This window comes from Ischnura elegans, chromosome 13 (assembly GCF_921293095.1).
Source record: "Ischnura elegans chromosome 13, ioIscEleg1.1, whole genome shotgun sequence".
Lineage (NCBI taxonomy): Eukaryota > Metazoa > Arthropoda > Insecta > Odonata > Coenagrionidae > Ischnura > Ischnura elegans.
Genome location: NC_060258.1, coordinates 1,638,934 through 1,711,022, shown reverse-complemented (window position 1 = coordinate 1,711,022; position 72,089 = coordinate 1,638,934). Strand labels below are relative to the sequence as shown.

The 72,089-nt window shown below is 38.8% G+C and overlaps 1 protein-coding gene and 2 long non-coding RNA genes across 5 annotated transcripts; all 3 read left to right on the top strand.

Annotated features, from left to right (window-relative positions):
- Positions 1-3,885: 3,885 nt before the first annotated feature.
- LOC124170331 lies at positions 3,886-22,045 on the top strand. Of its 2 annotated transcripts, none has more exons than XM_046549054.1 (6): positions 3,886-3,933; positions 8,218-8,297; positions 9,733-9,806; positions 15,101-15,181; positions 18,731-20,196; positions 21,014-22,045. In XM_046549054.1, exons 5-6 carry the CDS (start codon positions 18,871-18,873, stop codon positions 21,017-21,019), a joined length of 1,332 nt encoding a protein of 443 aa, XP_046405010.1. In that variant the 5' UTR covers positions 3,886-3,933; positions 8,218-8,297; positions 9,733-9,806; positions 15,101-15,181; positions 18,731-18,870; the 3' UTR covers positions 21,020-22,045. The 2 variants fall into 2 exon arrangements, with proteins under 2 accessions (XP_046405010.1, XP_046405011.1); XM_046549055.1 differs by lacking the exon at positions 3,886-3,933 and adding an exon at positions 8,031-8,121.
- Positions 22,046-32,573: 10,528 nt separating this feature from the next.
- On the top strand, positions 32,574-55,964 carry LOC124170343. Of its 2 annotated transcripts, none has more exons than XR_006867440.1 (3): positions 32,574-33,249; positions 53,442-53,539; positions 55,931-55,964. It is a non-coding gene; the product is annotated as an uncharacterized LOC124170343 (long non-coding RNA). The 2 variants fall into 2 exon arrangements; XR_006867439.1 differs by lacking the exon at positions 32,574-33,249 and adding an exon at positions 52,110-52,597.
- Positions 34,026-43,736, top strand: LOC124170344. The gene is made up of 3 exons (XR_006867441.1): positions 34,026-34,511; positions 36,902-37,110; positions 43,033-43,736. It is a non-coding gene; the product is annotated as an uncharacterized LOC124170344 (long non-coding RNA).
- Positions 55,965-72,089: the final 16,125 nt, after the last annotated feature.

The window sequence follows — 72,089 nt, the reverse complement described above, 5'->3', positions numbered from 1 at the left end:
ATATTCTTGCGTGTAAGTGCAAGAAGGAGCATTATGTTCCCCCCAATGAAGAAGTATGTTGATTGGCTATAAAGGTGTGCTAACGTCGGATATGCGCTCCAATTTCGGCTTTGTCCGACAGATGTGATTAAATGGATTTTGGGCGAAAGCCGCTCGCGTCCCCTCCCCTCAAGCTTCTCCCACGCACCCAATGCACCAAAATTCACACCAAGTGCGTCTTACTTCGTTAGTCTAAATATTTAATGTTTCAGTATCGTCTGTGGAGGAACAATCACGAAATAATTTTTCAATTACCTGCTTTCCAATCTGTATTTCTTATGTCAGTGTCATTCCTCGTCTTTCGCTGTTGTCAACAAAGTTTTGGTGAATTTCTTCACGAATTTCTCGTCCGTATCTATAATAAAAAGAAATATTTAACTTCAAATTTGAAAGTTCATCAATAGATTTTTGAAAATCCACAGCACGAAGGTCAGATGTAGCCGGAGGTACTGTGGTCTCTCTCCAATAAGTCATCAGCGAGTAGTCCTTAAAGTTGATATTAAAATCCAGCACTTTAAAAAATTTCTGATCGGCCACCAAAAGCATACTTGCAACAACGCAAATTCGGTCCTTAGATTGCCCTCCCAATGTTTCTGCCGCAAATCTAAGTCAACTTAGTGCAATTAGCAAATAGACCTCTGTAAGGGATGAAATATGATTTGATGCTTTCCCGGCGAATGATGTGGGTAAACTCTTCTCGGGATTCAACGAAATTTATCCCTGATGATGAGCCCCGAGTCGGAGCTTGAAATGTTTGCCATTTTGGAAAAATTAACCCGGTGGGAATCCCGAGAAGAGTTTACTCACATAGCAAGGGATGTTGGATGATGCCTCCTTTTTGGGCGGCATTCACCATCGCATTCAAATCCTTTTTATTTTTGTGTATCTAATTTTCACTCGGAAAGGAATCGAGAATCGCAGATTTTATAACTTTTGCTAATCCTCCGACGGGGGAGGCAAACCCAAAAGTGGGACCCTGTTTCTTCAACTAACATCAAGCATTCCCCTCTAAACTTGGATTGATAAGTGCTCATGCCTTTTTTCATCAGACAAAAGTATCGTCTTTCACTCCATAAAAATGTAACCCTTTTTTGACACCCTTTGATACCTCTCCTTTCCTTTTTCACAATAATTAGCATCTTTTTCTGTCTACGTAAGTAATCTTGCAAACTTCCTTGGATGTTTCTTACTAAGTTATGATTTTTGCGTCAACTAAAGTTGCGGGAACGATCATTGCTGTTTCTTGGTTCTTGCATATACCTCTATCACATTTGGCAGACGCATTTTTCACGCAGAAGTTCCAGTTTGAGTTTAGTCCTGAATTTTTATTTGATGAGAAACGTAGAGATAAAAATCGGATGATTTCTCTTCAGTTTAATTTTCTTCGCATAAATTGATGAAGAAAATTTTTGATACTATTTTCCCATATAAGAATTGACGATGTCGACTCAACGCTTACCGACGATTCCCTTTTTTTCCTCAGTTGTCGAGTTTCTTTAGGACTCAATCCAGTAGCCATCATCTTTAGTTTCGTCCGCTGGTCTCTCAACATACTTCTTCAATGGGGGGAACATAATGCTCCTTCTTGCACTTACACGCAAGAATATCGCATACTTTCAAATGTTCTTTCAAAAGTGCTTCAGGTTTGTACTTAAGCAAAAACCCTACTTTTGCCCTATTCGCATTTTCCGTAAGTTTTAGTACTTCTGTTGTACCGCTAAATCCATATAATCACACACATAATGGAATGGAAGCGTCACCATAGTTCGCACACCTTTAAGCCACTCGAGAGGCCTTTTCATGGACCGTAGCTCCTTTCCTGCGTTCTCGGATCTAAAAATATTTCATCCATCTATAAAAGTTGGTAACATCGATTTGTTTAACCCCGACGAGGCGCCTAATAAGGGACAAGCCGTCTCACTAAGCTTCCTTTATTAGCTTCTACCATCTTCCGATTTATATTATAGAAGATAAATGACCTCCTAGCAGCATACGCGGGATGAATTTTGCTGTATTGGAGGCGTGGGAGGGGTAGAAGCGAGCGGGGAGGGGAGGGGATCGGCCTGCGGCTCTTGTATCCGCGACGCTGCGTGGGCGTTGGAATATTTTCTTCGCGGGCGCGGACTCAAATTAGGCATGTTGTGGCTAAACGGTGGCAGATACGTCAAAATGCACGAAATTTTTGCCCTAAAGGGCTGTAACTCGGCAAAATCTATAGGAAATGACCATAAAATACTATATTTTTCGAATTTCGACCTTCCCCCCCTAAATTGCATTTGAGCGAGGGTCAGGGGTTCACCTAGAGGTCTCAAATTTTTCAGGCCTTATTTTTGATCGGTCCCACAACTTTTTTTCATTGGGCCAGATGGATTTGAAAAAAATCGATTTTTCCGATCCGCCCTAATGAGCATATCTAGTTCGTGTTGCATCTGGGAACTGTTCAACCATCTTGTTGCTCAAATCCTGTTATCTTAGAAGCATTTGTCTATCGTTTTGGATTAAGATTTCTGTAAGTTTAAAAATGGCATTGAAAGAAGAGGTTTGCTTCATGAGAGTGAAGTAGTTTTCTCAAGTTAGTAACCCAAGTAGTTTATTTTACGTTTCAGGATTGCCTTCTCTGCATTGGGGGTAGGAGAGCCGAGGAAGAAGCGAATACCGATAACAAACGGGTTGCCTTTTCTATTGGGTAAGTAAATGCAAACGCATTTAATCTAAACATTTTTTCAAATTATGCATTAAAGCGTGATAGCCTTTTTTATACATTATAATGCCTTTAAAGTACAAGATTAAATCTAATACAATCGATCAACAGAGATTGAAGGTAATTTTTGATAAGAATGTTGACCAAATGTTTCACGTGTTTTATGCATAGAAAGTTTTTCGCCACCGTCTATTACGTACTTTTTCGAAGGCTCTTAGAATTAATGCGATATTTTGAAACTCTATTTAAACGAAATCTTCATTTTTTATTCATGGGGCAAAAAGTTAATGCAACGTTAATTTGTAAAAATAGCTTGTGGGCGGTCTGGACTATCTTACTCAGGGACCTTCATTAGTCAATTATTTTTTACTTTTGTGTCACATGGAGTTTCGATTTATACAGGCAATATCGACAAATAAGTACCTATTTTTAATTTTTTTACCACCGTTTATGTTTTTCACTACTAAATGCAGTTATTTAATAAAAATTTCTTTGGTTTTTATTTAAATCGTTGACCTAAAGAAGTTGCGTTTGCAGTTCTTGGGCATTTGTTCGCTTCACTGTTTGATTGTGAGCACAACGCCTACCAGCTTTCGTATCTGGATTGACCGTGGGGGTAGAATCTAGCCAGTGTGTGTTCAGCTTAGAATCCATTACATTCATCTTTATCTCATGATCCCATTTCTCAATGATCTCGCAAAAAATGCCATCTATCCGAATATAAATAGTAAGAAGTGATATATGTCCTTCTTATCCATTAAGTTCAGTCGAGGGGATTATAATTACTTTCGTCCAAGCGATGACTGGCAGTGTCGTGAATTGGCAATCCCTTCACTTCAATTTCTTAAAAGGCACTATAGATTAGATAAGCTCATTCTCTGTGGGTGTAAAGGTCTCTTCCTAAGCCGCAGGATGAGTAGATCTCGAGAGAGTAGCATGTGACACATTGATACGTCATTTATCTTCAACACCTGTTATCTTTAAGTATTTGTCCATCATTTGGGATTGAGATTTCTTTTAGCTTAGAAAAGGTATTGAAGGAAGAGGTTTGCTTCATAGGAGTATCAAAATTTTCCCATGTCAGCAACATAAGTAATTTATTTTACGTTTCAGGATTGCCTTGTCTGCATTGGAAGTAAGAGAGCCGAGGAAGGAGTGAATATCGATTTCAACCAGATTGCCTAACCTATTGGGTAAGTACATTCAAACGCATTTAATCTACGCTTTTTTTATAAATTACCAATTAAAGCGTGATTGTCTTACTTAAAATAAGCATGCCATTCAAGTGCAAGATTTTATCTAATACAATCGACCAACTGAGTTTGAACGTAATGTATGGTAAGAATGGATAGTAAATACGTCTCTTGTTTTATCCTAAAAACGTTTTTTGCACACACTACTACGAAAATCTTTTTTAAAATGAAATCCACCAATTCCTTTTCCGCGAGACGTAGTGCTATCGAAAAATAATTTGTTCAAAATAGATTTTTAACTACCTCAATCAGAGGCCGGCATAAGGCAGTTCTTCTGAACCGAATATTTACTGCTTTTGTTTAAAATAAATGGTACTCCTGGCAGAATGGAGGGAGACCTCCCGGCTGGAAGCACGAATAGCCTTTTTCGAATAAATATTCTTCGTTGACATTCGAAGCATTTGTTCCCTTCCGTTCGACAAATTTACCGCATATTTTAAGTACATTGACAGAACATATCTTAAATTACGCGACTAGGTGGAGTCACATATTATGAAAATAGGCAGAATTGAATTTAGTTTATAATATTATAATTTAAAAAACACAAAAGACAAATTTGTGCCTAAAAATACCTAAATTAATATCGTTGGGACAACTCTTCCTGTGTACTTTCATTCTCAGCACAATGCTATAAAATATGAGTAAATTGATAACTGGCATTTAGATATTTGTACAGTCAAAGTGAGCTTCCACCAATCGTATATCGCTACATCCAATGAAATAATGAAAGGCAAATTTTATGAAAATCATTGAATATTAATGCTGAAAATTCCCTCTGAAATCTGAAATGGGTTTGATTTCTTCAGTTATCAGTACAACAATTATCTCTTAAGATAAAGGAATAATCAAGGGAAATAATGTTCAATTAAATGTACGAGATTTTTAAATCTATTTCCCATATTGTCTAAAAGTGAACACACATAGCTCAGTGCTTCAACTTGCGAAGGATATTTTTTCCATTGTTTCTCTAAAGCCGCGTTTGCGATAGATAGATGTTGGGAGTCCTTTCCTCCGAAGTGACAAAAACAGGTGAAGGCACAGTCAATGTGAGGCGGAGATAAGATATCGCAAATGGAGAGATTCATGACCTCAATGCTTCTCCATTTTTCTTTGGACGCTGAGTTTAGCCACGAGAGTTGAAATGATTGCAGAGCGATGAGAATTTTGAAGATGGGCTCGAATATCATCCTCAATGACTTCTTACGCTCCATAAACGTTATCGAAACTTTAAGTAATGTTTCCTGTTTGCTTCAGAGATACGTCCCATTAGCGTCTCAAATGTAATCAAGATTTGATAACGGATATGTCTCTTTTATTCTCTTTTCATTTAGACTCAGAACATGAATTCTTCCATCAGTCACTGCTTGGAGAAAAAATCACGGACTATCGTCTGGAGGAGTACATAATTACGACCCTACGGGCTCGATATTTTTCGGTGCATTTCTAACTTGGCAAAAGCGAGCGGTAATAATTCCTTAATAAATAGCATTTTTCCAATGAACATTGATATGTAGTTAATCCGGCGTTAAGCTTTCTTTAAGATTAATTAATGGCTTTTCTTTATGCCTGAATCTGAAGGATTCAGAACGCTACCTCTAGATATTGAGACGCTAGGTATTGATCAATCGCTGGGAGCCACCCTACATTAAGAAAGTGCAAACAATCCTTTAACTCAAAGAACCAAATGAGTCTTAACTTTTTATAGAAGTTTCATTAGAAAGAAAATCGCTGAAAAATATGTACTTAGACATGTGAATGCTGCTGAATACAAGTCATTTATAGCAGATATGTGGGATTAGCTATTACCACTGTCAATTATGACAATCAAATGACATTTTATCGGCGTTTTGTTGGGAATATCGTTCGGGGGCATCCAAAACCAGGAGAAATTCTTTTTTGTGATAGGGTACTAAACAGAAGGTTTTGAACTAATTTTAATATTTTTCATTTTTAAAAAAAACATCATTTTTTCAAAGAAATCTTTTTTAAAATTATTGACTTTTCAATATTTTGTTTTCTTTGATGGAGGTGAGTATTTGTGTTCCCATATTTTGGGGGGGGGTGTCCGGACCCCCCAGACCTCCCCTCTCGCCAGGCCACTGCCTTGGAGACCCCCTTTCACAAGATTCAATCCTTCGGGAATGCGCCGTCGCTCTGCTTATCCCCATCGTGTTTATCTCTTATCTTATTTGTATTCTCCTGCTGTCCTCCTCTTATCTCCAACCGCTTTCGATCTTAATTTGAAATAAGCGATCATCTTCTTTAGACAAATTCTGTGTGCGTGACCACTTACCTCTGCGTCCCAAAGCACGTGAAAAGAAATTGAAATGGATCAAAGAGATATCAATGAGTCATTTGGTGATAACGGAAAAAAAAACAAGATTTTATTTCTTAACGATCGTGTCTTCGGTCACGTACGCATTCGTGAAATATCGAGTTGCAAATTATTCAGATAAAGTAGTTTTTTTCTTGGAACAAGAGTTGTTCTCCCTTTAGTTTTTTCACTTATCTCAGATTGCATGGCAAAACCATTTTTAGGATTGATTTTAAGTATTTACTCTTCGACTTGTATGATTATTTAGTTTTAATTTAATATTTTGCTTTAAAAGAAACAATTCTAGCCACAGCTGGCAATGAATTTCGAACAAAAAATGTTCTCTCTAACGAAAAAAATAAACTCAAAAATAAATATAAAAAAACATTTGAATATTGAACAAGATAAGAATTTCAAAATTCACCTACGTTCTTTCTCACTCTTACAACAAAAGGCAAAACTGTTCGCTTTACATTTGTTTGCATATTTTTGTCCCCATTTTAGTGCTCTGTTTTGCAATCACTTCCGCTCAAGGGGTGGAAAAGTTTCACTTTGTTCTCCGCGCGGTATATAACAGAGGCTAATTTTAGAGATCGTCGTCAATATTTCTTGATTTTGTTAATTAGAAGCACGATGGCTATAGTATGAGGATGTCACAGCGCATCAAATGTATCTGAAACACAAATCAAAGCACTACAAAAGACGATAGAAGGGAACGGTTGTAGGGAAAGAGCGATGGACTCGCACGGCTTCCCGCAAACAATGGAGGGCTGGGAGGCGAGCGAACAGTCACAGGAGACACCGAGTGTTTATCAAAACCATAGAAGAGTGGAGACGGCATCTACGGATGGCATTAGACTCTTTTTCGACACTTGTCTGTTATTGTAAAAATTTTACTGTATTAAACTTTTAATTTACTAAACAGCTAGGCTCAGCCATGTAAAATACATAATATCTTCAATTAAGGATGCCTACACAGTTTGGCGTTGCATTTACGCCGCGGCTAGCGAGCCAATCAGAGACTGTATTAGAGAAATGATGACGCTATCTCGCCAGCTCGGTGCGTCGTCTCAGAAAAATTTGACCGCGTCCGATTTTCTCTGCGTGAATGCGGCGATTTTGAATTGGTGTTTGTTTATTTGAAGCTTAGGTATACAATTATGCAGGAGTGGCTAATTTTATTAATCACTATTATTTGAAGTTTTAATTTTAGATATTTCGTATCTTTTCTAAACATAAACATATCGAGTTAGAAAATAAAACTCAAAGGTCGTAATATTGCATTGGGAAGTGCCAACACTTTAAACGCAGACCTAATTACAACACAAATACATTTTACTGCGACGGCGCCGCAAGCTAGCGAAATTACGTCATCAATCTTCAAAGACATTTTTCAATTTTTCAGTTGCCAAGCCGAGACTCCTATGGAGTAATTGGGAAGCTCTGATTCCTTCATCTTCATCTCGTGATCCCATGTATCAAAAATATCTCAATAGATCACAATCAATCCGAAGTAAAAACGTTTAAAGTGATATTTATCTTTCTTATCCACTATGTACAGTCAAGAGAATTGCAATTATTTTTGCCCAAGCGTTGACTTGCCACCATCGTTCATTGGCAATCCCTTCACCTCCATTTTTTATAAGGCACTAAAGGTTAGATAAGTCCGCTGTCTGTGGGTATAAAGGACTCTTCCTTAGCCAAAGGACGAGCATATCTCTTTCGAGTTGCGTGTGGGGAACTGATCCGCCATCTTGTGGTTCAAATCCTGTTATCTTAGAAGTATTTTTCCGTCGTTTTGGATTAGGATTTCTGTAAGTTTAAAAAAGCATTGAAAGAAGAGGTTTGCTTCGTGAGAGTGAAATAATTTTTTCATGTCAGTTACAGAAGTAATTTATTTTACGCTTCAGGGTCGCCTTTTCTGCATTGGGAATAGAAGAGCCGAGGAAGGAGTAAATACCGATATCTAACGGGTTGCCTTTTCTATTGGGTAAGTAATTGCAAACGAATTTAAGCTACGCTTTTTTTAGAATTATGCATATTAGCGTGATTGCCTTTTTTATATAAGAATGCCTTTAAAGTACAAGATTAAATATAATACAATCGACCAACAGAGTTTGAACGTAATTTATTGTGAGAATGGTTAGCAAATATTCCTTGTGTTATATCCATAGAAAGTTTTTCGCCACCATGTACTACATACTTGTTCGAAGGTTTATAGACTTCATGCGATATTCCGAAATTCTAATTTAAACGAAACCTTCATTTTTATATTTAAGGAGAAATAATCTTATCGCAACGTTAGTGCGTAAAATATAGCTTGTGGGAGCTAAAAACCATCTTACTCAGAGGCCATCTTTAGTCAGTTCTCATGACCTGATTATTTTTGACTTATTTTTCAGATTTTGTTTCGATTTAAACAGACGTTCTCGATTTGGGCATGCGGTCTGAGGTTTTGCTGCGTTTTTTTAATTGTGAACACTTTCAAAATTACTACTTTTAATGTCAATAATCATCGCTATCTTCATATTTTTGAGTAATAAGGACATGAGAGACTGAAAAATTAACTTTTATCCTTACTTAGTAGAGGATCTGGTAAACTTCACATCACCTTCATTTATCAAAAATCTATTGTTCTTCGTTCGCCTCCCTAAAATCCGAAGATGGGTAAACCGACCTTCTTCTCTCAACCACGTCACGTATTATGTTCTCATTCTGATATAAATAGTTATATCAACAATTAAGTACGTACCATTAATTTTTTTGTAAGTACCGTTTATGGGTTATCACTATTAATTGCAGTTATTTAATGATACTTGCTTACGTTTTGATTTGAGTCGTTGATCTGATGAGATGCGTTTGCAGTTCTTGGGCAATAGTTCGCTTCACTCTTTGATTGTGAGCGCAACGCTTATCAGCATTCGTATCTGGATTGACTGTGGGGATAGATTTTATCCAGTGTGTTTAGCTTAGAATCCATTACCTCCATCTTGTGATCCTATATCTCAATAATCCTGCAAAAAATACCAAACAATGCAAAGATAAATAGTATAAAGTATCTGCCGTTTTTCTCCATTATGTTTAGTTGAGAGGATCGTAATAATTATTACCCAGAAGATCAGTAACAGAGTCAAAAATTGGTTTTCTCTAAACTTCCATGTTTTATACCTCACAAAAGATTAGATAAGCCCATTCTCCTGTGGGTGTAGAGGCCTCACCCCACGCCATCCATCTCGATCGAGTTGTGTAGGTATGGGGAAACGATCCGTCATTTTTTCTTCACCTTTTTTATATGAGAAGTGTATTTCCATCAATTTGTATTGACATTTATGTATGTGTGAAAAGGCATTAAAGGAAGGTTTACTTCATGCCAGAAGAATAAATTTTCCATGTAAGTAAGAGAAGTAATTTATTTTACGTTTCAGGATTGCCTTCTCTGTATTGGAGAGCCGAGGAAGAAGCGAATACAAATTTCAACTAGATTCGCCTAACCTATTGGGTGAGTGTTTGCAAACGCATCCATATAAGTTTTCTTGGAATTATGCATAATAGCGTGATTGCCTTTTTTATATGAGAATGCCATTCAAGTGCAAGATGAAATACAATACAATCGACCAACGTAATTTTTATGGGAACGTAATTATTAAAATTAACGTAATTAAAATTTTAATCGTAACGTAATTTGAACGTAATTTATTATAAGAGTGGTTAGCAAATATTTCTTGTGATATATCTGTAGGAAGTTTTACGCCACCGTGTATTACATTACTTCCAAAGTTTACAGACTTATTGCGATATGCCGCAACTCTATTCAAACGAAGTATTTATTTTTATATTTAAGGAGAAATAATCTTATGGCAACGTTAGTGCGGAAAAGTAGCTTTTTGGCACTCATTTTAATCACAGGCCATCATTAGACAGTTCTTATGAGCTGATTATTTTTGGCTTTTGTTTCAGATGCATATTTGACGCGTACAGGCCTTCGAAATTTAATTCATGTAAATTTGGCAAGCGGTCTGCGAGACCGTTGCCTTTTTTAATCGTGAATACTTAAAAAATTTATATTTTTAATTTCAATAATCATCTCATTCTTCATTTTTTGAGTGACAGGGACATGAGATACTTAAGAATTAAATTTTTTATTATTTACTAGAGGACGCAATAAACCTTACATCACCTTCATTTATCAAGCTTTATATAGATAAAATCAATTGTCCTTCGTTCGTCTCGCTAACATCCCAAAACGGCTAAAGCGACCTTCTTCTCTCAACCACGGCACGGATTATCTCATCATTATGTTAGAAATAACTACACCCACATATAGGTACTATGGGGGAAAAAAGTATCCCGACAAAGTTTGCGCCGCCACTATCGCTCCGCGGGTTTTTGGGTTTCCTTTCCAGTGGGTTGCTATTCTTTGGTCAGTGAGGGAAATTCAAACAAGGCAAACCATTTCCTATATTTGTCGTCCAAATACGCCACCGACTACTGAGTCTCCCGCAACCCAGAGCATGTCTAGCGATGAACTCCTTAGAATAGAGACGCATTCGACGGCATCATGAGCGCACATTGGGAACGCTCCTCTGAATTTTCCTTCGCCTATCTCAACGAAACGACTTAAATCAATGAGGCCATAGCAAGCTTTCTCTTAACGTAAACAAGACAGTCAACGAGAATATTCGACGGGCCACGCATTTGAATGCAGTTGGTTTGAAAAGTTTTAGCTTTTCCGGAAGGACTACCGTGCACATTGCCAGAACGCGTTTTCCTTTCGATCGAGAAGGATATTTTCCTATCTTGATTGAAGATACCTTTGTCGGCAGGCGAAAGATAAAAGTAGTCAGCTTGTTGGGGGCAGGCTTAACAGTAGCGGAGACATAACGAAGGGTGAATAAAAATTGAAGTACCGTACACTACTCGGAGAAACGCAACAGGGAGGGTAATGAGGCACTGTGCAATCGGAGAGGTGACCGAATAGGACCTAGGTGTACAACCGGATATGTTGATGCTGACATATTATAATACATTGAAGTGCTGCTGAGATTTCGAATGTAATAAAAGGAGAGATATTGTCCCAAGTGAAGTGTGAATTCATTGGGCTATATTTATTGGTCTTTCATTTTTGCTACATTAATTTAGATATTTTATTTAACTCTTAAATATTTTCAAAAGTAGGTAATTTGGCAGCAAAATTTCATGCATTGTTTTAATTTTAAAAATTTGTTTTAAAATAAATTGAAAAAAGTGAGGTATCAAACTGCAGAAAATATTTTTTTTACCGCTGGATAGGAAAAAAAATGTTAGTTTTGTTTTACGATTTATGTAATTTGCCTCGAAAAAATATGTGTCGTCAATAAAATTTGTAGCAATCATGTGCATATCATTGAAGAAATTTTCAGTCGCAATTGACGCACTAAAACTTTTTAAAGTGATAATTGTTTAGGCATGACCGGTCAACATAGATTTTGTTCTAGAGACGCTGTTGAGTGATCTTAGACGTATTTTTCACGCTGATTCCGAATCTATGATTGGATTCCTTATATCACATCTAGTTTCTTTAGGACAGCTTAGTGTTTGTTTATTTCATTTACGAAAGTAGTAAATTAATTCATTTATGTATCGTGATAGCATTAGAAAGTGAAAATAAAACTTTCCTGAAAAAACATGTTGTCCTACGATGTTATGCCTTCCTATTCTGTCAAAATGTGTTTAAAATCATACTATCCTACCGTTTTGTTCAAAGCAATACTGCCTTAGGTGCCACTTCACAACATCATTTGACCAGGTGTAGGAGCGTGAAGACGTTTGCTTTCTCTGAAGATAGTAGAAGATGGAGAATTTCGATGATCGCAGGAAATTACAGATTATTACAATTTAATCGCTGATAAGTGGCTAGCTTTAATCAGGCCAGACTATTTAGATAATGCGTGAACCATCCTGATGACTTTCGTTATGGATACGATGAAATTACTTTTATGACTCAAAGGTGGAAAATTATTCCCTTTTCCAGACAGTGTTATAAGCTTTATTTTGACTGCCTGTAGGGTGGCCAAGATAAAGGATGGGCTCCCCATGTGTTGTGTGTCACCAGTGTAGGGCATCTTACTGGTTGGACAAAAAAATGTCACAAGGAGTTTGCCGTCCCCATGATTTGGCAGATCATATTGCAATTTCAAAAATGAAAGGAATTACAACGAAGTCAAAACACTCAGTAAAATATTCAGACAACTTTGAATCAGCGATACTACCGTTCCCTCACTCCAAATATTTAAAAGTGCCGTAACCAATGGAGTATGTTAATCTTAGCAAAGATTCAGAAAGTAATCAAGAACGTGATAATGAAGGATTCGGAGACTCGAAGGACCCAAATTTTGGACCGAGTAAATCTGCTGGACCTCATTTCATAACGTAAGAGGATTTAAATTATCTAGTGCACGATTTATATGTTATCAAAAAAGCAGGGTGAAATCTTAGGATCACGATTAAAGGGTTGAAAATTGTTGCATCCAAACACGAAACTTTAGATGTCCCGCTCTCGCCATGACGAATTTAATTTGGTTTATTCTCCAAAAAACGATTTGCTATTTGCAATGATGTTCTCTGTGTTATGGATACTCTTCATTTTGAATTAAATAAAGATAATTAGCGTTTGTTCATCCATTCCTCCTAGGTTATGTTAAAGGGTAATCTCATAAAGAATGGAAATGAGCTCCCATCAATACTATGTTTACTCGTGAAACTGAAATGAAAGAATCTTACGAGAATATGCAGTTACTTTTAGAAAATATCACTACCAAAAATATAAATGGAAACTTTGTGGCCACTTAAAGTAATTTCTATGTTACTTGGATTACGGCTTGGCTATACAGAAAAAATTGTTCGGAACATAAAGAACTCGTCCTTGGATCCAAAAACGTCCTTTGTCAGCCTTTGGTCGACCCAAAAATATTCTTTTTCCACCTCTGCATATTAAATAAGGACTTTTTGAAATTTTGATGAAGCTATGTGCAATAATGGTGCCGGTTTTACTAATTTGAAACAAAAGTCTTTTGATTAAGTGAGGCTAAGATCAAATAAGGAATATGCAGATTAGGAATTGAAGGACTCGGAATTTCAACAGTGAGTTAGAATAACGGAGAAAAACGCGTGGAACGCATTTAGAAATGTATCTGAACTTATTTTATGAAATATCTTGGCTGAAAATTACCATGATCTGGTGGCTAGATTAATATAATTAAATCGTACCAAAATATGGGCTTCAATATGAATTTAAAAATTTATTATTTTGACTCAAACCCTGTCTTTTTCCACAAAACCTCTGCGCTGTTAGAGATGAACACAGTGAGCGTTTCGACCAACATATTTTACACTTGGAAAAATAGCACCTAGGAAATTTCAGCAACATGTTAGCAAATTACTGATTGACACTGAATAGGGACTTATCAGATGCTAAATATACGAGAAAATCCTATCAAAGTACTTTTTCACATTTTTTAAAATCACGATTTATTTGCTTAAATATCCTTGAACACTTATACAGTCGTCCTAAAGAAAGTAGACTTGATAAAAAAATATCTGAGCCCAGATTTGGAATCAGGACGAAAAGGATTACCCCAACAACATCTCTAGGATAGAAAAAAGTTTTTTGTTGACCATTGTATTTTGAGTTATTCCTGGTTCTCAAAATCGCTCATCAGCATTGCTGCCTTGCAGATTACGTCTAGCGAATATTTATCCCGTAAATTTTCGAGAGAGAACTGGAGATCGGCTTTCAGTGAATAGTATTACGAATGCCGCAGTAGGAGCGAAGAAGGAACGGGAAGGAGGGTTTGAGGGAGATAGCGGGTAAAAGAAAGGCACAATTCCTAAGGATATCGAATGCTCCAACTTTCTAGAGAGGAGTACGAAATGCATTTGAGCCTCGGTTCGAGGCAGGCAAATTCACCGTCACGACCTTGGTGGCTCAAATAAGACCGTATTTGAATTTCCCTCGCCTCATTCCAAGGATTATATACCGTTAGAAAGGGAATCTATTCTCCTGTGAAGCGATGGTGGTGGCACAAACTTTGTCGGGATACTTTTTTCCCCCATAGTACCTAACAACAATTTTTTTTTGGTCGGTACTGGTTAAAGGTTATCACTATTAAATTCGGTTATTTAATAAAACTTGCTTATGTTTGTATTTATATCGTTGCTCTGATGAAGAAGGGTTTGCAGTTCTTGGGCCAATAGTTCGCATCACGTATTGGTCGTGAGCACCACACCAATCAGCTTTCTTATCTGGATTACCCATGGGGTAGAGTCTAGCCTTTGTTAAGCTCAAAATTCATTACCTTCATCTTCATCTCGTGATCCCATATCTCAGTAATCTCGCAAAAAATTGCAACCAACCCTAAATAACGTTGAAAAAAATATCTATCCTTCTTATCCATTATGTTCAGTCGAGATAATGGCAATTATTTTCACCCAAGTGACGACTGGCAAATGTCGTAAATTGGCAATATCTACACCTCCATTTTTGATGGGGCACTAAAGATTAGATAAGCCCGTTCTGTGTGGGCGTAAAGGCCATTTCCTAAGTCATGAGACGAGCAGATCTCCTGCGAGTTGCATTGGAGAGATTGGAATTGATTCGCCATATTTTCTTCAACGCCTGTTATCTGAGAGGTATTTGTCCATCATATTGGATTGTAGTTTCTGTAAGTTTAAAAAGGCATTAAAGAAAGGTTTGCTTCATACGAGTATAATAATTTTCCCATTTCAGTAACAGAAGTAAATAATTTTACTTTTCAGGATTTCCTTCTCTGTATTTGGGAATAGGAGAGCCAAGGAAGGAGCGAATATCAATTTCAACAAGATTGCCTAACCTATTGGGTAAGTACATGCAAACGCATTTAATCTATGCTTTTTTATGAATTATCCATAACTGCGTGATTGCTTTTTTTTTAAAATAAGCTTGCCATTCAAGTGAAATATTTTATGTAACAAAATCGAGCTTGAACTTAATACCTATGTGGTAAGAATCAATAGTAAATATTTCTCTTGTTATATACAAAAACGTTTTTTGGCCACATTTTACCTCGTACTTATTCCATAGCTGAAAAACACTACTACAAAAATCTATTTAAAATGAAATCCACCAATTTCTTTTTCACGAGATGTAGTCCTACCGCAAAATAATATGTACGAAATAGCTTTGTAACTACCTCGATCAGAGGCCGGCATTAGTCAGTTCTTATGAACTAATTATTTACTGCATTTGTATAAAATTATGTCGAAATCCATAAGGCACTCTCATCGTACAATCGAGAACATCTAAAAGTTCATTTTTCAAACAACAAGTGATTAAATACATGCTTTAGATAGGCCATCTGTTTCTGTAAAAATGGCGAAAATGTTCAAGATGCGGTCTCACTCATTCTTGATACATAAAACTTAATAAAATATTCTGCAAATATTGCCAGAGAAAGAAGGCGAGAAAAGTAAAATAAAGAAAAGCACATCCTGAAAAGGCATTAGTCCCCAATTTACTGTTTAATTTTTTTAGAGATGCACACAACACTAAAACTAGAAAAAATTTGTTTTTATATGCATGAACGACTGAAATTATCAAGGCCCACACGATAAAATATTGATGAATTTTAATTTATCGCCTAGCAACGTGTTGAATACAATATGTATATTAGAGATAACTTACGGCATTTTTATACTATTCTACGTCGCTAATCGTGCGAAATTCTCTTTTTCTTTCGTCCGTCTTTTCTTTTGACCATTGTCTTGCCATCAGTTCATAAACACGAATGATTTTCAAATTATGGCCATTGATGCTATTTCTACTCATATTATAGAAGTGCTAAAAATGGAAAAATTAATCTAATACATAAATCCCGTAATGAATATTCTGAATTGATAGAATAATCTACGGAACTGCTGAAAGTTTGGCATCCATTTTGTCATTGCACTGGATGTTTGTCAGCCTGGTCGTAAGAAACCCATAACAAGCTTACTTGATAACCGCCTTCTGTATTTCTTCCTTTCATCTTATCTCACTGGCTTATAATGTGCTAGCTGGGATGCAATTAGCACAATCCCAAATACCCTGAAAACAATACGCTGAGTTTGAAAGTTAAAGATACGATCTTCAGTGAGCTACTCTTCAAGGTGAGGTGATAGGAGTATAATTCTGAAAGTGGATAAGACTAGTTAGAAATCTCCGTTACCATGAGGTGAGGACGAAAGATCCTGCATTCGCTACAGTGCGCTCTCGAGGAAAGTACTCCGGAGCACCGGTCGACAGGTGATACGTTCGCTACGAGAATTTCTTTCCGAAGCGGTCAAGAGTGAAGTCAAAATAACGGAATGAAAAAGGGCAGGCTAGCTGAATTATGAGATCGAGGAGATTGTTTCAATTGCGACAAGAGGCGATCAAGGTCGTTGAATATTAGTGGTTATTTTCGAATATAATTAGAATAAACTTTATTTGGAAGATCGTGGTTCCACAAAGTAAAACAAGAAACTTTTGGGCTACATTTCTCACGCTTACCCCCGCATACCTCTTCCTTTATAAACCCATTACGTTACTAAGGAGAAATGTGGGTGATCTACAGTTTAATAACTTGTAGTATTTCATTTATTATGACTAGCGACTATTATAAAATTTTAATACATTCTATTTAATTCATATATCTTCTTTTCTTCAAATTTTACTTCGTGGCATGGGATGATGTGTCTAAATATGTTCTTACAATCGTTTCTACTGCTGCATGTCCCTTTAAATATTTTTTTGTGGCCTTCTGTGCGTAAGGGATGCTTCCAGGGGCATTTGAGTTTATTTTGTAGGAGATAGGAGAATGTCTATGGATAGATAGTGCTTGCTATGTATTCATTTAAATCGTAGTTAAACTAATATCCTACCTGTGAATGCCAGTGTCTTCCTATAATTATGATTAAGACCAACATACGACAATTATTGTACCAAAATATTCTCTTTAATATTAATGATATTTTATGATTGATAATCAAACCAAAACAAAAGCAATGATAACCATATTATAAATCTCGTCTTTTTTTAAGAATCAGGGGGAAACGTGCACCTGTACTCCTCCCCAAAATCTGGACATGTACTCTCGTTGTCTGAGTATTGTGCAACTGAGTAAATTTTATTCTTTAAAAGGAAACAGAATTGTTTTTTTTCTAATTTTCAAGTAAAAATATTTAACGTTTAATAAGTGAAAGATAGTAAATTTTAGCTCCAGTATAATATATGCAATATGAGGCCGCATCTAAAATCTGTATAGGCTATATTCTTTTTTTACTGAAGAGTCAGTGGGAGATAATAAGTGGACGGGAGGAGTATGTAAGGAAGATAAGCACGGGTGGTTGGGGGATTGGGGCCTTCAGCCGGGGCTAAAGATATTATCTTTTATTTCCTTACCTGAGGAGCCCTGGATTGGAATATTTAGGAAATCCTTAGCTAAGAAATGGATTTTGACAGGGTTCTGCTTCTCAATAACCGGATATAAGTTTATGAAAACCAACAATTTCATAAGATTAAGTTCTGTGAAAGGTGGAAATATCACAGCTAATAAAATTTAATAATGTAGTAGGGCTGTTTTTCTTCAACTTCCGATGTGTTATGAACAGATGACAAAGTGATTAATTAGAAATTATTCCATTGCTAAATATTGAGCACACTTGAGGTGTTCTTTAGACATAATTGCCTCGGTGATTGAGGAATTGGTCGTGCCTGCGGACACGATTTGCTATACCTTCTTCATAGGATGTTTCCGCTAATGACTTCCATTAATTCTGGCTGTGTCCTGAACTTCATCGCCCTTTCGTAAATGCTTCCATCCTAGCCACGTCTTCACTTTAGCGTAAAGTTGGAATGATGGATGGATGGAGATAAGAGGATCACCAATTGTGCATGTCAGATGGAAACTTTTAAAAGGGGCTATTGTCCGTTTTCAATGTACTTCAAGGTTACGCAGTCGATTCGGTAGTCCCATGGTTAAGTAATGTTACATAATATAAGTGATGGTGTATAGGGGAAGGCAATAGAGAACTAAGATAATTTGTATTTCTTAGAGGAGATAAGGAAGTGAGGAAAACCTGGACTTCGCTTGATTTGACAAAAGAGAAATTACACTTTACTTGCCGTTCAGAAAGTAACAATGCAAATATTTATAATTTTTTTATGCATTTCCATCCATGCCGGCATCCGCTATTAAGTTGTTACTAAGGAACATTTTTTTGTTTGAATACAAGAGGGCAGCCCTTTTGCACAACAATTCAATGCGTATGACCCGTTTCGGCTCACAGAGTCATCATCTGATACAAGATTGTGCTTTAGTTTTTATGTTTGCACACTCTTATTGACAAATTTCAAGGTTATAATTTGATATTCGTTCTGTTTCTTTGCAGTCAACGTTTCATCCTTTCGTAGCAGCACTGAGATCGTGTGTTACTCCTCGATGACCAACGCCACCACGCCTGGTTCCCATTGGCCACTCCCTGTATTCTGAATCCAACATACTCTTAAATAATTATTTCATTCTTTCGAAATGATGGCAAGGAACATTTCTGCTAGCGGCGCTGAGCAATTTGTTGAGGAGAGGCTTCTTGCTGGATTGCTGACTGGTTCACTACTCCAGCATAAAGAGCTGCTGGACATGTTGGAAGATGTAGATGTACGGCATGCACGGCAAAGAACACTCTTGCATGTTGGTGTGGGACTTGGGAAGGCTGATTGGGTGCAGGAGTTACTGGCGAGAGGAGCAGACACAGAAATTACAGATGACAGTAAACAGAATGCATTGTCTTCGGCTGAGGAGATGGTGCGGCAGTTCCCTGAGGATGTAGAACGCTCAAAAGTGCTGAATTTGGTAACGTTGGTTCACAGGAGAGACCAGGCTATTATGCGTCGTCTCGAAGCATCTTCGAGTAGGAGCACTGATCATGTGACAACCGTGGCTAGCCCAGAATGTGATATTGCATCTCTCAAGTCCTCCGTGGACTCATTGAGGCGAGAGATGAAATCTCTTGTGCGGCAGCTGAGCTCATCGTTGGAAGAACTGAAAGCACAAGTGTGTGGACGCGATGCACTGTTGCGATGTCTGGAAGAGTCCGTGACGTCAACAGCGGAGGATGTGACGTGTATCAAGTGCGGTCTTATTGGGGAGGCATCTTTAAGTCAACCTACAACCGATCCGACCAGAGCAAGGCAGGAGTGTGTGGATGCCATGATGCGAAAGACACGGATAGTGTATGGAAGTGGAGTTGATAAAATGCGTAGATTGTATGAGAGACTGTATGATGAGGATGAAATCACTGCTTGCATAATTAAATATTTGTGTGGGGATGATCGGGTGAAGGTAATGGTGGATCTGGAATCTAATCACATTGGAAGGATGAAGGAGAGGATTGTGGAATTGGATGGGACTGTGGAGAATGGGAATGAAAGGCGTTCATTTTGTGATTTTCAGAGTGAGACTGTATATTTGGGTGCAAAGGTTTGTTTTTTTTATAGTGAGAAATTCGTATGTGCTGAGTTGGGTTGTGCCCTCTCACTATTTTCCCTTAAATTAGTCTTTGGTAATGAGGGGAGGCCGTACAGCAGGGGAGATGTGGAACGAGAGCGAGAGTGGATGAGGGCTGTAGAGGAGTTGGAGGAGAGGAGGAAGAGGGGAGGGGGATTAGAATCGAGTGTCATTATTGCATTGTATGGGAACACACTGGAGGCAAAGGTATGTTGGCTTGCGGCAACTGTCCCTGAAATTATCGCTTACAATGGATCCACAGAAGGAAGAGCTAAACTGCAACAACAAGCCCCTCTCCTCCTCTCTCTCTATTCTAACAATGTGATGGGAAAACTTCTAGCCAGTGCAAAGGTGGGTTCTATGTCTATTTTTTACGGTTATTCTTTACATTATGGTCTTCAATAAAACATTTAAATCATTATTTGAAGCTGTTTAAGCCAATAAATTGGTAATAAATGTAAATGTGAACAAACTTTTGAATAATTGAATGCTTTATTCGTAATTTAATTTTCCATGATTTCTCAAATGTGGGCCACTCATTGGTTTGGCATGTAGAGATAAAATGAAGATTCTGGTACATTGGTTGGCATGTAGAGGTGAAATGAAACTTCTGGCACATTAGAGTTCATTCACTCATGTGTTCTATGAGTAGTTTGATTTAATGAGTGTCAGGTTTTTTAGTATTAGAATATTTAAATGCAATTCATTGTAGGCAAACATTCTACTTCTCAATATTCCAAGATGAAGATTTATTGATAAAAGGTAACATGTTTTTAAGATCTTATGTGTCATAAGTTTAAGAAAGTGGCTTCAAAACTAACAAACTCTAATCTAATGGATAAATATCGAAATTAAAGATAAAATAATATAAGGAAATTGAAGAGTCCCTAAATTCAAATCTATGATATATCAATCTAGTGATTTTTATGTGAATTCCAAACAATAGTGAAAGTCTTCCAATATTTTTCACTCTTAAAATGAATGATTCTTGTAGAACATGGGTTTGTTCGAGGATGTTTAATAATTGTTGCTTACGGATACTGCCATTGCATTCTTGTAAATGGAAGTAATATTTTATCTCACTATGAATATTGACCAAATTTTGACATTGTAATTTGTTTGTGATTGCACAACTTTTTAATCCATTAATTTATATTTTCTGTTTCAGAGATGAATTTTGCCTTAAGTACATAGGAGATTTTGATGGAGTCAGTCCTGAAGATGAACATCCCGTTCACAATCATTTATTTTCTTTAAGCCTCTCAGTTCTTTATTGGGTTAACTGCATTACTTGTGTATTTAGTGCAATCGTAACACCTATTTTATGATTATACTCAGACATTTATGTTGATTTCATGTTTGCTACATGGCACTTTTTCATATGGTATGTAATCACATTTTGAGATGCTTGATGTTTAAATCTTCTGGACACATAATTTAATCAGTCTTTTCCTAGTCATGCCTTTGGGATATTTGTATTTTTGATAATATATCATATTGCATCGCATTTGCGCTGTTAGTAAATGGAAGGAATGGACCATTTTAAATTACCAATGTAATGCTACAATTTATCTGAAAGCCATTGTGCACATAAATCTATTTGGAACATATACAGCTCTTTCCAGATTTATAATCATATTTTGCCGGATGTACTCATGTTTGTGTAGCCCTTTGATAAACATTAGTTTGTTTTGGTTCATTGCTCTGACCTTGTTCGGCCTCATTCACTTGTTAGACATTTCCCTGTAGTTTGCAATAATAATGATGTAGGCATAACATTGTGTAGTAGGCAAAACACTATATTCGTCAAAGATTATTAATTTCAAAGATATGCTATACAATTTAAATGTGATGTAGAATATCAATTTAAAATCTTGTCATATTTGACATACAATATTTAAGATGGTTTTTTTCATTTTTACTATTTGGAAGGCATTTATGAAATGTCGTAACTAAGTAATTAGGTTCTTAAATTCATTTTCCTACATGTTTGTGACCTTAGTCCAATTATATTCTTGCTGTTCTTTTTCAAACTTTCACTGACGTTAGAGAAGATCATTGCAATCATTCATTCACGTATATATTTCCAACATTCACATATCCTTTATATAGTATTCAGTTGACTGGAAATGTGCATTTGCTTATTTATAAGCAAACAGTAAATATCTCGTAATCCTCAGGATTGCTGCTTGGTTTTCAAGGATTTAAGGGAATATAATGGTTAAACATGTTACCAGTTCTCTTTATAAGAAATATATAGCTATTCCTATTCCATGGCTTTGTGAGGCCTCCTTTCTTTGAGTTTCATCGTATATCTAGGGCATATTTTTTAAAATGGCTCTTTTTTTGGTCCAATCTCCATTTGGTAAATGGGTTTGGGGTTTTTTTATTACTTTTTATGTTTCACAATTTTACTTTTTCTATTTTTTGCATTAGTATTTGTTGCTAATTTGTGTCAGTTATTATATAATTTGGTGTTATTTTATTGTCTCTCTGCCACCTGGTGACAACAGAAATGTGGTTGTTATGATGTGTAGTTTTTTCCAAAAGAAAATCCATTTACAACGATTGATTTTTTCTAAGGTATTTCTGAATTGATAATTTTACCTGTGCTACACCACTCTAGTTGGTAAGGCAAGATTAACCATCCAGATTTTGTAAATATGTTCCATTAGATATAAATATAATATATTTTTTTCGTTAACTAATCTGCAGTAGTTTCATTATATGTGGATTAAAAAAATATTTTATAATCATATCTGATGGTAAATAATTTGCATATAAATTGCTTTATGATTATTACTTGTAATTGATAATCTAGGATAATGAATGCATATCTATGAGAAAAACAATGCGTTTCTGAATAATTCTCTTTTGAATTTTTTCTCAGTTGGCTTATCTCTTAAGAGGAATTGCAAGATATCCTCACTTAAGGTATTACTTGTTCTCATTTATTTTGCTTTTTTTCATCACATTTATTTTTCTTTTTAAAAATGTCATGATACTATGAGGAAGAAATGTATTTATTTTTTTTCAATAATCAAATGGATTATCATGTAGTTGTAAATGTATGCATATTGTTTCTATAATTAAATTACTTATGTAATATCACACTATATTCTGTACAATGCCATTCAAGGCACATTTGTAGAAATAGCATTTCATTGAATGTGATATGATTAAACCAGTTTTTTTATTTTTGCTGCAAACTGTTATGGACCTTTATCCAATATTGCATTTCATGCTCCACACAGATAAAATAAATTTTGTAATGCTCAAAGTTTCAGTGATTTGTTTTGGTTTGAAATGTGTATATCCCGTAAGGTGTATCAGATTCAATGATGACAAATTTTGTAAGAAAGTGCAGAAGGACCTTCTGATGTTCACCTCGTATTTGCCTTGCTTTTTAGTGCTGTGCTCCATAACCCACCTTATCCTTAAAAAATTTAAGTATAATCGCTAATCAAAGGTAGATATTATTATATTTTTTACATTTTGTTATGCTTAAGATATGAATCCATTTTAAGAGTAAAAGTAATAATTACCCAGCTCAAACCGCAGTTATTGTAACTACATTGCATTTACTACCAATCATGAGTTTATAAACTAGGACCTCCTTTCCCGACGAATTTTAATGTGGTATTTTGAATTTGCATTATCATTTATGTACAGACCTTTTATCTATTTACTACCCTCCCCAATAACTCGAGGCAGTGGAATAGTATTTTTGCCTGCTGAAACGTTTCCGTTTCGCCCAATGTAACCACAGAACATGTATTGCTGTCTACAGTGACATTCGAGTTATCATTCTGTCAAACAATACTGACCTACAGCTTCATCAAATGCTTGTTTTCACGTTTCCCTCGGTTTTATACCGATGTTTTCACTAAATTATATCGGGCACTCACCCTATCTATTTTCACGCATGGTGCCAGTGTCAAAAATCCTTTTTCTTTCAAAACAATAAATAGTATGCACGGTATAAAGAAGTGATTGAAAAACATACGATTATTAGAGGGTTCAGGGATAACCCTAAGAAATTCCAGAATAACACTTGCTTCCTAGCCTAACTTTCGATCAAAGTCGTTTACCATCGCCTGGTTGAATCCTTAAGTCGTCTGAAGAACATAATCACCTAAGGTTAAAGCCAAATCCAAACGGCTTGTTTTTAAAGAACATTTTTGCACTGAGGCGAAGTGAGGTATCATTTGCTCATCAATAAGCAAATAATGCGCAAGTATTCCGAATATTAAAAATTTATAATTCAAGTCGTCAAATATGGGCAATAATTAACAAATCTCTCATTGTCGTCCAGAGAGGAATTGTTTGAAAACTTCATTTTTTCAATAATATAAATATGCTTTGGCTCAATGATTTCCTAACACAATCCACGCCTTATCGTCTTCTTTCGACCAATACCTTGTTTTGGAAGTCAGTGATAACCTAAAACATTAAAAAAATGGAACTTTTCTGATATCTATTATTGACAGACGCAAAATATGCCTATTGTCGTCAATAGAATATTTATTTGAGAAATACGTAATTTTTCTCACACAAAATCACTTAAAGACCTGGTGAAAATTTTAAATTTAAGAGTATCAGCTCAATTTTTTTTATTTTTTCCACAAATACCACCGAAAGAATTAGGAGAAAATATTAATGCAACATTTTAGGTCTTCCTCTACTTAGGACACAACTCCGCTTTTTGAACATGAATTAAATAAAAAGTACTAATACCTTTTATTGGGTGTTTCGAAAGAGAACCACCATGAGGCACTACACCAGATGTCTCGTCCTGTATTTCAAAGGCTCCGTCTATATTTACGTCACCAACCTCATTTTCAAAATTTATGAGTGTACGAATTTTGTGTTCCATTGCACCAATATGCATTAATGTATTTCATAAATAGACATTAATTTTTGTTATTCGATCTGCATCGATAAAATTAATGTCAATAAAACATGCGAAATATATGTTCTTCTGAGCAAATAACATTTTTTCTGAGCAAATATTTGTTATGACTTAATTTCTTTCAAACCGTAATGCGTATATTTTATATTTTGGATAGATTAAATAATACAACATCTTACTGGAAAAATAACATCTAAGAATTTTAGTTATCAAATATTACGATTTCTGCCAAATACGTGGTATAAAAAAGGCGAAGATGATCCTGCGTAATATACTTTGACAGTAAAAACTGCATATTTCTACGAGACGGCAATGGAAGGTAATGCGGGTTGCATGACTGACTATATACACCTAATATGGGCAACGCAACATTATTTTCCCGATCCAATTTTCGCGTAATGTTGACTTCCCGAAGAAATATAAGCTGTAACATTTATTAATTAAAATTTTGACGTTTATATGGACGAATAGAAAACTTAATAAAGGAAATAGCTACTCTTAAGAAAACATATTTATCTTGCATAGCAGTTGACTTGATAATAGAGACATTTTGAGTGTTTTTTTAATGTCGAAATACTTATGAAATGTCAATAATATCTCTATAAATAAGTTTTACCTTATATTTATCGAAAAAAGTGAATTCTATATCAATAAAATTCGATTAAAACACATATTTGTATTTCTTAATAATGTTGCGTTTTCCCAACTTCGGACGTGAATTTATACCTAGTTAGCGGTCATAAGCACATCGCAATGCATGAGTGCTTTAATTTTATACTAAAACTTGGGCAAGAAAAAAATATCGGTAAGATCACTGCCACGTTTGCTCACAATCGAAAGTAAAGACAATAGCGTGGTCAACTCAAAGGTTGTTTTTGCGCTTTCACTTCGCAGTCCTGGAGATTATCCGCGTTGAAACATTACCTTCTATGAACTATGTATTCATCACTATGCTACGTAGATAAATTAACAGGTAAAACGAGGGATTTTTGAATATAAAGGCTCCAAAACAGGCGAAGAGTGTGATATGGGCCGGTCAGGTCATGGAAACGATGTTTTTGATGCATATGGAATAATCTACATCGAATACGTGGAAAAAGGAAAAACTGTAACAGGGGAGTTTTATGATCGTTATTCGCATTGGCGCAGCGAGGGGGGTTTTAAGGGATACAACCCCCCCCCCAGAGCTCAGAGAAATTTTATAGTTTAATCCATTTTACATATTTGAATCGGTATTACTTAGGGTTAATCAAAAATCCCTCAGAAAGCCGTAAAACTCGCCATTTTGAACTATTATTAAAAAAAATCTGGAGGAGGGCTCCCGCAACTCCTGCTCACCCTGGCGGGTATGCGATACTCCCACACCTCTAAGTATTAGTTGTGCATAAATACCCTCCCCCCTAGCCTTAATTCATAGCTGCGCCCCTGCAACGCATAACATCGTTGGCAATTTGAGCTATCTTGTCCTAACAGCATAAATCGTAGCTTTGTTTCCTAATATTCGTGGTGTTGGCAACGGCTGGCTATAAGGAAAACATTTTTTTAGAGAGTAAAAAAATTTTCTAAGCGGCAGGAAAGAGTAAACGTATTTTAAATGATAGTGGTCCAAACAGATTGCTGTAAGTTCTGTGATCAATGCTAATCGCCGTTTACGTCACAAGTTCTCTTGCTACACTTTTCGCAGAAAATGATCCGATTTTTCTTCACCTATTTCACTTCTTTAGAATTTCTCGTAGTTAGGCTCTTTTTTTTGTTCGAAAAATCATGCAGGGCCAACGCTAAAGTAGTGTAGTCCTAAATTATCAAGGCTTTTATGCAATGAGTTAGGTTGACGCAAACGAAAACCCTCGTGACGTCACCAACTCATGAAAGATTGGCAGGAACCTTCAGGTTTTCTTACTTTTCGCATGCAAGAAAATGGCTTGATAGAGAATATTTTTATTCGTGTGAGCTCATCTCCACTAATATATGTATAAGATCAAGTCAGTCTTGGATTTATTCCTTAGTCGCAAAACTGTGTATATGTCTGCCTAAAAACTCTCCGAATTGATATGCAGACGACTCAATCCATCGTGCGCGTGGATTTCGATGGCAATGTAATTCATCGGTGAAAGTGGCCCTAAGAAAATGTCACTCGTGGCTTTCCTCATTGTTGTCATTGAAGTAAAAGAAGTCAGTACATTTTGGACTTCTTTCCTTCTCGCAATTCTAATCCACAGCGCTTCCATTCTGCCAATCTCATCCAAGCATAATCTCTCATCCCTGGAACCTCTCTGCAAGGTTTTTGCAGTAATACGTAAAAATATATTGTCTCACTTTCGCAACGTGTCAACAAAAACCATTCTCTGCTCCCTCTCAATTCACAATCTATATCTACATACAACCCCGCAATCCCCCAAAAGACGCGTGGCAGGGGGTGTTAGGACGCCAGCGATCTACGCATAAATAGAAAGTTCTCAAACAAGATTACGACTAGTTTTTATTAAAATCATTTATGGTTCGGGAGAAAAACGAATTCCCACATCCTTCCGCTCGGCAAAATATCTCTCTTAATCTATCACTCCTATTGGACGTGGATATATAATGCTGCTCTTAGATGAGGATCTCTGTGTCACTCCTAATTAATCAAGCAATCATAGCCTTGCGATCCATCTCCCAGGCGAATTCGCTTCGCATTTTATTAACACTATCTGTACGCCCGTTTGACGAATCGCAATCAGTTCGTACGTATTTTATTCAATTCACGGATTGAGTTCTCGCAGTTTTCCTATGCATTTAATTTAGTTCACGGATAAAGTTTTCCTGAACCGGATCCAACATGCTATTTCCCCATATTCAAGGTGCGGTCAGAAAAGTGCGAAATTGCTTCGAGATTTTACTTTTTCATCCGAATATCTTCCCATAATACGTTTGAATAACTTCTATAGGGATCTGTTATAAATATTCCATATATACGTTCTCCACGATAGGTTCGAAGTTATCAATACTCCCATCTACTTCACTTTCACTGTTGCATTTATGCTTATACCATCCACAGCATAAACATGTGAATAGTTGGACGACCTACGCAATAAATGTACCACCGTCACTCCGATTAAGTCCGAATCCCCAATCACAGGTGCACAAATGATCGTTGTTTACATCCGATGATAATATTTCAAAGTCTGAGCAATCATTGATTTCTCGACGGACTACAGCGTCATCACAAATAAGAGTATTTTACTGATAATTCATGACCATAGACATGTGCAGTTGGCACTAATTTAAGTTCAAAATTATAGATATTCTTCGTTGACATTCGAACCATTTGTTTTATTCTGTTCAAATAATTTACCGCACATTTATTACATTGGCAGGTTGCGAATTTCCTTAAATATTTATTCCAACTCGGCAATTTTATGTGACGAAGCTGAAGTTCATAATTTTAGAATGTAACTAAATCAAACCACAAATTCGCATTCGCAACTAACTTAAATAATTAATACATTGGCAGAACGTAATCTTTGGTAAATATCCCAAATATTCCAACAGGACTAGGTTGGGTCAAATATTATGTGCTCAAGCTGTAGTGAAATGAGTTTATAGTTTCAAACTGTAACTAAGTCAAAACACAATCTCACTTGCAAATGCTTTAAATATTTTTGGGGTAAATGTTCCTGACAATATTAAATATCAGTAGAACACTGTAAAATATTAGTAAATTGATAACATAACAATTAAATAATTGCGCAGTTGGAGTCAGCTCCTATCAATCATGTATTCTTGAATCCAATTATTTGTTGAAAGGCAAAAGTGTTTGATATTTTTTGAATTTTAATGCTAAAATATGCCGTCTTAAAATAAATGTCGAGGTGAGCGAGGAATGTAAAAGGCTCGCGTAAATAAATCATAAATTCGCATAAAAATGTGCTTAGACATGATTAGATGAGAAAAAAGGCATTCAAAATACGATACATGCAATAGATTAAGAAGGAGAATAATAAATGCGTACTATAATTCGGGTTAGTTACTTATTATGGGGTTGATTTCTTCAGTTTCCAGTTCCAGAATTTTTTGAAATGATATAGAAACAATGAAGGAAATTTTGTCATCTTATATTTGTGCAATTTGTATATCTATTTCCCGTATCGTCCTAAAACGAGCCCAACTACCATAGTGCCTCACCTCGAAAGGATATTTTTCCATAATTTCTCTAAAGTGATTTTTTCACTACAGAAGTCCTTGTCTCTGAAGTGACAAAAACAGGTGAAGGCAGGGTCGATGTGAGGCGGAGATAAGATATCCCAAATGGAGAGAGTCACAACCTCAATTCTTCTCCATTTATCTTTGGACGCTGAGTTTGGCCACGAGAGTTGAAATACTTAGAGAGCGCAGAGAATTCAATTAATGGAAGAGATTAACTCCCTCGATGACTTCATTCAGAAATTTTGTGGTGTGTGTCTAAATCGACCAAAAGATATGCTAATTTTTCCGTTACTTAAGCCAGCATCAATGCTCAATTTTCCTATGAACGTTTATCTATGTTTAATCCCGTGCTATGTTTTCTTTAAGATTCATTTATGGCTTTTATTTATGCCTGTAACTAAAGGACTCTTAAAGAAACCGCTACAGTCCAGCCCGCAAGCACGGTTTGCAGCCAATTGCTGTCCCCCAAACGTACCTCACACCCTCTCCTAGTCATACAACGTTGTCACGTGCATATGAAGCAGTTAAAGAAGGCTGATCCACCAAAACAAGCCCTTTCTGCGAATCGCCAAAACAAAGGAATTTTCCTTTGGGTCCTTCACGCTCGTCGTCCCTTTCGGCTCCTTTCTTCACTAAAAACCCTTTTGTTTACGTGCGAGGTGGGTGTTTCCCTTTCTTACCCGGCAACATTGCCCCCTACCCCGATCTAGACCCTTCTAAAAGTCATCGCACAACTCTCGGTGGCCGGACTGTAGGTATTGAGACGGTGATGACCAATCACTAGAAGCCAATAATAACAAGAATCGAAATATATTAGGAAACTCCAAAAATTGTCGAAAAAAATGATTTAACGGGCATTTCCATGAAAATGTCAACTTTTTCTCTAAAATTATATATTAAGATGGAAATATTTTATCTTGATAAATCAAAAGGAAAATGATTGAATTTTATTGAATTAGTATTTGAAACATTATTCAGAGCCGTATAAAAAAGTTTATATGAAGATAAAAGGGATTGACCGTGTGAGTAACCAGGAAGTGCTAAGGAGAGTAGGAGAAAAGAGAAGCCTCCTAAAAACATTAAGCAGAAGAAGGGACAATTTAGTTGGCCACATGAAGACAATCGTTGAAGGACAAGTGGAAGGGAAAAAGGGCAAGGGACGGCCCCGAATGAGTTATATAGGACAAGTTATAAAGGATGTAAAAGAGAAGAAATATGTAGCTATGAAGAGATTAGCGGATAGGAGAGAGAAATGGAGAGCTGCGTCAAACCAATCTTAGGATTGTTGACTAATGATGATGATGATAAAAGTTTATAAATTATGCTTCGATTCAAATGGTTTTGAAAATACTTGAAATCATTACACTTAGTTGGTGGACCTGGCTGTATTTCCGACACATGTTAATTTTGGGCACATTCAAAAGGTATTTCGATAATTAATTTTGTTCCTTTATATGAACATCACCTTCATAATTGTTTTTGATCATTCACAGTTTGAAGTTTAACAATTTTTTGTATTTTCCTTTTTCTAATCGAATTATCCTATTGCATAGTTTTCTTTAGAGGTAATTCCGTCACAAATGGAATTGCCCCAATTCTAAGAACCAAATGAAAGTTAAAGTTTTTTTATAAATTCCATTAGAAAGAACGGAACAGAAAATTTGTCTCGTCAAACAAATCGTCAGTAGTCACTGCAGCAGAATTTAAGTTTTTTTTACCAAAAATGTGCGTTTAGCCATCCGTCCAAGTCCATGATTACAATGAAATGACATTTTGTAGGAGTTATGCCTAATAGAATTGGAAATCTCCTCCAATTAGCTGATAAAGAGTTGTTTTCAATGTCACAACCGTTAGGCACAGTCTTCAAATACGGTTATCAAGTACACATTTATCGCGATCAAATGAAGAGGTACAGAAATATTATAAGAAATTATTTAATGGAGCGTTACAAATGTAGTAAAAATCGAGAGAGAAATACTGATGCATTTTGTCTTCCTGCGTCCCTTTGATTTATTTGATTCATTTCATACTCAATGGCACGTTATTTCTTCTCATTTAATAGCCTCATTACTCTTTTTTAATATTCTAACCGATTTCTGTTTGCAGTGTACGTTACCTCTGCATGAATATATTTTCCCAGATATTTCAGCTGCAGCCAATCCTGAATCTTTTTCCTTTTCTGCAGTCATACGCGTTTGAGAGATGAGATTTACATTTTTTCAATGCTAATAATATGTAATGAAGGTAAGCACCTGACTCCTCTTAATATAGATATACCGTCTTCCAACTCAACTGTACTCTTCTGATTTGCCCATCCAATTTGCTAATCGTGTCTCTTTCTCTCTCAGAATACAACCTTTTTGCATTTCGTAGGGTTTTTGAAAAGTAAATCTGTTTTGTGTTGTCATTTCGTGGGGAAATGTGATGTGAAAGTCAAGGAACGATTCCAAAGTGGTAAATTATCATCTTATCTTACTCACCATACGTACCACAAGGTAACAACGGTCACGAAACCAGCTCGTGTGGATCGATGGAATACCGATAAGCCGTCACTTATTCGGACGAATATAAAATGGAGACGGCTTGCCTTGACGTGGTTTGTGTGGCTACATTTTTCTCGTCGAACAATGTTCAACGACAAATTATTCTATCAGTGCATATTTCTCCCTGAGCAATAGCGGCAGAACAATTTCCAATGGTACCCTTTTCTCCTATCAAACAATGAATCTTGCTTTTAATACCAGGTTAACTATTTTATATCGACACAACAGCTATCCCCGATAATAATGTAAATAATGGAAAAAACAAATACATATTGTCAGCTGGAATTAATCTCATGTATAAATGTACTTCCAATATTTTCTCAAGCGATTTCACCTACCGAACTGGTTACACTAGCAATGGATATTTTCCCATTAAATCCATGAGGCGGCCTTTGCAATAGCGTAGTGGTGTAACAAGGAATATGCTTTGGGGGGATGGATGGGAAGCGACCACCCCAGGAAATAGGGAGTCCGGGAAATTTTTGAAGTATCACCTGCTTGGAAATACATTTTATATTATTTTGGACTTAAAATTTAGCCCAGAGAATGGGTTTAAGTGATAAGGCATTAAGGAAAGTTGTTTGAAGGTAACCCATGAGTAATTTGGCATATGGTTGGGCCATCCGTGTGCCACTCGGCATTGCAAATACTAATCTGTATGTTTATGCCAAGGAAGGTGAGAGAGGAGGCTGATATGATAGATGTAAAGGAGTGCAAAGATCCACAGAGAAAAAAATTATCTGCATTGACCGGGATACGAACCCGGATCCCCCGATTTCCGGTCGAGTGCTTTAGCCAGTTAAGCTACCGAGGCGTCATTCTTCCCTGCGGATATTATCCAGGTGGATCCCGGTCAAGGCGGACGATTTTTTCCCTGTGGATCTTCGCATGATTGTGCATGGAGGGTGACTCCGCCAAATTTTTTATAAGTTATCACCGTTTCTTGTCCCGGTATACTTTAAAAACGATGTAAAGGAGGCTGAGAAAGAAGAGTTAATGAAAGCCAATGAAGGAATTAAGAATATCATGCCCATGGCTCCAAAGTATAAATATATCATCAATGAATTGCACCCCGAGAATGGGTTTAAGTGATTAGGCATTAAGGAAAGTTGTGTCAAGGTAACCCATGAGCAAATTGGCATTTAGTGATAGCCACGCTGGAAAACACACTTGTGTGGTTTCTGCAGTGGAGCTTTTATTACCACTTCAAAGTACAGACTGACTAATTTTTGACCAAGCTGGCTTGTTTATATATTGGCGGTGAACTGTCTCGAACGCTGCGCTGGAACATTCTGGATTTTCTCTGAAAAGGCCGGCGCCGGGAATCGAACGCGGGCCGTCCGATTGGCAGTCTAACAGTTTTGTGGCGGATACTGCGCCACAGGCATATGGTGCCCCTCGGCATTGCATATAGATACTTTTTTCGAACTGAATGGCATTCTTGGTTAAGACAAGCTCGGTCAGTCGGGTTATGAAGCTGGTGGATGGGGAATGTGGCGTAGGTTTGCGCGAAAGGAAATATTCAAGAGAGTCGTGGCCTTCTTCGTGGGGGATAGCCATGTTGATAACGAGTGAACCACATGCTATCTTTGGTCGCCGTTTTTGCAGTACCTATAGATAAAAAGCAGATAAAACGGAGTTATCGAAATGGGTGGGAGATGAAGCTGTGCGTTCGTGTCACATCAAAGACGACTGTGTTCAGACGCTGTACGAAGATAACTTCTTCATAACACTGCCATTGAGTTTGTGAGGTCCAATTTATGTGTGAGTATATTTTCTAGGCCTTAATGTAAATCTGAGTGAACGTATTAATATGTCCATTTTCCCGCCTTTGAGTTACTTTCCATGTCTCTGAATAAGAGGCTAGAATAGTGATTTCACAATGTTTTAGAAAATCGGAAAAAGATGAATCTCCACTTTTCACAAAGGTGTTGGCACGGACATAGATTCCACGAGTTTTCCAGGGAGGAATTGGGCTCTACGGACACATGTCCTGGCTATTCTTTGACCACATGTCTTTCGCTTTATACATGCTGTTATCAATAAATCCCTCAAATATCGCATCTTGAATCTTTTCTTGTTCGATTGCATTGGCCTTCCTGGTAGAAAAAAATCTTGTCCTCGAATATAGTGTCTCTATCGCCCATTCCTAATTTCAATAGATTCACTTCGTGCTGAAAATTGGTCTTTATCAAGATGTATCTCCAATACTTTTGTTCCGAACCATCCTTTCTCACTCACAGCAGTTCATTTTTAGAGTTCCAACCGTAGGAAGTCTCATAGTCAGTGGGAACCCAGGACGGGCCCCGCATAGCATACGCTCTCCAGGGCCGGGAACCAAGTCCGAGACTTATACGCCCAAGCCACCTCGAGAGGGGAAGGATAAGGATGGGAGGCATCGCCGCGATGAGAGCCCGACGACACCTCCAAGGGAAGGAAAGGAAAGGAAGGGAAGGGACGAGGAATCCCGCACCGTCACAAAGGCGGGCGGACCCTACTTTAAGCGAAACCAAGCATAAGCAATTAATGTTGTAGCGACCTTGGAGGATTATTCTATGAAGAAGAATAATCCAACGATCAAATCGCTAGATAGTCTCAAAGACATCTCAAACTTGCATTTCATCAAATATTTTTTCATAACTTCACTCATTATTTTTTGATTCTATAAAACCTCCCGAAAGGAGACGCCAATTATCTGTGTTTGCTGAGTCCACATCTCTTCCAAGAAGTCTTCCTTATGTTCGGCAATCTTAGACCCACCGCCACAAAAGACGCCAATAACGAATTTCTCGTTTGGTGCCACACTGATATCGAGTGAATGTCATGCCATCTATCTGCGATCGCCCTTACTTGCAGTACATATAGATAAATAGCAGATAATACGAAGTATCAGAAAAGAGTGTGATATAATCCTGCGCTTACTTTCAGGGCGCAGAAGACGCCGTTAAGACACTCCTTGAATAGACCAAACTGGAAGACAACTCCTGAATAAGCCTGCCTTTCCATTTGCGAGGTTCCATGTTACTGTCAGTATAATTCCGATACTAAGCGATTTTTTTTATATTTTAATGTTCCTGCATTTGAGTACATGTATGTGCCATTATTTAAGAGAATAGAAAAGTTCCCTCGGTAACATTGAAAGATGGACTCTGCGTTTTGCAAAGTTGTTTGCATGGACGAAGACTGAACTATTTTACGAGGAGAAATCGGGCATTGGTAGAGATACGTGAAAAATTGCACTTTCATTTTTATTTTATTGCACTTTCAATAACTGTTTATCGCATTTTATAGCGTCTATTTTTATTTTCATAATGTGGTAGATGACGAAAAAATTTTTTGAAACGGTTATATGACAAAATACACAGAATATTTTAAATAATTATGTTCTAGAACAATAATAAATTAAGGAATGAGACATATAGTGGCGGAGCTTGCCCGCGCCCAATTGTAGTTCACGGCCACGTAGAGTCCCAGCCAACTAGCAGCCTGCCAGTCGCTCACATGCTTTAAGCGGTGAGTGTCGGCGGAGCATTTAAACTGCGCTGGGCACAAAATGTACGAATTTTGCCGTCAAAAGAGCAAATTTGGGTAAAAATATCATAAAAGCCCAGTCATCGCATCTATGTCGCATTAATTTGCGCACATCGCATCTATATCGCATTTGCGATATTCACGCATCTCTAGGCATTAGTAAATCATGATCTGTCGTGATCTGAGCGCAATATTATAGCTATATCGATTAAAATTGAATATAAAAATGAGGAAAAACGATGAGTATTCCCGCAAAACAGTAAGCATGAATGTCAATATGATCGTAAAGTGTTCACTAACCAGCGCTAGCTATACATTCAATCCATTCGCAGGTGTATAGTTTTCTTTTGACGTTTATGCTGGCGATATATATACCCCGATTTCCGCTCCCAACCTGTTAGACGCAGATGTACACCTGACTACATCTGCGTCGAGCAGCCAACTTTTTCTCCTCTACGAGATGTGGCTTATTCCACGACTTTTCCCTCAACTTTCCCAGCAATGGCTGCAAGTGGACGTACTGTGCATATATTATTCGTATTATTCATCCACCATAGCAATCATTTCACGGTGCTAATAATCCGGGGCGCAGCTAGGATTTCAGGCGGGGGGGGTTTAAGGTGCAACTAAATATCGGGGTGTGTGGGGGGTATAGTGTACCCACCAGGATAAGCGGTATGTGTGAGATTAATAAATTGCGGAATTTTAAGATGAATGGTTCAAAATGGTCATTTTTATGTATGTATTGGCTTTCTGAGGGATATTTTATTAATCCTTACACTATTCTATTGGTAATATCAATCCAATGAAGTAAAAGGGATTAAACTTAAAAAGTTCTCTGAGCTCTGGGGGGGTTTTATCCCCCCTTCGCTGCGCCACTGCTAATAATTATACCCTTCCTTGTATACTTATTCCTCAACTTTCAGGGGAATGATATAATTTGTTTCGTTGTGAAACATACATGGAGATTCTCTATTGATTCTGCCCAAGATTTAGTTAATCAACCGTATCAAAATTATTGACTTGTTCCACCATTATGGTAAACATTTGGCTACTTATTCCACAAGATAATTGCGTGTTCTGATTCCCTTGTCATTGGTCACGAGACAATCATGTGGTACACAAGTCACGCAGCGTAGCCAATAGAAATACTGTTCGTGGGATAGGTGTGGCCGAAGCTAATAGGGGACATTGTAGATGCTTATCTCGAGTAAGAATCCGATATAAGCTGCGAAAGATCCACAATGGAAAAAATCATCCGCCTTCACCGGGATTCGAACCCGTATCCCCCGATTTCCGGTCGAGTGCTTCAGCCAGTCAAGCTACCGAGGCGTCAATCTCCCCTGCGGATACACCGGACAAGGTGTTGCTGGACTGCAGAGCATATGATGTCACAAGCAGTCCAAATCGTGCGCACAGCCGGAGAGCAGGCCCGGGCATATTTTTACATATTTTGACCAATAGCTACTTCTCAGCACGGTCCGACATTTTATTTCATCCTATATAATATTTTATACTTGGAGAATATCATTATTACAAGCAGAGCTTTCAACTTTCATCAACCTTTGGTAATCTGATTGGTTTCTACCACACTTTTTAGTATAGAAAACTAGCCTCTCTTAGTTCATGAGAGAAGTGTAGTGGATTATCGAAGAAAAGAGCTTGAGATTTGTAAATATTATGTTGAAAATTCCACTCATTTTTCGTTATTGCCACAGTGTGGTTATTTTATCTATTATTCATTTAGTTTTCATTTGAGTTTGTCTCCACTTGAATTATCACCAAATATCGAACAATAAGTCTTGGGCGGCAGTGGCTCATATTATCTTATTTAGAACATAAATGAATCTGAGACACTGATTGAAAGGAACAATTTCTCCCACAGGGTAAATACGATCCCGAATAAGTCATTTTTCAAGTTGGCAACTTAAAAAATCAAGGAGGAATCATCTTCTGTGGATAATGATTTCATATTTGAAGCGAACATCCTCTGCACACTCCGGAGGCAGTGGATGGAGCTGTAAATACACTGACAAGAGGCCAGGGGGCACAGGCTGAACGCCAGGAAAGCGTTTACACTTCAGCAACCAATGGGTGAGTCTGGTTGTTTAAAATCCCGCTTGTATTCTAAATTATAGTAAAAGTCACTCTCATTCCGTTAAATATCTTTATTGGCACGGAGTCTTCCACGGTGATGCAATGGATAATTTTTTTCCGGGTTAAGACCACTTGGTTCATTTTATCCGCTAAAAGGAATCAACGCGGCCGTCACCTGTAAATTTATCCAATAATATTTGTTGTTATTATTTCTCAGTGTGCAATGTTTTCTCAGAATGTTTTTACATTCGACTTTGAAAACCTAGTATTTACAAAAGTCTACATCTCAGTACAAAACTATGCCCATGCTACTAATAATTAAATGTACAATTTTCCATCGGATTAGTGTCCTGATAAACTCTGTCCCGAATGATATTGATCCCATTATCTATCAATTATAAATTTTACTTACCCGACTTCCTCCCATTAAAAGAAAAACTACCAAATAAATTGCTAAATACTGAGGTTGTGGCCAGTGGCGCAGCGAGGGGGCTTTTGGGGGATAAACCCCCCCCCCCAGAGCTCAGAGAAAATTTTAAGTTTAATCCATTTTCCTTACTTGGATTGATATTACTAATAGAATAGTGTAAGGCTTAGTAAAATATCCCCCACAAAGCCGTAAAACTCACCATTTTGAACCGTTTATCTTAAAATTCCGCTGGTCACACTGAACGGCAAAAAAATAATTTTTTTCTGGAGCACTGACACCATTCCTGCTGATTCATATGTAAAATGACCTCCTGAATCCAAATACGACATCTTTTCCCTCCATCACCCACCATTTTCGGGGGGAAGCCCCCCTCTAATTTTCATCACTTTTGCAATATTTTGGAGGAAAAGGATTTTATTAGCATTTATACTTCATATTTGGCTTTTGAGAGGTGAAAAGTTATAAGAAATAATAATAAGTGGTAAGGATGTAGATTTGGGGAGATTAGTATCCGTTAATGATTAAAAAAATAATAAAAATTAACAACATTTCCCTTTTTTCGCAATTTCATCACTTATTTTCTTCATATTTCAGCTCCCATTTCATCTTCCCCTATCCAAAATATCCCAAAATGATGAAAAATATATCAACAGCTTATATCAGCAATAGTAAAAATACTTAATAAAAAGTCATGGAAAAAATAATGGAAATGTGTGCCAACAGTTCAGAAGGTACGCCTCTACGCTGGTTCTCTTAATACCACACACGCATCCACAAAGAGAAAAATAAAATTTCCGTAAGATATAATGTTTTCTCGGGCGCGGCTGTTGTATTCACAAAGGTAGCAGCAGTATTTTGTTTATCTTGAATGCCGTCCCTTGGGTAGAGCGAAAACGTTCAGATCAGCGCAAACTTACCAATTATAATCAAGATAATTAGTATTTTCAGGGATTCGGCTGATATTTCCGCACGTATCCTTCATATAAGCAGAGTATGCAGGTTGGGCAGAAGATCACTCATTCCCATTGACCAATAGGACCACTTTCAAGCTTGTGTTTGACGAATCCATAAACAGTCTCCATTTTCTGGTCACATAGGATCATCTCTATCAACAATGCATTTTATTACAGTAAAAAACCAAGCCTTCATCTTACGTAAAAAGTAATTTCAGCGTTGACTGTCTTGTCCTACAGGAAAAGATTTTTATGCCCTTTTCTAAGAGATTGGTCAAGTTACCGTAACAAGTGGTGCAACAAACACTTGGAGCTTAATCATAGCCCCGACCGCCAATTTCGCTGCCAGAGTAAAATTTATAAGCAGTTTTAAGAATTGAAGAAAGAGTTTATTGTGAGGATGTTTAAATCAATTCACCGCAAACTTATTAAAAACGATGAGGATGATTTTTACACACGCGCAACATAATTACACATTTAATCACGGTAATGATCACAACTCAAGCCCACATACTGACATTCACTTGAAAAAGCCGGAGTAAAACAACTATTACCGTTTTGTACAACTTGGTAATAAGGATCCATGTCCAGAACACCGAAAGAGTTGACTCTGCGATCGCTAGAGGTATACCGAAGATGACGACAACTTCAATATGCAAAGTTGATTTGAGACGCTGATTCTTAGTGGAATTCCATGATTGAGGAGAAATAATACGTTTTAACTCGTTTGAGAAGATAAAATCTCAAATTATCTTTTTCGTGAGAATAGAAAGTATTAATTTTCCATTTTTTTAGCTTCGAGAGCAAGAGAATTGCCGTCCAAGCCTGAGCGAGAGAGGTACTGCGAAGGCCAGCGTAGTGAAGTGAATCTTCCGAGCTATTGCTACATATTTAATTTACTGTTGCAATGCTATGCAGCAAAATATTTTAATTGTTACTGCTGTCTCTTGTTGTCACATATTTTTTATCATTCGGGGGGATGATGTGAAATGGAAGCTGGACATTTAAAAAAATTCGAAATAAAGTAAAATAAAAAAAAACACCGTGAACATTTGCGAAAAATGGCAATATTGATAATTTTTTATGCGTTTTAACACAACTTTCGGAGAATTATTCACCCCAAATCTACATATTTACCAAATATATTACTGTTTTATGATTTTTCACCGCTCAAAACCTTAGGAAACATTTTTAATGCGAAAATAATCCTTTATATTCCTCCAAATGACCGAAAAGAGGTAAAAATTGGAGGGGGGAGCTCCCCCGAAAATGGTGGGCGATGGAGAAAAACGGATTTCATATTCGGATTTAAGAGGTCATTTTAGCATGTAGAATCAGCAGGAATGGTGTAAGGGCCGATTTTCATGCCGTCCAGTGTTATTAATCTCGCACCTACCGCTTATCCTAGTGGGTATTCCATATCCTCACACACCCCGGTATTAGTTGCACCTAAACTGCCCCTAGCCTTCAATCCTAGCTGCGCCCCTGAATGCCAAAGCCGGGTTTCTCTCCACCCATCCATCCATACCCCTCCCTCATGGCGCAAATGACCTCAGCTGTCGGTCACCTCCTCCACTTACCATACTATCACCACTAATTTCAAAGACACCCCCTTAACCTTGGGGTTGGACGCGTGAAACAAATGAGTTAACATCATGCAACAGGCCGTGAATAATACGACACCAATTAAGTTCAAGTGTTTGAATGCCGATACGAAATGGTACAATGGTAACTTCCGCAAAGATCCGAAGCGACAAAGAGACATGCAAGCTCAAGGGAAGCGAGAAATGCTGGTCTTAGCTGTGAGAAAATGCTATAAATGTACGACAATTATACAAAATCGAAAATGAGGCAAAGAAAACTATCAAGGAGAAATTGCGAGAGTGATGTTACGGATATGAATATGTTATTTTCAAAAACTATACAGGCAATGAGATCAAAGCTTCGCGGCTTTATTCCACACAGGCTCGGGTTCGAGAGATATTCGCACTTAAAAATATCACGTGCCCCGAATTCTCTTGAGTCTTCGACTGATCACAGACAGAGGCATGGCCGAGTGGTTTGAGGCGCTCCTTCTGCGACTTTTGCCTCGTGCGTTCCGTTCGTGCCGTACAAGTTCAGTTGTTGCCAATCTTTATTTTTATTATGTTAAGCATCACAATAGCAACCCATCCGTGTTCGTTTTTTTATTTTCGCGTTAGTTAATGGATCTGAAATGAAACTCCGAGTTGTGCCGTACCACCCAAAGTTTAGGGCGCATGTAAAGTCTCTTTCAAAAGTTTTAAGACAAACTTTGTGACACCACTTCTGCTTCTCGAGGTAAATTAGTTTCCCTTAATACTTTTGTTGATGTTGGCTACGCCCCGCAATGCCTTCGTTTACGCGCGAAGATTTGTGTATACAGAAGGAGAATTCAGTTGAAAATTTATCATTTTGTTTCGATTTATGTAGGATGAAATGATTATTTCGTGTGCCTTTACTATGCACCTGCCCCAGTTAACAACGTTGGTTGGAATTTTACGACTTATTATGCCAATCATGGTAGAAGTTGAGGTGGCCTAGTGGAGCAAACGTGCAGGTAAATTGGTGGCCGTGTCAGTTAGAGACCCCCTTGAGGTAAATTTTATTTGTAATTTATTTTCAGATCATAACTTGTTTTGTTTTTTTAATGATTTCAAATGATTTTAAATTCTCTGCAACAGCTTTATGTAATTATTGACGGTAATGAATCGTTTAATATTCAGAAAGAGGGCAAGGATCATTTTATCCTTTTTAATTTATTTAAATAATATTTTTAACTTTATTAACTATAAATTGTTTTCTAGTAATATCGGTTTTACAGATTTCCTGTAGTGAACACCATGTTGTTCAGCCACCTCATGAGTTAAGTAATGGAGTAATTTTAACACCGCAAACCTCAATTTAAGAAAATGAGGGATAGCTGGTGAAGGAAGACGTGACATTTTTTGTTTATCCCCTCCGAAATTTCTGGAACTGAGTTCCGCCGAGATCCTCCAAACATCTTCCGAACTTACGCATAAATTTTTTTTTCGAACGGTTTTCGCCCAATGGGTTTTCGCACAAAGGCCTTCGACTCAAAGACTCGGAGGCTCTCAGTCTTGGAACTCTGTTTCCGAACTCCGCTCTCCGAACCTGCAATCCGAACTAGCCATACCAGGAGATCAAGACTTATATAATAACTATGGCTAATGAATACCTGCTATTTACCTCTGGATATCCATGGGAGGTTGGAGCTGAGGCATAAATTGCAGCCTGGAGTGAGAAGTCCTCCACTTTTCACCTATCAAAACTCTCTCTCCCTCCAATACCTCATCCTACCCTATCTTTCCACTCCTTGACTACATTGGCTGGTCTGACCTGTTGACCACACCACTTGGCTTTGTCTCCATCCAGAAGATAGAGGAGAGGAAACCCGGCGCTACGCTGTTACCCCTGCTTGGACGACGAGAACTGTTCCAGAGTTTTCCTGTCAATACGGGCGCTTCCAGGGAAAATTGGACTGTCAGGGCCGACCGGGATTTATGGGGGTTTCCCTCAGCCTCGAAAAAGTCTCCCTCCTTCGGTCTATTTTCCCATCTACTCTCGCATTGTGTCTCGTTCCGAGCTCACTCTCGCATATCGGGAGTTACGATAATCTCGAACCTCTCGTGGGGAATATTTTCGGAATACCCCTGAAGAAGTTAGGATTTGTCAAGCGCGTTGTGGGAATATTTTCGGATGTGAAAGTAAAAGAAAGGTCTATCTCGCACTCGTCCGACCGCACCTTCATTATGTAACGAGCGTATGGGACCCTGTGCAGGAAGACTTAATACGAGATCTGAATAAAATGCAAAGGAAGGCTGCGCAAGTCGTCAAAAACCGCTACGGGCGTACAGACTGCGTTACTCAGATGTTAAGCGAACTAGGCTGGGAGCCGCTTGCGACTCGGACGCTGCACGCTAGGCTTAGATTGCTTGAGCAATTGAGAATGAATATCTGTAAGAGCGACACAGAAAACATAATATTAGAGCCACTCTATATTTCCAAATCCTATAGAAGCAATAAATTAAGAGAGATATTTTGCCCAACGGATAAATATGGGAATTCTTTTTTTCCCCGAACCATAAAGGACTTTAATAAACGCTAGTCCCAACTTCGTTAGAGCACATCATTGTTTATGTGTATACAGCTAGTGTCCTAACATCCGCTGCCACACGTCTTTTAGGCGGCTTGCGGGGCATTATGTAGATGTAGATATAAGCTTTAGACGCAGAATCATCGCTCGAACTACTCCAACGGCGATTCTCAACTTACTCTTGGTGCAGACGGACACGCCTTTCGTACTTAGTTTTTGTATTGATTGAAGTTCGTTTTTCAGATTATTAGCTGTTGATGGCTACATTCGAAATACTTGTTATGTTAAATTTTTTCACTATCATATAATAGTTGATAATTAACATAAGATGTATTTTTTTGATACAATTGTTTCTCGTGGTGGTAATTATTCTCATTTTGTGTTGTTTTTCCCTCATTTAGTCGGGACAGACGAAAGGAGTGCCAAGTGTTAGGCCTTGCGTTGTGAATTGCCAAGATTTGACAACACAACGCCATATTACTACGTACCAGTCATCCTGGCTCTTTGTCTCTGACGCATCAGCAGTTGAGGGGGTGCATCAGTCTTGGCTATGCGGCTCCTGCTCTTCTGGATTCGGGTCTGGACGCATTGGAACCACTTCTTCCAGGTCTTCGAGCGCACGAATACACACTTCTGAACGAAAAAATGCATACTACTTCTTTAATATTATTTCGGGGCCATTTTTATTTATAAAAGCGGGATTGTAAACAACCAGACTCACCCATTGGTTGCTGAAGGGTAAACGCTTTCCTGGCGTTCAGCCTGTGCCCCCTGGCCTCTTGTCAGTGTATTTACAGCTCCATCCACTACCTCCGGAGTGTGCTGAGGATGTTCGCTTCAACTATGAAATCATTATCCACAGAAGATGATTTCTCCTTGATTTTTGAAGTTGCCAACTTGAAAAATGACTTATTTGGGATCGTATTTACCCTGTGGGAGAAAGTTTTCCATTCAATCAGTGTCTCGGATTCATTTTTTTCTAAATAAGATAATATGAACCACTGACGCCCAAGGCTTTTAGTTCAATATTTGGTGATAAATCAAGTTGAGACAAACTCAAATGAAAATTAAATAAATAATAGATAAAATGATACCATTGTGGCAATCAGCGGCGCAGCGAGGGGGGGTTTTGGGGGATATCCCCACCCCCCCCCCGAGCTAAGAGAAATTTTAAAGTTCAATCCATTTTCCTTTTTTGGATCAGTACTACTTATAGAATAGTGTTAGGATTAATCAAATATCCCTCAGGAAGCCGTAAAACTCGCCATTTTGAACCATAATTCTTCAAAGTTCTTTCCGTTTATATTTTAATGTTTCATTGCCCTTTTCCTTCTTTGTGTAATATGTGACTGCAAACGTGTGTATGATTTTGCGTAGTATTGTAAGAAAAGGGACAGTACTTTTTTGTATTTTTTTTTAAATATTCCTATCTTCAAATACATGCAATGTTTAATTAAAGAGTACTTATTCAATGGAGATATACGAGTGCATGGAAAGCTTGTATGAAGTTCAATTACGAACTAATAGGAAAGAAAATATTTCAATTTTTATTTCGTTTGTACCCTATTGTTCGCATTATTCTGATAAGTTTCGTTAATTAATTTACGCTGACATTAGAAGTGTGAATCCTATGTGTTTCTGTGTATATCAAGAATTTTGGGATCAAATTAAATCTGTGTCAAACAAAAATCTCGTCTCGGAAATTCTCTTTCTTTCAAACGCACGAGTCATGGAAGGGCCTCAAAATTCCTTGACCCGTTTTCCCCCTGCTTCCCCTCCCTACATCCCATCCAGGTGCTGCGGCATCACCCGTCCGCCGCCACGCCTTCTCTGAACTGCCCACGCACCTCATACACTACCACCTAATATTTTTCCTTTTATGAAGGAGAGGAATTGTGTTCTCATATTTAGGGGGTTCCGGACCCTCCCCATCGCTTCACCGCTGCCTTAAAGTGGTGGAGACCCCCTTTCACAAGACTCGATCTTTCAAGATTGTGCCGTCACCCTTCTTGTCTCCATCGTGTTTATCTCTTATCGTATTTGTATTCTCCTACTGTCCACCACCGATATCCCACTCAAACCACTTTTGATCTTTCTCAGAAATTCGCGATCGTCTTCTCTCGATGGAATTCTGGGTACGTGACAACTTACCTCTGTAACCCACCAAACGTGCAAAGAAATTGAAATGGATCACAGAGATAACATTGATGGCAAATTGAGCCATCTGATGATAACGGAAAAAACTGTTTTATTTCTTAACGATCGTGTCTTCAGTCACGTACACATTCATGAAATATTCAGCTTTGAATCATTTATAGAAAGTAGTTCTAATGGGTAAAAGAGTAGGCTTTCCTTTTATATCAATTTCAGCTAACAGAGATTGCATGGCAAAGCTATTTGATACAATATAACTTATTACTCTTCAGTATATCTCATTACACAGTTACAATTTGATGTCTTGCTGTAAATGACGAGTCCAGCCACAGCCAAAGCATGACTTCATTTCCAACTTTAGTTATCAGGTAATAACGGATTAAACAGTGGTTTAATTTCCTCATATCCGTTGACTAAATCACGCGCCCATCCACTAAAGATCATTTATAAAGACCTTTTATAAAATATATAGTATGCAGACAGATGTGTGTCTTACCTTTTATTAATATTAACACTAATAAGGCTATTTTTTCATGTACAGATTTTTCTGCGACAATGCATCGAGCTGGCAATATGACGTCATCAATTTTCAAAGACGGATTCCGATTGGCTCGCGAGCCGTGGCGTCGACGCAACGCCGAACTGAGAAGCCTCCTTGATCCTATAGGTGATAGATTCGTTTCATGGAGGTCTCCTTTTGCCTACCATTGCATTTCTTACGCCACGGCTTCCCTGACATTATTGGGAGGCAGAGACAGCCCTTGTGTAGTCAGATGAAAATCTATTATCTTTATCATCATTTCGTGATCCCATATCCCCATGAACCGGTTTAAGATAGCAAATAAACCCAAGTTAAAACCGTAAGTAGTTATATTCTTCCTTGTTATCCATTATACTCAGTTGAGAGAATCGCAATTAGTTTTTCCCTAGCGATGGCAGGCATTATCGTAAATTGTGGATCTCTAAACCCCCTTTTTATGGCAAAAAAGATAAGGCAAGCCCGTAAGCTCTGTGGGTATAAAGGCCCCTTTCTAAGCCGAAGGACGAGCAGACTCAGTGTGAGTTGCATCTGACGGATTCGCCATTTTTTTCCTCATCTCATGTTATCTGAGAAGTATTTTCCATCATTTTGGATAGTGATTTCTGTTAGAGCGAGGTTTGCTTTATACTATAATAATACTTTTCTCATGTCAGCAACCGAAGTAATTTATATTACGTTTTAGTGTTGCCTTTTCTCTATTGGGAATAGGAAAGGCAAAGGAGGATATAATATATATTACAAGTGGACTGCTTTACTTCCTAGGTAAGTACCTACTTGTGAATGCATTTAATATATGCTTTAGCTTGATTGTTCCATTATTGCGTGACTGCCTTGCTTTAAATCAAGGCAAGATTTAATATAATACAATTGATCAACAGAGTTTGAACGTAATATATGCTAAGAATGGCTGGAAAATATTTCTTGTTTTATATCTTCAAAATATTTTTTTTTGCCACAGTATACCTCATGCTGATTACAAAGTTTACAGACCTAGACATTTCTTCCGAAACTGTCTTTCGGAATCATGATTTTTCTATTCATCGAGAAATAATCATATTGCAGCCTTAATGTGCGCAAAATACCTTGCGAGCACTCTAGGCTATCTCAATCGGAGGCCAACATCAGTCAGTTCTAATGAGCCGAATATTTTTGATTTTGATTCACAGAGTTTTAACCCATGGGCGGAGGCTGGCGGTCAGATACACCGCTGTTTTTTTGTAATGTGAATACTTTTAAAATTGCAATTTTAAATTTTAATAAATTTCCTCATCCCCATATTTTTGTATGCTACGGATAGAACATTATTTATTACTGTACATATCCGACAGAATTCCATTAGTAAACAGAGAGACCTCACGCCACTGCTGTATAATGCATCAAGGAAAGAGAAAAACATAATAAGTTTAGTTTTTCCTATTAATTAGCCGTTCTCTTTTTATATAAGGGAATCCTGCCTTACCTTGGCTCCCGCCGAACTCTGCACCCCATGCGTCCGTCGACGACTTGTTCCTCGTTCGAGATTCGGTGAGACAACGATGCCTTCCTCTTCGCCTTGACACAGGTGAACGAATGCTCTGGTGCCAGGCATACACGAAATTTTTCGTGGGCTTCTAGAGCCCTCTGTAGGCGAAGAGGAACTAAAGAAACAAAAACCAAGGCAGGCGGGAAGAAAGAGGAAAGGAGGGAAATTCTACTTAAAAGAAAAGAAAAACATTAGGTTGTTCCGGCCCGAACAAATAATACACTTATCCTCGAAGGATCCTCTTTCTGTCTAAAGAAAAGTAGATTGTACAGATGTGAGAGTGGTTTTCTTCATTTATTACAACTAAAGCAGAAAATGCTAATTTAATATTTTTCAGACGAGACCTTGCGTTGCTAGGTCCACTGAGCTGCTTCTGTCTAATATTGCTAAAAAAATTAGCTGTTATACAGCTACAATGTAATTTTTTCTTGTCAATGGTATGTTAGCCACTGCATGTTTCACTGCAAGTTTTTTTTGCAAATTTCAAGGAAATAAATAGATGAATAGAGAGTAAGAAATTTTTCAAAAAGACAGAAAAAGAAGAAAATACACAGAAAAATGAAAAATATTGCCCCAATTTACGAGCTCGCCAGGTCGCAATTATTTACTTCATCCGCTATTCACCATCATTCACGATAATACACAATCGAAGTAAAAGAGCTCCGTGCACTTCAGACTCCTTACTTTTCGTAATTGAAATCTATTGCGCTTCCATCCTGCCAATTCTATCCAAACAAAAACCCTCATCCCTGGAACCTCTCTGCAATATTTAGGCAGTAATAATTAAAAAATACATTGCCTAACTTTCACAACGCGTCAACAAATACCATTCTCTCCTCCCTCTCAATACCTAATCTACATTTACATACTACCCCGCAAGCCGCCTAAAAAGGCGCGTGGCAGGGGATGTTAGGACATCAGCCGTCTACCCATAAAAAGCGAATGTTAAAACAAGATTACGACTAGCATTCATTGCAATCATTTATGGTTCAGAAGAAAAACGGTTTCCTGTATCTATCTCTCCGTTAGGCAAAGTATCTCTCTTAATTTACCGTTTCTGTCTGATCTGGTAATATTCTGGGGCTGATAAATGATGTTCTCCTTGTCACTCTTAGAGACATCTTTATACAATTACTCAAGGAATCTAAGTAAGCCTAGCTCGCAGACTCAGTCTCCAGTTGCTCCCAGCCTAATTTTCATAACATCTGGGTAACGCTGTCCGTACACGCGTAGAAATTTTTGACGATTCGCACAGATTTTGTACGTATTTTATTTCATTCACGGATTCAGTTCTCGGAATTTTTCGTCTGTATTTTATTTAGTTCGCACATTAAGTCTTCCTGAACCGAATCCAATATGCTTTCGTTGAATATTCACGGTAGTGTCGGAAGAGGGCGAAATTGCTTCGAGCTTTTGATTTCCCATCTGAAAATGTTCTCATAATACGGTTGAATAACTTCTTCAGGGCTATGCCACAAATATTCCATATTTACGTTCCCCACGATAGATTCGTAGTTATCAATACTCCCAGGTACTTCCCGTTGTCTGTTGACTTTATGCGTATAGTATCCACAACATAAACATAGATTTGGACGATCTCCGCAAGAAATGTACCGTCCGATTAAGTTAGAGTCCCGAGTCTTGGCTGCACACATGACCGTTGTTTGAATCCGATGATAGTATGTCAAAACGATCATTTATTTCGCAATGCGTGACAGCGTCAGCTTAAAACAAGAGTATTTTAATGCTAAATACGGACCAGAGACATGTGCAATCAATTTGAGTTCAAAACTGTAAATATTCTTCGTTGACATTCGAAAAACTTGTTCCAGTAAACAGATTTACCGCACGTTTTAGTATATTGGCAAATTGCAAATTTTCGCAAATATTCATTCCAAATTTTCAGACGCGACTTGGCAATATAATGTGATTACGCTGAAGCTTATGGTTGTTTATAATTCTTGAATGTAACTAAATCAAACCACAAATTTTCATTTACAACTAACTTAAATAATTTTTTTAGGATTGCACTTCCTGTGTACTTTCATTCTTATCACACAGCTATAGAGTATGGGGAAATAGAAGCCTGCCCATGTTGTGTTGGCGCGTAGAGGACAGTTGAAAAACAAATAAAGATATCTATAAATCACATGGAGTCATTAAAGAAGAGTTGCAAACATATGGAAAGTAGTTACATATGAATCTTCTCAGTACACAGCAGTTACAGTACGAATGATGACGTCTGGAAATCCTGTCGAATCGTTAAAAAGGAGTTCCAAACGTGTAGAAAGCAGTGCTTTACGAATACTCTTTGCAAAAAGGAGATAAGAAGGTGATTACAAATGAGTTAAAAACGTCTTCATATTGTCAATTTTTGGTATAAATGAGTGGAAATTGGGTTCCACAGCATTTTCATGAGAGATTTTGGTGTTTCAAAAGGGTTCCAAAGCAGTTGGAAAGCAGAAATATTTCCGAGAAACCATGGCTGGCAATATATTGCTTTCAAGAAGACGCATTTTATTGTCATTTGTACAAATAATTGCATTTTGATTGTGGTGCACGCATTCAAACTACAACACAATACTGAATCTTTGGTCCTTCCTTAAAACAACGAATAAAAGTTTATGAAACAGTATTTGCTGCTTCAAATATAAAAGAAAATGATACGCAAACAGATAAGTTATTTTATGCGTGAAATTTCAAGCCCCTTCCCCGGATTTGATGACTTCTAACATCAAGCAATATTATGTTTTTTCGAAGTACATTATCTGTAACTTTATCATCAATTTCGTATAAAAATATTTTGCGATTGATTCAGTACTTTTATAGCTTATCTCGGACGATGAAACTTTTCGAACGGTTTATAATTTAAATCTAACTACCTATGAAAGTGAGTTTTTAAACGTGAGACTTTATTTCTGAGAACTATTTCGGAAATTTTAGAATAGCAAGAAATTATTCTTTTAAAAAGAATTCAACGCGACCATTTTCCTCTGTTTTTCACATTCTTTTTCAATGAAAAATAGATCTTCCCTTTGTGCAGCTACACACTCACACACACGTGCTCCACCTCCTCAACACCTGATCCTTTTTCTCTGGAAACTTACCCTTCCCTATCTCATCTTCGTAATAGAAACGGCGCACAGTGGTCCGGATTGCGACAAAGTAGAACGGAAAATCAGATTTTTGAAGGATTGTTTTGAAAATTGCACCACAAATGTTTTTTGTCATACTCACTCCATTTCTGCAGTTATTTTTACAATAACAACATTATTTAAGAAAATCTTGAGGAACTATAATTCATAATTATAAGCCTCCTTAGGATACCTGGAATTAGGGTGGTGACAGAGTTTCCATTGGAATATATGCAACTCATTTGTTTATGGGTGATGAGGAAGATCCATCCAGAAGCCGCACTCAATCAGGATATTTTGGGAGTCCAAAAGTCTGTGCCCACTGATTCTTTAAGGAAGCATAGGGCAATAAGTGAGTGAGTTTTGATTGGAAAGAAGAATTTTATTTTTTGGATTTTTTATTTTTTGATTTTTTTGGATATATTTTCCCAGATATTTCAGCTGCAGCCAATCCTGCGACGATTTAGGCGACCACTTCTTTTTTCTTGTCTGCAGTCATACGCGTTTGAGAGATGAGATTTACATTTTTTCAATGCTAATAATATGTAATGAAGGTGAGCACCTGACTCCTCTTAATATAGATATAACGTCTTCCAACTCAACTTTACTCTTCTGATTTGCCCATCCAATTTGCTTATCGTCTCTCTTTCTCTCTCAGAATACAACCTTTTTGCATTGCGTAGGGTTTTTGAAAAGTAAATCTGTTTTGTGTTGTCATTTCGTGGGGAAATGTGATGTGAAAGTCAAGGAACGATTCCAAAGTAGTAAATTATCATCTTATCTTACTCACCATACGTACCACAAGGTAACAACGGTCACGAAACCAGATCGTGTGGATCGATGGAATACCGATAAGCCGTCACTTATTCGGACGAATATAAAATGGAGACGGCTTGCCTTGACGTGGTTTGTGTGGCTACATTTTTCTCGTCGAACAATGTTCAACGACAAATTATTCTATCAGTGCATATTTCTCCCTGAGCAATAGCGGCAGAACAATTGCCAATGGTACTTTTTTCTCCTATCAAACAATGAATCTTGCTTTTAATACCAGGTTAACTATTTTATATCGACACAACAGCTATCCCCGATAATAATGTAAATAATGGAAAAAACAAATACATATTGTCAGCTGGAATTAATCTCATGTATAAATGTACTTCCAATATTTTCTCAAGCGATTTCACCTACCGAACTGGTTACACTAGCAATGGATATTTTCCCATTAAATCCATGAGGCGGCCTTTGCAATAGCGTAGTGGTGTAACAAGGAATATGCTTTGGGGGATGGATGGGAAGCGACCACCCCAGGAAATAGGGAGTCCGGGAAATTTTTGAAGTATCACCTGCTTGGAAATACATTTTATATTATTTTGGACTTAAAATTTAGCCCAGAGAATGGGTTTAAGTGATAAGGCATTAAGGAAAGTTGTTTGAAGGTAACCCATGACTAATTTGGCATATGGTTGGGCCATCCGTGTGCCACTCGGCATTGCAAATACTAATCTGTATGTTTATGCCAAGGAAGGTGAGAGAGGAGGCTGATATGATAGATGTAAAGGAGTGCAAAGATCCACAGAGAAAAAAATTATCTGCCTTGACCGGGATACGAACCCGGATCCCCCGATTTCCGGTCGAGTGCTTTAGCCAGTTAAGCTACCGAGGCGTCATTCTTCCCTGCGGATATTATCCAGGTGGATCCCGGTCAAGGCGGACGATTTTTTCCCTGTGGATCTTCGCATGATTGTGCATGGAGGGTGACTCCGCAAAATTTTTTATAAGTTATCACCGTTTCTTGTCCCGGTATACTTTAAAAACGATGTAAAGGAGGCTGAGAAAGAAGAGTTAATGAAGGCCAATGAAGGAATTAAGAATATCATGTCCATGGCTCCAAAGTATAAATATATCATCAATGAATTGCACCCCGAGAATGGGTTTAAGTGATTAGGCATTAAGGAAAGTTGTGTCAAGGTAACCCATGAGCAAATTGGCATTTAGTGATAGCCACGCTGGAAAACACACTTGTGTGGTTTCTGCAGTGGAGCTTTTATTACCACTTCAAAGTACAGACTAACTAATTTTTGACCAAGCTGGCTTGTTTATATATTGGCGGTGAACTGTCTCGAACGCTGCGCTGGAACATTCTGGATTTTCTCTGAAAAGGCCGGCGCCGGGAATCGAACGCGGGCCGTCCGATTGGCAGTCTAACAGTTTTGTGGCGGATACTGCGCCACAGGCATATGGTGCCCCTCGGCATTGCATATAGATACTTTTTTCGAACTGAATGGCATTCTTGGTTAAGACAAGCTCGGTCAGTCGGGTTATGAAGCTGGTGGATGGGGCATGTGGCGTAGGTTTGCGCGAAAGGAAATATTCAAGAGAGTCGTGGCCTTCTTCGTGGGGGATAGCCATGTTGATAACGAGTGAACCACATGCTATCTTTGGTCGCCGTTTTTGCAGTACCTATAGATAAAAAGCAGATAAAACGGAGTTATCGAAATGGGTGGAAGATGAAGCTGCGCGTTCGTGTCACATCAAAGACGACTGTGTTCAGACGCTGTACGAAGATAACTTATCATAACACTGCCATTGAGTTTGTGAGGTCCAATTTATGTGTGAGTATATTTTCTAGGCCTAAATGTAAACCTGAGTGAACGTATTAATATGTCCATTTTCCCGCCTTTGAGTTACTTTCCATGTCTCTGAATAAGAGGCTAGAATAGTTATTTCACAATGTTTTAGAAAATCGGAAAAAGATGAATCTCCACTTCTCACAAAGTTGTTGGCATGCACATAGATTCCACGAGTTTCCCAAGGAGGAATCGGGCTGTACGGATACATGACCTGGATATTCGTTGACCACATGTCTTTCGCTGTAGACAAGCTGTTATCAAAATATCCCTCAAATATCGCATCTGGAATCTATTCTTGTTCGATTGCATTGGCCTTCCTGGCAGAGAAAATCTTGTCCTCGAATATAGCCTCTCTATCGCCCATTTCTAATTTCCATAGATTCTCTTAGTACTGCAAATTGATCTTTTTCAAGATTTATCACCAAGATTTTTATTCCTAACTATCCTTTCTCACTCACAGCAGTTCATTCTTAGAGTGCAAATCGTAAGAAGTCTCATAGTCATCTCAAACTTGCATTTCATCAAATATTTTTTCATAACTTTACTCATTATTTTTAATCCTATACAACCTCCCGAAAGAAGACGTCAATTATCTGTGTTTGCTGACTTCACAGCTCTTCCAAGAAATCTTCCTTCGGTTCGGCAATCTTAGACCCACGGCCACAAAAGACGCCAATAACGAATTTCTCGTCTGGTGTCATACTGATATCGTGTGAATGTCATGCCATCTATCTGCGATCGCCCTTTCTTGTAGTACCTGTGGATAAATAGCAGATAACACTAAGTATCAGAAAAGAGTGTGAGGTAATCCTGCGCTTACTTTCAGAGCGAAGAAGACGCCGTTAAGACTCTCCTTGAATAGACCAAGCTGGAAGACAGCTCCTGAATAAGCCTGCCTTTCCATTTGCGAGGTCCCATGTTACTGTGAGTATAATTCCGATACTAAGCGAATTTTGTGATATTTTAATGTTCCTGAATTTGAGTACATTTATGTGCCATTATTTAAGAGAATAGAAAAGTTCCCTCGGTAACATTGAAAGATGGACTCTGCGTTTTACAAAGTTGTTTGCATGGACGAAGACTGAACTATTTTACGAGGAGGAATTGGGCATTGGTTGAGATACGTGAAAATCGCACTTTCATTTTTATTTTTTTGCACTTTCAATAAGAGTTTATCGCATTTTATAGCGTCTATTTTTATTTTCATAATGTGGTAGATGACGATAAAATTTTTTGAAACGGTTATATGACAAAATACACAGAATATTTTAAATAATTATGTTCTAGAACAATAATAAATTAAGGAATGAGACATATAGTGGCGGAGCTTGCCCGCGCCCAATTGTAGTTCGTGGCCACGTAGTCCCAGCCAACTACTAGCAGCTGGCCAGTCGCTCACATGCTTTAAGCGGTGATTGTCGGCGAAGCATTTAAACTGCGCTGGGCACAAAATGTACGAATTTTGCCGTCAAAAGAGCAAATTTGGGTAAAAATATCATAAAAGTCCAGTCATCGCATCTATGTCGAATTTATTTGCGCACATAGCATCTATATCGCAGTTGCGATATTTACGCATCTCTAGGCATTAGTAAACCATGATCTGTCTTGATCTGAGTGCAGTATTAAAGCTATATCGATTAAAATTGAGTATAAAAATGAGGAAAAACGATGAGTATTCCCGCAAAACATTACGCATAAATGTCAGCATGATCGTAAATTATTCACTAACCAGTGCTAGCAATACATTCAATCCATTCGCAGGTGTATAGTTTTCTTTTGGCGTTTATTTCTGGCGATATACACATCCCGAGCTCCGCTCTCAACCTGTTCGACGCAGATATACACCTGACTACATCTGCGTCGAGCAGCCAACTTTTTCTCCTCTACGAGATGTGGCTTATTCCACGACTTTTCCCTCAACTTTCCCAGCAATGGCTGCAAGTGGACGTACTGTGCATATATTATTCGTATTATTCATCCACCATAGCAATCATTTCACGGTGCTAATAATCCGGGGCGCAGCTAGGATTTCAGGCGGGGGGGGTTTAAGGTGCAACTAAATATCGGGGTGTGTGGGGGGTATAGTGTACCCACCAGGATAAGCGGTATGTGTGAGATTAATAAATTGCGGAATTTTAAGATGAATGGTTCAAAATGGTCATTTTTATGTATGTATTGGCTTTCTGAGGGATATTTTATTAATCCTTACACTATTCTATTGGTAATATCAATCCAATGAAGTAAAAGGGATTAAACTTAAAAAGTTCTCTGAGCTCTGGGGGGGTTTTCTCCCCCCTTCGCTGCGCCACTGCTAATAATTATACCCTTCCTTGTATACTTATTCCTCAACTTTCAGGGGAATGATATAATTTGTTTCGTTGTGAAACATACATGGAGATTCTCTATTGATTCTGCCCAAGATTTAGTTAATCAACCGTATCAAAATTATTGACTTGTTCCACCATTATGGTAAACATTTGGCTACTTATTCCACAAGATAATTGCGTGTTCTGATTCCCTTATCATTGGTCACGAGACAATCATGTGGTACACAAGTCACGCAGCGCAGCCAATAAAAATACTGTTCGTGGGATAGGTGTGGCCGAAGCTAATAGGGGACATTGTAGATGCTTATCTCGAGTAAGAATCCGATATAAGCTGCGAAAGATCCACAATGGAAAAAATCATCCGCCTTCACCGGGATTCGAACCCGTATCCCCCGATTTCCGGTCGAGTGCTTCAGCCAGTCAAGCTACCGAGGCGTCAATCTCCCCTGCGGATACACCGGACAAGGTGTTGCTGGACTGCAGAGCATATGATGTCACAAGCAGTCCAAATCGTGCGCACAGCCGGAGAGCAGGCCCGGGCATATTTTTACATATTTTGACCAATAGCTACTTCTCAGCACGGTCCGACATTTTATTTCATCCTATATAATATTTTATACTTGGAGAATATCATTATTACAAGCAGAGCTTTCAACTTTCATCAACCTTTGGTAATCTGATTGGTTTCTACCACACTTTTTAGTATAGAAAACTAGCCTCTCTTAGTTCATGAGAGAAGTGTAGTGGATTATTGAAGAAAAGAGCTTGAGATTTGTAAATATTATGTTGAAAATTCCACTCATTTTTCGTTATTGCCACAGTGTGGTTATTTTATCTATTATTCATTTAGTTTTCATTTGAGTTTGTCTCCACTTGAATTATCACCAAATATCGAACAATAAGTCTTGGGCGGCAGTGGCTCATATTATCTTATTTAGAACATAAATGAATCTGAGACACTGATTGAAAGGAACAATTTCTCCCACAGGGTAAATACGATCCCGAATAAGTCATTTTTCAAGTTGGTATCTTCAAAAACCAAGGAGGAATCATCCTCTGTGGATAATGATTTCATAGTTGAAGCGAACATCCTCTGCACACTCCGGAGGTAGTGGATGCAGCTGTAAATACACTGACAAGAGGCCAGGGGGCACAGGCTGAACGCCAGGAAAGCGTTTACCCTTCATCAACCAATGGGTGAGTCTGGTTGTTTAAAATCCCGCTTTTATAAATAAAAATAGCCCCGGAATAATATTAAAGAATAAGTTTGTATTCTAAATTACAGTAAAAGACAGACTCTCATTCCGTTAAATATCTTTATTGGCACGGAGTCTTCCACGGTGATGCAATGGATAATTTTTTTCCGGGTTAAGGCCACTTGGTTCATTTTGTCCGCTAAAAGGAATCAACGCGGCCGTCACCTGTAAATTTTTCCAATAATATTTGTTATTGTTATTTCTCAGTGTGCCATGTTTTCTCAGAATTTTTTTACATTTGACTTTGAAAACCTAGTATTTAGAAAAGTCTACATCTCAGTACAAAACCATGCCCACACTACTAATAATTAACTGTCCTATTTTCCACCGGATTACCGTCCTGATAAACTCTGTCCCGAATGATATTGATCCCATTATCTATCGATTATAAATTTTACTTACCCGAATTCCTCCCATTAAAAGAAAAACTACCAAATAAATTGCTAAATACTGAGGTTGTGGCCAGTGGCGCAGCGAGGGGGGGTTTTGGGGGATAACCCCCCCCCCCAGAGCTCAGAGAAATTTTTAAGTTTAATCCATTTTACTTACTTGTATTGATATAACTAATAGAATAGTGTAAGGCTTAGTAAAATATTCCCCACAAAGCCGTAAAACTCACCATTTTGAACCGTTCATCTTAAAATTCCGCTAGTCACACTGGACGGCAATAAAATTATTTTTTTCTGGAACACTGACACCATTCCTGCTGATTCATATGTAAAATGACCTCCTGAATCCAAATACGACATCTTTTCCCTCCATCACCCTCCATTTTTGGGGGGAAGCCCCCCTCTAATTTTCATCACTTTTGCAATATTTTGGAGGAAAAGGATATTATTAGCATTTATACTTCATTATTGGCTTTTGAGAGGTGAAAAGTTATAAGAAATAATAATAAGTGGTAAGGATGTAGATTTGGGGAGATTAGTTTCCGTTAATGATTAAAAAAAAACAATAAAAATTAACAACCTTTCCCTTTTTTCGCAATTGCATCACTTATTTTCTTCATATTTCAGCTCCCATTTCATCTTCCCCTATCCAAAATATCCCAAAATGATGAAACATATATCAACAGCTTATACCAGCAATAGTAAAAATACTTAATAAAAAGTCATGGAAAAAATAATGGAAATGTGTGCCAACAGTTCAGAAGGTACGCGTCTACGCTGGTGCTCTTAATACCACACACGCATCCACAAAGAGAAAAATAAAATTTCCGTAAGATATAATGTTTTCTCGGGCGCAGCTGTTGTATTCACAAAGGAATCAGCAGTATTTTGTTTATCTTGAATACCGTCCCTTGGGTAGAGCGAAAACGTTCAGATCAGCGCAAACTTACCAACTATAATCACGATAATTAGTATTTTCAGGGATTCGGCTGATATTTCCGCACGTACCCTTCATATCAGCAAAGTATGCAGGTTGGGCAGAAGATCACTCATTCCCATTAACCATTAGGACCACTTTCAAGCTTGTCCTTGACGAATTCATAAACAGTCTCCATTTTCTGGTCACATAGGATCATTTCTATCAACAATGCATTTAATTAAAGTAAACAACCAAGCCTTCATCTTACGTAAAAATTAATTCCAGCGTTGACTGTCTTGTCCCACGGGAAAAGATTTTTATGCCCTTTTCTAAGAGATTGGTCAACTTACCGTAACAAGTGGTGCAGCAAACACTTGGAGCTTAATCCTAGCCCTGACCACCAATTTCGCAGCCAGAGTAAAATTTATAAGCAGTTTTAAGAATTGAAGAAAGAGTTTATTGTGAGGATGTTTAAATCAATTCATCGCAAACTTAGTAAAAGCGATGAGGATGATTTTTACACACGCGCAACGTAATTACACATTAAATCACGGTAATGATCACAAATCAAGCCCACATACTGACATTCACTTGGAAAAATCCGGAGTAAAACAACAACTACTGTTTTGGACAATTTAAGCTACTAGTTAAAAAGGATCCATGTCCAGAACACCGAAAGAGTTGACTCTGTGATCGCTAGAGGTATACCGAAGATGACGACAACTTCAATATGCATAATTGATTTGGGACGCTGATACATTGTGGAACTCCATGATTGAGGAGAAAAAATACTTTTTGACTCCATCGAGAATATAAAATCTCAATTTATATTTTTCGTGGAATTATAAAGTATTACTTTTCCATTTCTTAGTTTCCAGAGCAAGAGAATTGCCGTCCAAGCCTGAGCGAGAAAGGCACTGAAAAGGCCAGCGTAGTGAAGTGAATCTTCCGAGCTATTGCTACATATTTTATTTACTATTGAAATTTTATGGAGCAAAATATTTTAATGGTTACTGCTGTTGCTTGTTGTTAAATGTTTTTTTTCATTCGGGGAGATGATGTGAAATGGAAGCTGGACATTTTAAAAAAATGCGAAATAAAGTAAAATTTAAAAAAATCAACGTGAAAATTTACGAAAAATGGCATAATTGATAATTTTTAATGCGTTGTATCACATTTTACGGAGTATAATTCACCCTAAATCTACATATTTACCAAAAATATTATTTTTTAAGGATTTTTCACCCCTCAAAACCCCTAGAAAAAATTTAAATGCGAAAATAATCCTTTTTATTCCTCCAAATGACCGAAAAGAGCTAAAAATTGGAGGGTGTAGCTCCCCCGATAATGGTGTGTGATGGAGAAAAACGGATTTCATATTCGAGTTAAGGAGATCATTTTAGCAATTTAAATCAGTAGGAATGGTGTCAGGGCCGATTTTCATGCCGTCCAGTGTTATTAACCCATTAATGCCCAGACGTATCTTTAGATACGTCATACTTTAAAAATTCCTAAATACTCTTAAGTATGCTGTTTACGCAATTTATTTATGTAATATGACAAAAGAAAGTCTTCAAATGGTATACAAGCGATTTAGATTATTTTAGCCTATATTTGCCATTTTTATGCTTAATTTCACATGGCTGATCATGAACTACTCTGAAATCGCTACGCTATGGTCATGTAAACATTTAATTTTCGTATAAAGTATTTTAGTTATCTGAATCCAGTTTTTACCTGTTTTATCTTAAATGTATAAGGAATATTATCTGTATAAAAAATTTATTTTTCTTTCAAGCTCATTACAAAACTAATCAGTAAAGTTTTGACGTACCTGAAGATACGTCTGGGCACTTGTGGCACTAAAAATTCAAGTTTTGACTTGTAGGTATGTTTCATTTTATTTATTGATTAAATAAATAAATAATTATTTTATAAGCCTAATTATGTGATAGCTTGAAGACAATTTTATATTTTTGCCATTTCATTAAGTATGATATTGAACAACTAGGCAAATACCGCAAAAACAGGTATTTTCTCAGAATTGTGGTGTATCCTCATTTGAATTGTGGTAAATTACCTTCATTGGAAGCATAAAATGAATCAGTATTGAATTTCTGGAGGCGCAAATGCTCGCTGTATCAAGTAGCCTATCCTGGCACAGTAGCGGAAACAGAAAAAATTTTCAAGGGGGGCGCAAAAGATATCTTGAGCTACTTATACTTGTATCGTAACGAAAACTAATCAAGTCACATTCAAAGTTTAGGAAAGTCATTTAATAAAATTATACTCAACACAATATTATTTGATGCACAAAAATTCAAATTCACTATAATTACTTCATTACTATATTAAAAAACTACTGATGAAGGCATTAGTAATGAATTATATAGCAAAAACGTGCATTAACACAATTAAATGATAATGTAAATTTTTTTGACCCCTTAAGTGCCCAGACGTATCTTAAGATACGTATAGGATTAAGTACTATGCAAATGTTAGAGATTTTTTTAAACATTTTTTCCCGCATCAGATATGATGTCTAATCATAATTTAAGCAAAAAAAGTAAAATATTTTAAAAAAATCTTCTGGGCATTAATCTCGCCCCTACCGCTTATCCTGACGGGTATTCCATACCCTCACACACCCCGGTATTAGTTGCACCTAAACCTCCCCCCCAGTCTTAATTCCTAGCTGCGCCCCTGAATGCCAACGCCGGGTTTCTCTCCACCCTTCCTTCCATACCCCTCCCTCATGGCGCAAATGACCTCAGCTGTCGGTCACCTCCTCCACTTACCATACTACCACCACTAATTTCAAAGTCACCCCTCTTAACCTTGGGGTTGGACGCGTGAAACAAATGAGTTAACATCATGCAAGAGGCCGTGAATAATACTACACCAAGTAAGTTCAAGTGTTTGAATGCCGATACGAAATGGTACAATGGTAACTTCCGCAAAGATCCGAAGCGACAAAGAGACATGCAAGCTCAAGGGAAGCGAGTAATGCTGGTCTTAGCTGTGAGAAAATGCTATAAATGTACGACAATTATACAAAATCGAAAATGAGGCAAAGAAAAACATCAAGGAGAAATTGCGAGAGTGATGTTACGGATATGAATGACGATGTTGTTTTCAGAAACTATACAGGCAATGAGATCAAAGCTTCGCGGCTTTATTCCACACAGGCCCGGGCCCGAGAGATATTCGCACTTAAATAAATCGAGTACCCTGAATTCTCTTGAGTCTTCGCCTGATCACAGACAGAAGCGTGGCCGAGTGGTTTGAGGCGATCCTTCTGCGATTTTTGCCTCGTGCAATCCGTTGGTGCCATGCATGTTCAATTGTTACCAATTTTGATATTTATTATTATTAATATCACATTAGCAACCCATCCGTGTTCGTTTTTTTTATTTTCACATTAGTTAATGGATCTGAAATGAAACTGCGAGTTGTGCCGTACCACCCAAAGTTTAGGACGCATGTAAAGTCTCTTTCAAAAGTTTTAAGATAAACTTTGTGACACCACTTCTGCTTCTCGAGGCATAGTTTCCCTTACTACTTTTGTTGTTATTGGCTACGCTCCGCAATGCCTTCGTTTACGCGCGAAGATTTGTGTATACAGAAGGAGAAATCAGTTGCATATTTATAATTTTGTTTCGATTTATGTAGGATGTAATGATTATTTCGTGTGTCTTCACTGTGCACTTGCCCCAGTTATCAATGTTGGTTTGAATTTTACGACTTATTGACCCAATCATGGTAGAAGTTGAGGTGGCATAGGGGAGCAAACGTGCAGGTAAATCGGTGGCCGTGTCAGTTAGAGACCCCGTTGAGGAGGATTTTATTTGTAATTTATTTTCAGATCGTAACTTGTTTTGCTTTTTTTAATGATTTCAAATAATTTTAAATTCTCTGCAACAGATTTATATAATTTTTTCACGGTAATGAATCGTTTAGAATTTAGAAAGAGGGCAAGGATCATTTTATCCTTTTTTTATTTTTAATAATAAAACGTTATTGTACTTTTTCACACGATTTTAATTAATACGACCGGTTTCGTCGCAGAGGCGACATCATCAGGTACAGCAACCGTTATAATAACAGTTATTTTGTTCTTGTTTATCTGGTTGCTATTACGTTGGTAGGGGAGGGTTGCGTTGGGGTTGGAGCGTCACTCAGCTTCAGGGGAATCTCCAAGAGCGGGGAATAGTTTACAAAAATAATAATATTATAACACATCTAACTTAAGGGCGTTATTATGCAATACAAAAGATAAAATTGACTTAAATGATAGAGGTGGAATTTACAGACTTAAGTGCAGTGACTGTGAGACCTGTTACATAGGCCAGACTGGACGTTCGTTTTGAGTAAGAGCAGAGGAACACGGAAGGCATTTGAGAAACGGGGAGTTGGAAAAATCGCATTTCACGAAACATCTATGGGAGAGTGACCACAGGAGCAATTTTGTTCCGGAAATTCTCCACCTTGAGGGAAAGGGAAGAAGGATGGACTGCTTGGAGGAGTTGGAGATAAGGAAGCATATAAAAAATGGAATTTTAGCAAATGAAAATATTTTTGTAAACTATTCCCCACTCTTGGAGATTCCCCTGAAGCTGAGTGACGCTCCAACCCCAACGCAACCCTCCCCTACCAACGTAATAGCATAGAGTAAGTATATATAGAGAGCTCACCACGCGTACAAAAATCGTAACTTGCCGGTTTAGAGACCAAAAGCTTAATCCGCTGCCAACTATCTACGCCTCGACGCTGTCGATTCTTCGTTAGGCCAACGGCCAACGGCCATTCATTATTCTCCAATGCTTCTCCATTGCTTATGTCTATACTGACGACTGAACGGCCACTTTAGTGGCCCCCGCGCGAGGCCACGCGCGAGCCATCGAAGCCGCCGAGGACGACGACGCCAGCAACGACGCCGCCGACTACGCATCACTACCTTACCCGTCACTAAAAGGGCGCCCGTGGGGCCGCGGCAGACTGAGCACGTCCCTACTTTCGGGCTCAGGCTCCACGGTTATCACTCACGGGTGTCGCCTTTCACCCGGTGACTTACCCAGGTCGTCTTGGCCGCTACCCCAGGCACTAGACTCTAAGTCATTGCACGCCTGGGGGAAACGGCGGGTCCCCTCGCTAGGGAGTTAGGCAAAAACCCACCCTTGACCTCCTCACCGCAGCTGGCCGCCATGGAACCCATGGCGGCCACCACCGACTCGCCGGCGTCGCCAGAGAACAACGCCGCCACTGAAATGGAAACGTCGCCGCCGCCACCATCACCGCCGCCGACATCGACGCCATCGCCTGCCGCCGCCGCAGCAGCCGCTGCCGCGGCAAGACATCGAATGGCGGTCCTTAAGAGGGCCGCAAACCAATCCTCTGAATCCAATAAATCTTGCCCCCCCGTCGCACAAACAGTGCCGACACCAACCCAGACGCAGACATCGCATGGCCAAGACGACGAGGGCTTCACCCTCGTCAAGGGTAGGAATGCGGCTCATAAGAGGGCTCGCCTAGTTAGTCCAACAGTCGAATTAGAGAATCAATTCACGCCACTAATGAGCTCTCAGCGTGGCCAGGAGCACTCAGCTCAAGTCTTAACTGCTAACGAAAAAACTCAAACTCAGGGAAATGTTGAAGCCACACAAGTGGCGGCTAAATCAGTAAGAGTTCCACCGTTCATAGTTCATGGAGTTCAGCAATGGCTCCCAATTTCAGAGGCTTTAGAAAAATCACTCACGGTGCCACCAAAATGCACCTTGAAAGGATCTTCCACTGTCCAAATACAATGTGCAAACCCGGAAGATTATCATAAGGCGCGAACAATCTTGCGCGAGCAAAATTTAGAATTCACGACATACCAGATGGCATCAGAAAAGTCACCTGAGTTTGTCATTCGAAACTTACTTGCCTCAACGCCGGCCGACGCTGTCAAATCAGCGCTTGAGAGAAAAGGCTTTAACGTCAAAAACGTTATCCAATTAACAACGACACGACCAACAATTGCTGATCGTGCCGCAGGCAAGACTTCGGTAGCGCGGCGACTCACGCCCGTCTACCATGTAATCTTAGTGACTAATTCTCAATTGATCCCGATAGGGGAATCTTTTTACTTGCTGGCCATGCGAGTTAAAGTTGAACGGTACACAAAGCCTAAGGGAGTTTTGCAATGCCACAGATGCCAGAGATTCGGTCACAGTAAAAATTACTGCAACATTCAGGCCCGTTGTGTGAAGTGCGCCGGGATGCACGACACTACTGAATGCCTACGAATAGATCGCAAGACGTCACCGCCACCGAAGTGCGTCAATTGCGGAGGAGATCACACCGCCAACTATCAGGGTTGCTTCGCATTCAAATTCGAGGCAAAACGATTAGCAGCGCGTGTCGCGAAAACAAAAAAACCTTCTTTCATTCCTGCTCCTCAACCCACTTCAAATCCTTGGCTTCGCGGTTCGACTACGAACCAAGAAGAATATCCAGCCATGCCACCAACAAAACCTAACCCAACAACCCAACCAATCCCATCTTCAAGCCCGACCAATCAGAACGCTTCCTCTGAATCCAACGATCTCTTTTCCTTCTTCACACAAATTACGGAAAAATTAAGTCTCCTAAAGACACCAACCGAGAAGAAAATGTTTCTTCTCAAGCAGATGTGCGCACTGCTTGACAATGAATCATAATCGACTCGGCAATATTTCTTTACTCAGCTGGAATTGCAACGGCATCCGAAGCCGACAGCATGAGTTGTTTAATTTTATTTCCACTGGCATCTTTGATGTAGTCGCTCTTCAGGAGACGCATCTATCACAAAACATGACATTTCACATTCCAAATTTCAAAACATATCGGCGAGACGTCTCCAATAGATCTGGCGGAGTACTGATCGCAGTAAAATCATCAATTAAACACAAAGCATTGCCGACAAACTCCCTTAGCACTCTTCAATCCATTGGTATTTCTATTCCAACTCGTACGGGCAACCTTTTTATCTATTTTGTGTACCAACCTGCGTCAAAAAATCTTTTTCCCGAGGAAGTTCGTCTCTTACTCAACGCCGACAAGCAAATCATTGCTGCCGGTGACTGGAATTCAAAGCATGAGGAATGGGGCTGTCGACGCACTAACTTGCGTGGCAAAGTTCTCCACGAACTTTGTTCTGATGGCCAGTTTAATGTCGAAGTGCCGCTATCGGCGACGCACATTGATACCCGGGGAAATGATATCTTAGATTTCTGCCTGACAAAAAATATCCGATACCTTTCCACTCCCAAAGTACTGGCTGACATTGCAAGTGATCACTTTCCCATCCAAACTGACATTCGGTGTGCACCTGACGAGATCATCCCATCACCAATTAATAAAACCAATTGGCAGTATTACGCTGACCACTGCCATCATTCCTTTTCCAACCTTCCACTCCCAAAAACCCAAACCCCAGCAGCCATCGAAGAGCACGTTGATCTAATTACATCGAAGCTCCAAGATGCGCTCGCTTTGGCTTCCCTTCCGTATCATAAACCTTCCAAAAACTACCACACCTTACCTCCATTCATCCACGATCTCATTACGGAACGCAACCGAGCCCGAAGGGCATGGATGCGGAGACGAGACGAAACGGACAAACGACGATACAATTTCTTCGCTAATCAAGTGAAGAAAGAAATTGGTGCACACAGAAGGCGCCAATGGCACGAAAAAATAGACAGTTTGGCAGTATCGGACAATTCCATTTGGAAAATGTCTCGAGCACTGACCAAAAAAAGAACGCCTTCCACCCCATTACGACAAAATGACATGCTTATTCACGACGAAACGGACAAGGCAGAAATCTTAGCTGACGCCTTTCAGGCTGCCATGACTTTGAAAGACGACTGGAAACAGACTGACGATGACTGGGAGGCAGAAGCCGTCTATGACGCGCTTGAAAACCTTCCCACACCGCCCTTCACTCCCGTGACTGAGACGGAATTAAGACTTTATTTGAAATATATCAATCCTAAAAAGGCAGCCGGCCTAGACAATATTTCAAACAGACAACTCCTTTTCTCTACCCGACCTTTAATCCTTCATTTAGTGCATCTGTTCAACAGTTGCCTAGCCGCCAGTCACTTTCCAAAACAATGGAAAGAGGCAAAAGTATTCCTTATCCCAAAACCCGGAAAAGATCCTTCATTACCACTCAACCGCAGACCGATTTCCTTACTTTCCAACCTCTCCAAACTCCTTGAAAAAGTCATCAAAAACCGTCTTGACAATTACTTACGGACAACCGACTTATTACGACCGGAGCAAATGGGTTTCCGTGAAGGACTCTCCACGATGCTCCAAGCCCTTCGACTAGCCGAATTCATTTCCCAGGGTTTTCAACACCGTATTTATATACAAAAGATAAAATTGACTTAAATGATAGAGGTGGAATTTACAGACTTAAGTGCAGTGACTGTGAGACCTGTTACATAGGCCAGACTGGACGTTCGTTTTGAGTAAGAGCAGAGGAACACGGAAGGCATTTGAGAAACGGGGAGTTGGAAAAATCGCATTTCACGAAACATCTATGGGAGAGTGACCACAGGAGCAATTTTGTTCCGGAAATTCTCCACCTTGAGGGAAAGGGAAGAAGGATGGACTGCTTGGAGGAGTTGGAGATAAGGAAGCATATAAAAAATGGAATTTTAGCAAATGAAAATATTTTTGTAAACTATTCCCCACTCTTGGAGATTCCCCTGAAGCTGAGTGACGCTCCAACCCCAACGCAACCCTCCCCTACCAACGTAATAGCATAGAGTAAGTATATATAGAGAGCTCACCACGCGTACAAAAATCGTAACTTGCCGGTTTAGAGACCAAAAGCTTAATCCGCTGCCAACTATCTACGCCTCGACGCTGTCGATTCTTCGTTAGGCCAACGGCCAACGGCCATTCATTATTCTCCAATGCTTCTCCATTGCTTATGTCTATACTGACGACTGAACGGCCACTTTAGTGGCCCCCGCGCGAGGCCACGCGCGAGCCATCGAAGCCGCCGAGGACGACGACGCCAGCAACGACGCCGCCGACTACGCATCACTACCTTACCCGTCACTAAAAGGGCGCCCGTGGGGCCGCGGCAGACTGAGCACGTCCCTACTTTCGGGCTCAGGCTCCACGGTTATCACTCACGGGTGTCGCCTTTCACCCGGTGACTTACCCAGGTCGTCTTGGCCGCTACCCCAGGCACTAGACTCTAAGTCATTGCACGCCTGGGGGAAACGGCGGGTCCCCTCGCTAGGGAGTTAGGCAAAAACCCACCCTTGACCTCCTCACCGCAGCTGGCCGCCATGGAACCCATGGCGGCCACCACCGACTCGCCGGCGTCGCCAGAGAACAACGCCGCCACTGAAATGGAAACGTCGCCGCCGCCACCATCACCGCCGCCGACATCGACGCCATCGCCTGCCGCCGCCGCAGCAGCCGCTGCCGCGGCAAGACATCGAATGGCGGTCCTTAAGAGGGCCGCAAACCAATCCTCTGAATCCAATAAATCTTGCCCCCCCGTCGCACAAACAGTGCCGACACCAACCCAGACGCAGACATCGCATGGCCAAGACGACGAGGGCTTCACCCTCGTCAAGGGTAGGAATGCGGCTCATAAGAGGGCTCGCCTAGTTAGTCCAACAGTCGAATTAGAGAATCAATTCACGCCACTAATGAGCTCTCAGCGTGGCCAGGAGCACTCAGCTCAAGTCTTAACTGCTAACGAAAAAACTCAAACTCAGGGAAATGTTGAAGCCACACAAGTGGCGGCTAAATCAGTAAGAGTTCCACCGTTCATAGTTCATGGAGTTCAGCAATGGCTCCCAATTTCAGAGGCTTTAGAAAAATCACTCACGGTGCCACCAAAATGCACCTTGAAAGGATCTTCCACTGTCCAAATACAATGTGCAAACCCGGAAGATTATCATAAGGCGCGAACAATCTTGCGCGAGCAAAATTTAGAATTCACGACATACCAGATGGCATCAGAAAAGTCACCTGAGTTTGTCATTCGAAACTTACTTGCCTCAACGCCGGCCGACGCTGTCAAATCAGCGCTTGAGAGAAAAGGCTTTAACGTCAAAAACGTTATCCAATTAACAACGACACGACCAACAATTGCTGATCGTGCCGCAGGCAAGACTTCGGTAGCGCGGCGACTCACGCCCGTCTACCATGTAATCTTAGTGACTAATTCTCAATTGATCCCGATAGGGGAATCTTTTTACTTGCTGGCCATGCGAGTTAAAGTTGAACGGTACACAAAGCCTAAGGGAGTTTTGCAATGCCACAGATGCCAGAGATTCGGTCACAGTAAAAATTACTGCAACATTCAGGCCCGTTGTGTGAAGTGCGCCGGGATGCACGACACTACTGAATGCCTACGAATAGATCGCAAGACGTCACCGCCACCGAAGTGCGTCAATTGCGGAGGAGATCACACCGCCAACTATCAGGGTTGCTTCGCATTCAAATTCGAGGCAAAACGATTAGCAGCGCGTGTCGCGAAAACAAAAAAACCTTCTTTCATTCCTGCTCCTCAACCCACTTCAAATCCTTGGCTTCGCGGTTCGACTACGAACCAAGAAGAATATCCAGCCATGCCACCAACAAAACCTAACCCAACAACCCAACCAATCCCATCTTCAAGCCCGACCAATCAGAACGCTTCCTCTGAATCCAACGATCTCTTTTCCTTCTTCACACAAATTACGGAAAAATTAAGTCTCCTAAAGACACCAACCGAGAAGAAAATGTTTCTTCTCAAGCAGATGTGCGCACTGCTTGACAATGAATCATAATCGACTCGGCAATATTTCTTTACTCAGCTGGAATTGCAACGGCATCCGAAGCCGACAGCATGAGTTGTTTAATTTTATTTCCACTGGCATCTTTGATGTAGTCGCTCTTCAGGAGACGCATCTATCACAAAACATGACATTTCACATTCCAAATTTCAAAACATATCGGCGAGACGTCTCCAATAGATCTGGCGGAGTACTGATCGCAGTAAAATCATCAATTAAACACAAAGCATTGCCGACAAACTCCCTTAGCACTCTTCAATCCATTGGTATTTCTATTCCAACTCGTACGGGCAACCTTTTTATCTATTTTGTGTACCAACCTGCGTCAAAAAATCTTTTTCCCGAGGAAGTTCGTCTCTTACTCAACGCCGACAAGCAAATCATTGCTGCCGGTGACTGGAATTCAAAGCATGAGGAATGGGGCTGTCGACGCACTAACTTGCGTGGCAAAGTTCTCCACGAACTTTGTTCTGATGGCCAGTTTAATGTCGAAGTGCCGCTATCGGCGACGCACATTGATACCCGGGGAAATGATATCTTAGATTTCTGCCTGACAAAAAATATCCGATACCTTTCCACTCCCAAAGTACTGGCTGACATTGCAAGTGATCACTTTCCCATCCAAACTGACATTCGGTGTGCACCTGACGAGATCATCCCATCACCAATTAATAAAACCAATTGGCAGTATTACGCTGACCACTGCCATCATTCCTTTTCCAACCTTCCACTCCCAAAAACCCAAACCCCAGCAGCCATCGAAGAGCACGTTGATCTAATTACATCGAAGCTCCAAGATGCGCTCGCTTTGGCTTCCCTTCCGTATCATAAACCTTCCAAAAACTACCACACCTTACCTCCATTCATCCACGATCTCATTACGGAACGCAACCGAGCCCGAAGGGCATGGATGCGGAGACGAGACGAAACGGACAAACGACGATACAATTTCTTCGCTAATCAAGTGAAGAAAGAAATTGGTGCACACAGAAGGCGCCAATGGCACGAAAAAATAGACAGTTTGGCAGTATCGGACAATTCCATTTGGAAAATGTCTCGAGCACTGACCAAAAAAAGAACGCCTTCCACCCCATTACGACAAAATGACATGCTTATTCACGACGAAACGGACAAGGCAGAAATCTTAGCTGACGCCTTTCAGGCTGCCATGACTTTGAAAGACGACTGGAAACAGACTGACGATGACTGGGAGGCAGAAGCCGTCTATGACGCGCTTGAAAACCTTCCCACACCGCCCTTCACTCCCGTGACTGAGACGGAATTAAGACTTTATTTGAAATATATCAATCCTAAAAAGGCAGCCGGCCTAGACAATATTTCAAACAGACAACTCCTTTTCTCTACCCGACCTTTAATCCTTCATTTAGTGCATCTGTTCAACAGTTGCCTAGCCGCCAGTCACTTTCCAAAACAATGGAAAGAGGCAAAAGTATTCCTTATCCCAAAACCCGGAAAAGATCCTTCATTACCACTCAACCGCAGACCGATTTCCTTACTTTCCAACCTCTCCAAACTCCTTGAAAAAGTCATCAAAAACCGTCTTGACAATTACTTACGGACAACCGACTTATTACGACCGGAGCAAATGGGTTTCCGTGAAGGACTCTCCACGATGCTCCAAGCCCTTCGACTAGCCGAATTCATTTCCCAGGGTTTTCAACACCGTATGCACACGGCTGTGGTTTACCTAGACGTCGCCAAGGCCTTCGACCAAGTGTGGCACAAAGGCCTCATTCTGAAGCTTTGCCGGGCTAAAATCCCGCCTCATCTCGTGAAACTTATCATGAGTTTCTTGCACGCGAGATCGATTAGAGTCACTGAAGGCAGTGCTCTATCAACAATAAGAGAAACGAACTGCGGCGTACCGCAAGGCGCCATCCTCTCCCCAACCCTCTTCAACCTATACGTCAATGATCTTCCTTCTTCTCCACAAACTCAAACTTTCATGTTCGCCGATGATACAGCTATTGCGGCGCAATCTTGGCATGGCAACTACGCCATTCGCAAGATACAAACCCATCTTTCTCTCCTTGATAAGTGGACTCTCGCTTCCAAAGTTACGATTAACGCAACCAAAAGCAAAGTCGTTGATTTCGGAAGGAAAACGAGAAATTCTGTCTCCAAAAACCTAACCTTCAACTCCCTCCCAATACCAATGGATAAATCACACAAATTCTTAGGGATACACTTCGATCAAAAACTCACATGGAACACACACGTACAGCAGGCCCTTAAATCAGCCAATGCAGCAAGAGCCTCCATGGCTTCATTATTAAATTCTCGCTCGCAAATCTCGCGACGAGACAAGGTTACTCTATACAAAAGTATTATCAGACCAAGGCTGCTGTACGGGTGCGAAGTATTCGGCAATACTTCCCTACAGAACAGGAAACGCTTAGAACAGTACCAAAATAAAACCTTGCGCTACATCACAAACCAATCCCGACTTGTTCCAATGAAAGAAATCAGAAACGCACACAGAGTACCAACTATTCACGAGTTCATTCAGTCGCAAGCTGTAAGACTAAAGAACTCTCTTCCACGAAACACGCTTACAAAAGATCTCTGGAATAATCCAGCACCAAGAAAACGCTTCAAAAGCTACAGACTCACACAAGAAATTCTAACTCGCTGAAAACCGAGTTCTTTCCTATCATCTTTCGCTCTAACTTAATTTTAAATATCATGTAAAGTAAAACAATTGCAAATTAAATCAACCACTTTATGAGAGAGCAATCAGCTCAATCAGCCGGTTGTTAATTAAATGTTAAAAAAAAAATCAAATTGTATTGGAAAACTCAAAACTCTAATACATACAGGATTACTTGACAAAAAAATATAACAAAAATTAAATAAAACTAATAAAAAAAGTTATCAAAAACACAGAAAAGAGGCAAAAGCCCACAAAAAAATATAAATAAAATTTATCAAAAAAGAGGCAGTTGCCCACAAAAAAATAAACAAAATACAAAAAGAGGCCCGAGCCCACAAAAAAATTAAATAACAAAAGAAATTAAGTAATCCTCTCAGAAAAAAAAAGCATACGCATTCAAAACCTATTATTTAGTATTAGATTGCAGTGGACCGTCATTTGGCCACCTGCCGGCGCCATGTAAAGCCGATTAGTTTTTAAGTTTAATTTTAGAAAAATAAAACCTTAGGGAAATTCATCATCATGTAACTAATTTTAATTCTTCCTAATTTTAAGAGTGCAATGCACACGCTCACTAGAGGACTTTCTTTTCTTTTCTCCTTCACTTACACTGGAAAGGTAAATACTGGTCCCTTACACGCTTGAAAAGTCATGTCCCCTATATCGAGATTTATTCTCCAAAGCTAATTAAGTGCCAAGGGCACGCTCAAAAATGCTGAAAATGTGGTCTGAAGACGCACAGAGGCAGCAAGCTAAATGCAAGGGCAAAAAAGCCCAGTCAATGAGGGAACGAACGAACAAAAATCGTATACGTTTTTGGTGTAGTTCTAGAGCAGTTAACCAGATGTCACTAGAAGAATTTTGGCAATTTTTTTTTATTTGCTCGTTCCACAAGTCTAAAAATATATTCTGAAGCAGAAATGGTTGCTACGTTTAGTGGAGGCATTATTTATTCAATTTTGTTTATAACAATTGTTATAAAAAATATTTTCTCGAATTTCGGCTAGTTACTTCACTTTTCCGAGTTTATATTCCTAATCCATTTTCCGGTCGACTGTTATTAGTATA

Bases quoted from the DNA above. Each gene is read 5' to 3' on its own strand.
- LOC124170331 (XM_046549054.1), top strand. From the start codon at position 18,871: ATGATGGCAAGGAACATTTCTGCTAGCGGCGCTGAGCAATTTGTTGAG.